At 48.8% G+C, this 56,560-nt stretch overlaps 1 protein-coding gene and 1 long non-coding RNA gene across 4 annotated transcripts; one reads left to right on the forward strand and one right to left on the reverse strand.

The window, feature by feature from the left end:
* Positions 1–300: 300 nt before the first annotated feature.
* LOC141986119 (uncharacterized) lies at positions 301–20,373 on the reverse strand. The gene is made up of 3 exons (XR_012639207.1): positions 20,107–20,373; positions 8,867–9,082; positions 301–1,076 (listed from the first exon to the last, which is right to left on the reverse strand). It is a non-coding gene; the product is annotated as an uncharacterized LOC141986119 (long non-coding RNA).
* Positions 20,148–48,979, forward strand: HOPX (HOP homeobox). 3 transcript variants are annotated; one of them, XM_074950261.1, is made up of 3 exons: positions 20,148–20,537; positions 38,098–38,272; positions 48,358–48,974. In XM_074950261.1, the coding sequence occupies exons 2-3, from the start codon at positions 38,129–38,131 to the stop codon at positions 48,433–48,435; spliced, it is 222 nt and encodes a 73-aa protein (XP_074806362.1). In that variant the 5' UTR covers positions 20,148–20,537; positions 38,098–38,128; the 3' UTR covers positions 48,436–48,974. The 3 variants fall into 3 exon arrangements, with proteins under 3 accessions (XP_074806362.1, XP_074806363.1, XP_074806361.1); XM_074950262.1 differs by lacking the exon at positions 20,148–20,537 and adding an exon at positions 21,502–21,839 and having other exon boundaries at positions 48,358–48,975; XM_074950260.1 differs by lacking the exon at positions 20,148–20,537 and having other exon boundaries at positions 37,562–38,272; positions 48,358–48,979.
* The last annotated feature ends 7,581 nt before the right edge of the window (positions 48,980–56,560 follow it).

Genomic DNA, 56,560 nt, shown 5'->3' on the forward strand with positions numbered 1-56,560 from the left:
TATATACACCCCTTCCTATTCTGTCTGGGACTAGTGTGATTAGATACTGTTCAAAATGCTTTACAGACGAAAGATCCAGTCAGTCTGGTGTATACCATGTACATAGCTATGATCTCCATGCTGAGTTGCAGAGCCACAAAAATTTTATTTGACTGCCTCTAATCCTGCCACTAATCCTTCTTCCCTGCGTCCAACATTGCTGAATAGTTTCTAAGAGCCACTTTTAGTCTAGTATATACAGGTTTTTATACTGCACTCATCACCATAGTATCGAAACATCATCCGTAATGCACTAAGCAATATGACTAACCACTGTCATGCCTTGTTTATTCTCTCTTCCACTCCCCGGGGGAGAAAGGTGTGCAGTGAAATGTTTTCTTTGGAATATTTTTTCCATATGTGCATATATAGATATATATATAGAGAGAGAGAGCGAGATTAAATTAGATTAGATTGATGTGTTTATATTAGAGAAGGCAGGCTGGTACAGTGTGCCCGGCACTGGGAGCGAGAGATGGGGAGGTTTGTGATGGTTCTTAGTTCCTATGGGAGCTCATTCCACAGTCTCGGCCCGGTCCCTGGAAAAGCTGTCTCCTGCACAGACAAGCATTACCATTATTGTGGAGACTTCCACTGAGCCAGAGCAGCATTGCTGTCCGCCACAATTTCCATCCCAGAACTTTAGACTCTTTTAGATACCTTGGGCCCAGGACATGGAGCGCGTTAAAGACAAGCCCAGAGATGTTGATCTTGATTGGATATTCTGTGGGAAGCCAGTGTAGGTAGCAGAGGACAGGTAATCTGCAACAGAATGTGCAGGCTGGGGAATCGAGGTTCCTAAGGAACGGTTAGACAGGCTGCCTGGGAGGAAGTGTGGTCTAGGAGGATAGCCATTGGTTGGAGAGGCTAGAAGCATGTCTTCCTATCTTTGCTCTGACACGGATTTGCTGTGTAACCTTGGGCAAGTCATTTAACTTCTGAGCTTCAGTCTCTCCATGTGGAAAAGGCAGATGGCATTTAACTTCTTCATGGCTAAAGGTCTGATCTTGCAGGAATGCCACTGGAACCAATAATAGCTGTAAGAAAAAAGGAACAAGATGTACTTTAAAAATGTCATTGTAATTTGTTCACCTGGATTTGTTTATTGTAACTATGGCATTACTGTGACAGGCATGGTAATTGCAACACTTCTTCTGCCTTTGACAAGCTACCCTTGCAAATGAGATCATGTATCTCCCTACAGCTATTCTGGGATGGTTGAAACTGACGTAGATTCTCAGACAATCCAGGGTAGAATGCTTAAGCTTGCACTTCCAGCAATTCATTTAGAGTCAACACCACGTGCGCCAGCTGTGGGCCGCATGATGGTGTGGTGTCATAGAAGAGTTTTATCAGCACTCCTTTGAGATGGCTACATTACTCCTGAGTAGCCAAGCCATAAGCCACTCGTTCCCTCTTCTTGTCCTTGCCTTCAAAATGCTGCATAACTCTACCCTGCCCTAGTTAGCTGACACTACTGTGTGTTTGACAATAGCATCTGGAGGCCCCAAGAGAGACAGGACCCCATTATGCTAGGTACTGAAACACCCCTGCCCCATAGGACTGACTGGCTACATGGACAAGTCTGATAAAAGGCAGGAGAGGAGACAAAAGGCTAGAGAGTGAGGAGACTTGCCTCAGGAAGAGAACTCAGGGATCCGGCATTCTCCTAGTCCAGTGTCCTATCCCTGGACTCCACTGCTTTGTATCCCAGCTCACCCTCTGCTCTCCCAGATAGCCAGCCTGACCCATGGCTTGGCTGTTTCTCCCACAAGTGTCTCTGCACCTTTGTTCCTGCTGTCCTGTTCCCTGGAGTGCCCTCCCCACACCGGTCCCCCAAGCCACGACCTGGCCCTCATTTAAATCCCTCCCCAACACTCACTTCCTCTGGGACGCCTTCTACCAAGACTGTTCACTATCACATATCTAGCTTCCTTGCTGGGTGTCACGTGAGCAGAACCAGCCAGATGGTCGGATGTTGAAAGGGAGGGACTGTGCGACCGTCACCTGTTTCTGCTGCTTGTAACACTTGCTTGCTTTGGCATGCCCACAGTTTAGACTGTAAGAGCTTCAGGGCATGGACCGTGCCTGTCAATGTTTTTTACTAAGTGTCTCACATTCTTCTGGGTGCTTTAAATTAATTGTAAGAATAATTCTACCACCTTCGTGCTGCACCATGCCAGCATGAGCCCCAGACTTTCTAGGCAAACAGATTGCAGAATGAACTATTTCAGGCATCCTTCCTCCTGGAAAGCCAGGGGGCTTAGCTGACTCTCCCGCTGTAGAGGGAGCAAAACGTTTCAAGGAATTTCCTCTAAAATGGCCTAAACGAGCTTTTGTGGTCCCAAAGAGCTCCCATGATTTTTGTCATAGTGGCAGAGCTAGCAGTCTGTGCCCTCTCTGAGTGCCATCTCCCATGGTATCAGGCCTCATGCCTTCAGCTTTTCTGGGGTGGAATCATGCAGTGCTCCCACTCCTAGACCCAGTCCTCCACTGCCGTTCCTGTGTGTCGAGCAGATGTCTCCAGCTGATGTGTTTTGAGATGCTGTAGTTCTCCCCCCGTGCTTTGGAGCAGGAGTTTGAAATTCAAAAGGGGGTAGCCTTTGTGTCCGGGATGTGCCTTTAACTATCCCTGTACAAATCAGCCCAAATTTGGCCAACTTATGAGCCTCTGGAAAATCACAGTTCATATATGCTCAGCTAAAATCTTCAGAGAGTCCATCCTCACTGAGCATGCTCAGTCCCCTCACAACTCCTAGTGCTGCCTAGACTCTACATGTGCCATCCCCACAGTGTATCTGAGCATGCACCACCCCATAGACTACAGGATTTCCCTATAATTTCTGCTCCCAATTACTCTGGGTCAGGATGGGGCTGGGCACTGGAATAGAGTGCAGGGAGTCTTGTTAGCCATGTGCGCTCAGTGACCGCCTGCCGGCATGCAGGCAATGTGTAGGAGGAAACAAATGTATTTGAATGCAGAGGGGACAAAAAATGGACTTTGGAGAGGGAAAGGAACAGTGTGGGGAAAGGAGGCTGGTAAGACGGAGGGATTGGCTGCACATACAGCACGTCTGGTGAAGACGCTCTATGCCGAGGGGAGAGAGCTCTCCCATTGGCATAATCAAACCATCTCTGCGAGGAGCAGTAGCTATGTCAGCTGGAGAAGCTCTCCCGCTGACATAGCACTGTCCACACCAGGTCGGGGTAACTTACATCCCTCAGGGGGTGATTATGCTGACATAAGCTGTAGTGGAGACATGGCCTGAGACTGGAGTTGGATGGGGAGCTTGGGACTGGTGCCAGTGAGGGAAATGAGAGTGCGATTGGGACCCCAGTTGACTGGAGGGGTCACAGAGATAAGACGAGAGTTGGGGGCGAGGGTGAGAGAGTGGGACCAGCTGGACAAAGACACTGGCATTAGGAGCCACTCTTGGGAGGAACAGGGACAGAGGGAGAGGGTAGACAGATCTGATAAAATGCATTAGTGCTGAGGGAGAACTGGGACTGGCTGGACAAACAGACAGGGAGGAGTGCAGGGGAGAGACAGTTTGGATGAGGCATTGGGAATGAGGAATGGGGACTGGCTGGGCAGGAGCTTGGGACTGGATGTGAGGAGAGGGAGAGACTGGGAGTCGGGGGACATTAGGACTTGTACAGTGAGACTAGCGCTCAACAAGAAGAGACTGAGCCTGGGATAATAAGCCTGAGGAGGGGAGACTGGGACTGGGTAGGTGAGGACTGGGACAAAGACAGGGTGTCTTTGACCTGGGGCAGAAGGGGTCAAACAGGTGGCAGATGGGCAGAAGAGTCTGTGCCCTTTGGAGAACACTCCCTCCAGAGCCTGGAATGGAACCCAAGAATCCAGAGTCTCACCATTCCTCTGCTGTCAGCAAATAGCTGTGAAACCCGCTGGCAAAATATGTGCCTCCCCTCTCCCCCACCAGTACTGATCCATAGAGAGGATGACAACCTACTACTGCTATCAGTTCTTCCATTAGCTCAAGTGACAGAGGGCTGTGTGATGGATCTAAAAGTTCCAGCCTTACCAAAGACCCACATGGGTGTCAATATGATGCCACATGATGGAAATTCTGTTTTCTCAAGTTGCTATTTTTAAAACCTAGGAAATTATGCACAAGAGAATGTTAAAAGAACACTGTGCATTGAATGAATATGAGGTCATATGGCAATGTGATCATGTAATCATGTGATCATGTAATTAGAGACACTTACATAATGTATACACACAGGGGGGCCAAATTAAGGTTGCATGGACAACTGTAAATCTGGTATTTCCAAACCTTTGCATGCTTGACTTTAGAACCTTCATAATGTTCTTTTAACAGAGTTTGTGTGTGGGATATGTAATAAAAGGGTGTCACGTCGGAGTGCTACATGACATGCTGTCAAAAGGCAATTTGCTACACCCTACTGTATTTGATTTTGTTGCATTTTGCAATCTCAAGTGATTTATTGGGCTAGGGGTAAGAGCCTGGCTTAGAATGGTTCTAATCCTGTGAAAGTTCTTGCAGTGGGCACGAATATTATGTCACATTAAAATTATGCAGGGATCACCGAGTGAGGTCCTCTGGCCTGGGTCATGCAGGAGGTCAGTCTAGATGATCCTACTGGTCCCTTCTGGTCTTAACATCTATGAAAAATATAATTTAATAAAAAGAACGTGGCCAAACAAGGTCCCTTTTCATCTCTTCCCGTTCATACTTTCTGATCAGCACATCTTTCATTGTTAGGCCACATTAACCCTAGTGCCTCCTTCACAAGCAGCTCTGACAGAAATGGCTATTGGAGGAAATTAAAACCAAATCCCACATCAAAAAGAGGGCCCCTCTAGTGAGCCTGCCACAGCAACATGACCATCACAGCTGCCAACAACTGCATATGCAAAAGCACCCTGCCTCCTCATCACCTGGAATTCAATTGCAAGGTGTTTTCTTGGTCATAAAAGGAAAGTTCCCCTTCGACATTCCAGTGTGAAGGGCTCTCCACTTCAGAAGGTGCAGCTATGCAACATGGAGACCAAGAATAACTGAGCCAGACCTTGAAGAGGGAAGAAAACATGAAGAGGCGATAAGAAGCTCAGCGTAGGCTGCCTCTCACTCCCGCAGAAGGCCATTGTGTTACCGCCCAGGTGAGATGCTCCTGGCACTTGGTGATAGTGAATGTTGTAGCGAAGGTTCCCTACAGACTGAGTTTATAAACTGTACAACTGGGGAAATGGGGTGACTTGCCTGGGAAGCTCTGTGTGCTAGTGGACTAAGCACAAGACGGGTAGTCAGCCAACACTAGCAGGGCTAAACAACCTCAAGTGAAATGCTAGAGTCAATGGCAAAACTCTCATCAGCTTAAATAGGGCCAGGATTTCACTTAAGATAGTTAAAACCTTGTCTACTTCCACTAAAAAGAAAAGGAGGACTTGTGGCACCTTAGAGACTAACCAATTTATCTGAGCATAAGCTTTCGTGAGCTACAGCTCACTTCATCGGATGCTTTTCTTTTTGCGAATACAGACTAACATGGCTGCTACTCTGAAATCTATTTCCACTGCTGCTCCTGCTGGATCGGACTGGGTCGTTTGTTCTGGAATAAATTGTTACAAACATTGGCGCCTGTAAGTTCTCTGCTCCATCTTGGGGATATTTAGACATTTCTCCCTGTGCCTCATGAACCTTACTAACTCTGAGAGTGTAGCTGATGGAATCTGCAAACTCCACCAGCCAAATGGGCTGGACCGAAGGCGTTTACAGATTCTGCAAACACAGGGCCATGTGTTAAGAATAAACTGTGAGGTGTTGTTGTCTCTGGCCCAGGTGGTGAAGGTTGGAAAGCATCTGGTCTCTGGGCCTTAATTAGTGACTGGTCTGGCAATTTACAAGCCAGTGTGTGGAGTTTTCTTTGGACCAGTGGAGATCTGTGGCCTCCAGCGGTAAGCAAGGGGATGAATGGTGATCAGGGCTATGCAGGAGAGTTAAGGTTGACTTGGGGTTGAGCATGTCCAGATTTTCTGGTTGTTTTGTTTTATTAAAAATGTGGCTTACTATCTGGCCTGGGAGTTTGTACTTTGGGACCCCAGGAAGTGAAAAGCACTAAATAAATATAAACGATTATGTATTATCATCACCATTTTGGGCCAGATTTTTACCACCCTTGCTCATCCAGAGTAGTACTGTACTCCAAGATATCTACACTGGTTTAAATGGGGCTGCTCGCAGGGTACTCTGCAAATCCAAGGATGGCAGAATCTGGTCCTGTATTGTCTGTTATGGGTCATGTCTACTAGTGTGTTATTCTTTCAGTACAGCTGTCCTGTAACACAAACCTGCCAAGTTAATTCTTATTCCAGAAGGGTAAACATAATCTATTTTGCCAAGTATACCCAATGGCAGCCAGTAGCAGATTCATTGTGTCTGCATTATAACACCATAAAAATGCAGGCTCTACCATGGAGACTCTGGTATAGGATTTATTTTAACAGAGCTATCCAGCACACTGTAATGAGTCTCACGCTCAGGGTGTCTAAAAATGTATCTACCTTACCTATTGGCGAGAAAAAACAAAAACCATATACAAGAAAAAACAACTCGACTCAACGCATTCAGCCAGCAAATTGGACTAGAAAGTCAATTGCAATAAGATCGATCTCATGACCTTTAATATTGCCTCTCCATCATCAGTATGGATAGAGGATTATGTTCTCACCAATGTAGAAACATTCACATACTTGGGCAGCACCATCAGCCAGGACGGTGGAACAAGCCAGGACATCTGGAACAAAATCAGTAAAGCCAGGAACACCTTCAGGAGCTTAGATACAGTCAGGAAATCATCAAAATACAACATCAAAACTGAAGTCAAGATTTATCAGAGCTGCATACTTTCAACACTACTTTAGAGTGCAGAATGCTGGGGAATGAGAAAGTGTGACATGTCTGAACCGTCTTCATCCCGTACAACCTGCCTCAGAAAAATCCTCCGTACCTTTTGGCCCAGAACAATCTCAAACCAAGATCAATTGACACAGTGCAGCCAAGCGGATCTGAGCACCATCATTGCCAGGAGGCATTGGAGATGGATCAGTCATGTGCTTCGGATGCAAACTGATTCCACCACCAGAGCAGCAATAAGATGGACACCTGAAGGCAAGCTAAAACGAGGCTGCCCGAAAACAACATGGCAAAGAGCTGTGGAAGCCGAGGTGAAAAACCTGGGGCACGGCTGGGGGACCATTGAAAGACTCGCCAGAAACAGACAGGAGTGGAGTATCAGAGGGGTAGCCATGTTAGTCTGTATACACAGAAACAACAAGGAGTCTGGTGGCACCTTAAAGACTAACAGATTTATTTGGGCATAAGCTTTCGTGGGTAAAAAACCCACTTCTTCAGATGCATGAAGTGAAAATTACAGATATAGGCATACATATATTCGCACATGAAGAGATGGGAGTTACCTTACAAGGGAGGTGGAGCTGAGGATCTTCATTGCTGCCCTAAATGCCAGAGGCATAATGGGATCATCATGATGATGATTACCCATTGGCGGAGCCTTTTAGAACCACCATGGTATTTCTCATCTCTGCAAGCAGCCCAACTTTCCAAGACCAAATGAATGGTCTGTTACCTCTTACAATCTTTCTCCGGGTCTTAGGATTTCCAGAGAGAAGCCAGTGTTTCTGTGAGCTAGGTCAGGCAGCCAACTCACATGTGTGCATGTGTGGTATTTAGCATGCTTCCTCGACCTGCTGGGGCATGCTGTGCCTAAGGATGACAACAGCATTGTCAGACGTCTCCTGGCAGGGAGCTGTAGACTCTGTATGCATTTTAGTCACTCAGGAGCATTCCTTAAAGGTGTTGGGGGAAAGGATCTATATCAGACACAGCCTACAACTAGAAATGCCAAGCAAAGGACTTGTTTGTATGTAGCCGAGCAGTAAAAAATCCCATGCAAGCAGTTGGGTTTAAGGTGCAGGTGCCAGCGAGGGCTGGTGGCCTGTGATATACAGAGGTCAGACTAGATGATGGCTCTGTATGGCACATGGCAGGGGCAGAGGGAAAGGTGCGCTCCTAACTGCAGGGCAAGGGACATTTCGGAGAAATTTGCATCTGCTTGTGTAACCTCTGGGAAAGGCCATGCAGTGAAATCCAGGCTGCTATCTGTCAAATAATAAAATCTTGTTAAAGAAACAGAAATCCAGAAAAGAGAATTGAGAGGTGGGTCATTGTGCTTCTGCTCAACATTTGGTGGGTAGTATATAGGACCCTAACCACATTCACAGCCATGAAAGACACGTCACAGACTGTGAAATCTGGTCTCCCCAGTGAAATCTGCTGGGGAGGGGGAGAGCTGGGGGCACCCAAACTGGGGCTCCTACCATGCCCTGCCCCCCAAAAGAGTGATGACCCCCACCAATACCATGTCACCCTCCCATCTGCGCTGCCCACGGCTCTCCGGCTGCCCAGTTCTGAAGGGAGCGCCTCTGGCAGCAGCTGCAGCACCCCCCAAGTCAGGGGGGCAATGCCATGACCCCCCTCCTATAATAGCCCCACAACCCTTTTTTGGGTCAGGACCACCAGGGTTATAACACCATGAAATTTCAGAGGTAAATACCTGAAACCGTGAAATTGACCATTTAAAGAAGCCTGTGACTGTGAAGTTGATGAAAATGGACATGACTTTGGCAGGGTCCTAGTAATATACAACCACTCCAGCCATGAGCTAGAACTTGCCAGACAGTAACAGACCTAATCCACCCTACGCACTTCTCTGAAAGTGGCCAAGGACAAAGGTGTCACAGGAAGGCATAGCTCACCTTGAGAACAGCCCTGTGGCCCCAGTGGGGGCTCATTGCATTTTGGCCAGACACAGATGGACTGATAGCTCCTGCAGCTGTATCTTCGCCAGTGCAGGGAGTCCTGCAGTTCTCAGTTATATCCAAAGGCAGAGACTTTGCTCAGCTGAAGTTAAGTTGTCTTCCCCAGTATCACTTACTTCAGGGGGGATCATCATAAAATACTATGGTAGTTTTCTGAAAAAAAAACAGAAACTTAACATTAGGGAGCCTGGAAATCAAGGTGCAGGCTCCATGTTAAAAATAAAGCAAACATCTGAAAGTATGGAGAAACTCAGTTAAAGATCATTTGGCCAACTTTCCCTCTGCCCTTAACCCTGCAATTCTCCCATCTTACCCCAGCAGACAATTTGTAGAGAGGGCCAAATACTGTTACATGGGCGCAAGCAACTGCCCCGGACTACCCAAATGGGACTGCTCAAAGGGTCATTTCAAAGGGACTTGCAAGCCCATAACTGAGAGCAGAATTTGGCCTGGCTACAATGCATAAGATGCAGGCTTTTTCTGGGGAAGGCCTATTTCAGAATAGGAGTACTAGTGGCACCTTAGAGAGTTAGTCTCTAAGGTGCCACAAGTCCTCCTTTTCTTTTTACGAATACAGACTAACACGCTGCTCCTCTGAAACCTATTTCAGAATGTTTGTTCGGAGGGCGTGCAGTGGTGTTGTAGCCGTGTTAGTCCCCGGATACTAGAGAGACAAGGTGGGTAAGTAATACCCGGTACTGACAGCCAGTTGCGACCCGACGTGGTAGTCACCGACGAGGCCCAGAAAAAGATCATCCTCGTCGACATCACGCAAAAAGAAAAGGAGTACTTGTGGCACCTTAGAGACTAACCAATTTATTTGAGCATAAGCTTTCGTGAGCTACAGCTCACTTCATCGGATGCATACTGTGGAAACTGCAGAAGACATTATATACACAGAGACCATGAAACAATACCTCCTCCCATCCCACTCTCCTGCTGGAAATAGCTTATCTAAAGTGACCACTCTCTTTACAATGTGTATGATAATCAAGGTGGGCCATTTCCAGCACAAATCCAGGTTTTCTCACCCCCCCCCCCCCACCAAAACACACACACACAAACTCACTCTCTTGCTGGTAATAGCTCATCCAAACTGACCACTCTCCTTACAATGTGTATGATAATCAAGGTGGGCCATTTCCAGCATAAATCCAAGTTTAACCAGAACATCTGGGGGAGCGGGGGGTAGGAAAAAACAAGGGGAAATAGGCTACCTTGAAGAATGACTTAGCCACTCCCAGTCTCTATTTAAGCCTAAATTAATAGTATCCAATTTGCAAAAGGTTGTAGATCCTTAATAGTCACAAAGTTCAGCCACCAGGTTTGCCGTGACAATATCGGGGATAGTGTTCTTGACGGCTTGTAGTCCATCTTTGAGTGGAATGTTGGTGTAGAGGGCTTCTACATCCATAGTGGCCAGGATGGTGTTAACAGGAAGATCACCGATGGATCTACACCAACATTCCACACAAAGATGGACTACAAGCTGTCAAGAACACTATCCCCGATAATGTCACGGCTAACCTGGTGGCTGAACTTTGTGACTTTGTCCTTACCCATAACTATTTTACATTTGGGGACAATGTATACCTTCAGATCAGCAGCACTGCTATGGGTACCCTCATGGCCCCACAGTATGCCAACATTTTTATGGCTGATTTAGAACTAGCCGTCACCTTCAGGCCCCAGCTAAAACCCCTCCAACGCCTTATTAAGGATCTACAACCTATCCTGAAGGATGACCCAACACTCTGACAAATCTTGGGAGACAGGCCAGTCCTTGCCTACAGACAGCCCCCCAAACTGAAGCAAATACTCACCAACAACCACATACCACACAACAGAACCACTAACCCAGGAACCTATCCTTGCAACAAAGCCCGTTGCCAACTGTGCCCACATATCTATTCAGGGGACACCATCACAGGGCATAATAACATCAGCCACACTATCAGAGGCTCGTTCACCTGCAAATCCACCAATGTGATATATGCCATCATGTGCCAGCAATGCCCCTCTGCCATGTACATTGGTCAAACTGGACAGTCTCTACGTAAAAGAATAAATGGACACAAATCAGATGTCAAGAATTATAACATTCATAAACCAGTCGGAGAACACTTCAATCTCTCTGGTCACGCAATTACAGACATGAAGGTCGCTATCTTACAACAAAAAAACTTCAAATCCAGACTCCAGCGAGAAACTGCTGAATTGGAATTCATTTGCAAATTGGATACTATTAATTTAGGCTTAAATAGAGACTGGGAGTGGCTAAGTCATTCTTCAAGGTAGCCTATTTCCCCTTGTTTTTTCCTACCCCCCCCCCCCCAGACGTTCTGGTTAAACTTGGATTTATGCTGGAAATGGCCCACCTTGATTATCATACACATTGTAGGGAGAGTGGTCACTTTGGATGAGCTATTACCAGCAGGAAAGTGAGTTTGTGTGTGTATGGGGGTGGGGGGGTAAGAAAACCTGGATTTGTGCTGGAAATGGCCCACCTTGATTATCATGCACATTGTAAAGAGAGTGGTCACTTTGGATGGGCTATTACCAGCAGGAGAGTGAGTTTGCGTGAGGGGGGGCGGAGGGTGAGAAAACCTGGATTTGTGCTGGAAATGGCCCAACTTGATTATCATACACATTGTAAGGAGAGTGATCACTTTAGATAAGCTATTTCCAGCAAGAGAGTGGGGTGGGAGGAGGTATTGTTTCATGGTCTCTGTGTATATAATGTCTTCTGCAGTTTCCACAGTATGCATCCGATGAAGTGAGCTGTAGCTCACGAAAGCTTATGCTCAAATAAATTGGTTAGTCTCTAAGGTGCCACAAGTACTCCTTTTCTTTTTGCGAATACAGACTAACGTGGCTGTTACTCTGAAACCTGTCGACATCACGGTCTCCTTCAAGAACAGGACCCCGGCCTTCCGCGAAGCCCGAGCTCATAAGTTGGAAAAAGACGCCCCTTTGGCCGACACCCTGAGAGCGAAGGGCTACGAGGTGCAGATGGATGCCCTGATCGTCGGAGCCCTGGGCACTTGGGACCCCTGCAACGAGCGTGTGCTGCAGACCTGTGGGATCGGTCGACGCTACGCACGGCTCATGCGGCGCCTCATGGTCTCGGACACCATCCGATGGTCCAGGGACAACTACATCGAACGCATCACCGGCCACCGACAGTACCAGGAGGTGTGAGCCGGTACAACATCGTGCATCCACTATGGGAAAGGGACTGAGAGGCTTTTTCCATTGGACCATATGAACTGGAACCATAAACTCACCGAACATTAAATCCCACCAAATGAGGGTAGATCCATCCTCATCATCGTATGCACTCATTATACTCCACACCTGAACATAGCCATTATATGGACAACATACCCCCGTAGCTCAATGTCTGTACTTTGACCAGTTAAACTTTTACCCCCAATCGGGGAGATTGCAGATTATGTATTCCTTACGCCACCCGTTCCTAAACCGAATTTCGAACCCCTTGATAATCTGTACCTTATTCCCTGATAACCAGAATCTTCTATGCTTAAAACTCTGTACCGTTTTCTTTTTACTTCAACATTATCTTAATAAAATCTTTTATTGGACCAACTTCTGTTGGTGAGAGTAACTTTCTGAGGGTAGCAGTCACTGGTCCTCCAAATCTCCTAATGCTCCTTTGTGAGCTTTTCAATGGAAAGAGAGATGACTCATCAGATGAATTATTCAAACCTTCCCCTTTGAGTATCCCACACACAGCAATTATGTGTAACCTCCTACAAAGCTAATGGCAACAGATTTACATCCTGCAAAATCACATCTGACTGATTTCAGACAGGACTATTCAGTAGAGCTGGTCAGGACACTATTTAACAAATCTGAAAATAAAATACTTTTAGTTTACATCAAAATCTTGTAGGTTCTCGTTAATACCCAACACCCCCCCGATGAAAAATTTGGGGGAGGGATTCAACAACTGAAAAACAAAATAAAAGTTGGCCTCGGAGGGATTATATTTTTGACAAAAAACCTGAATTTTTGACAAAACTGGAAATTTTTTTTGAAAAACCTGCTCTATAATTGAAAAGCCATTGTTTGTCAAAACAAATCTTTCAGATGAAAATGTGTGACCAGCTCTAGTGTTCAGAGGAATATTGCTGAAATAATAACTCTAAGTTTACAACAATAACACTTTGTTAAACTGAAATACATCTCTGCCTAATGCCCTGTCCCTGCAAATCAGAGGCCTGCTTGCTGCAGATCAGGAGGAGGTGAAGGAAAAGAGTTCCTGCTGCATTAGGGGTTCCTTCCTTTCCTAGGAAGCAATAAAGAAGAAGAGAGAAGAAGAGCTCCCTCTCACAGTTGCCAGGGGTAAGGGGAGTTAAGTTTTGAAAAGTTTTGATGTGCTAGGAATAGACACACACAAATCCACACCAGCTTGAGTAGATGGTCTTCTTGCTGCTGCAGTGCCAAACTGACAAGTCTAGAAAATAGACCAGTTCCACATTCTCTAGGCCCTGTGACTAGTACTTGGCTAGCACCAAAGCCCAAGAGATCTGTTCAGCTGCTGAGGTCTGTACTTAGCTCTCAGCTACCCCTGACTCTATGGAGATTGTTGGGAGAGGGCCGATGATACTGGGGAAGGGTGGTGAAGTACGTAGCCGGTTTGAATCTGTGCTGCATTCAGAAAGCTCCCTCTATCAAATACACTTTGAGAGAGAATCAAAGACACTGACAATTTATTCTGATTGGTTAGGCTCTGGAGTAGAGCAGTACAGGTTACATCTCCCTGTGCCAGGGAGAAGACACACCCCTGGGGGAGGGAAAGGTGGGATTTCCATTGGTTCCACCAGGTACTCCCTCCCAGCCCTGTCAATGGAGTTTGCAAGGGGGTATCCTTGCTCCATGCACCCCCACTTCATCCATGCCAGGTCTGCTCTAGCAACCCCCCCCTCCCACCCCCCAAGACACTGTCAATGAAGGCACTGCTGCAGAAATCCCCACCCCATCCCAAGATGGACTGCTCCAAATGTGAATTTTGGTATATTTGGAAGGCTGCCCACGCACTACTTGCCTGGCAGTGCTGCTAAACAGGACATGGGGCGCTGGCCTTTTGCCTAAGTAAAGCATGTAGGACCAGGTGCTCTGCCCCTGAAAGTCTGTTTACAAAGATTTAAATGCAAAGCTTGTTTTATGAGGTGTCTAGATTACCACTATACTGCAAACAGTGCCTGCTCCACCTGGCATGTTCATAGAATTCAAGACTAGAAGGACCATCAGCTCATCCAGACAGACCGTTACATTTCACCCAGTTGCCCCTGTACTGAGCCCAATAACTTGTGGTTGGCTACAGCAGTTCTTCCAGAAAGGCAGCCAGTCTTGATCTGAGACACTGAGATGGAAAATCCACCACTGCCCTTGGGAGTTTGTGCCAACGGCTCATCACCCTCACTGGTAACAAATTGCCTTATTTCTAATTTGAATGTGTTGGCAGCAGCATCCAGCCATAGGTTCTTGTTCTGCCTTTCTTTGCTAGATCACAGAGCCCCTTAGTACTTGGTATTTTCTCCCTGTGAAAGCTCTTCTAGTCTATAACCTCATTCTTCATTCTGATAACTAAAGAGATTGAGCTCTTCAAATGGCTCACTGTCAGGCATTTTCTCCAGACCTGCAATCATTTTTGTGGCTCTTTTCTGTACCCTCTCTAGTTTTCAAAGGGGACACCAGAACTGTACTCAATAGTCCTGCATCGGGCTCACCAATGCCATCCACCTCCCTGCTCCTGCTCACGCTACTCCCCATTCTCCAGCCCAGGATCGCATGAGCCCTTTGTGTCCCAGCATTGCACTGGCAGCGCATGTTCAGACGACACCTAGCTCCTTTTCAGAGACACGGCTTTCCAAGGGGCACCCTAGTCATTTGCATACTGATTTCTCTCTTTGTTCTTTGGTGTTGTGCCTGTTACTGTACTGACAGGGGAAGACTCATCAGGACACGATCTGTCTTGTGTTAGGATATAGATATTCAGGCCTGTCTGTAAAGGCCCGTACTCTAAGAATGTAGGTATATGTTTGTAACCCTTCTGCTTGTCAGAGTTGGCAGCAACAAGGTCCGGGTTCAGTATCTAGGGGTTTCATTCCAATAACACAATGCAAAACCGGCTCGAGCCCCCACCCAGTGACCTGGGACAAATATATACCACCCCCGCTGGGCACCTCCAAGAGGCAATACTTCCCCTCTATAGTCCGAGTGTAGCAAAAAGCCTTTTAATAACAGAGAGAAACAATGTGGCATTATGTTGGGGAAACACCACCAACAGGATTCATAACACAACCCATGAGCAAAAAATCCACCCCAAGCAAATTGGGGCATGTCCTTTCCCTTTGGTTCTTGAGTCCAGCAACCCAAAATCACTCAAAGTCCAACGACCCAAAAGTCTCTGTCCCTGGTCAGGGCAGCCCCAGAGTTTGAAAGTTTATCTGCAGAGTTTTACCTCCCAACCTGGGTGGAGATTGGGGGGGGGGGGCAGTTAAGGGGCACCTTACGTGGTCCAAAGCTGATGGCCCCACCTCTCCATGGGGCTCCGCTCTGCCAGCCGCCCCATGAGCTGCTCTAGGCATCTGACAAACCGCTCTGCTCACCGTCCTGCAAACTGCTCCACCATATATCTTCAGGCTCCCCCACTACTTAACACAACACTCAGTGATTTCAGCTCTTAGTCAGTTCAGCTCTTTTGTGATTTCAGCTTGTAGTAGGGGAGCCTGAGTGCTGGTGCACCATTAGCCCAAAGTGAGCTCAGCAGCCTGTAACTAGACTCCTAATAGAATCAGAATTAGCTCTGATAGTCCACAGTAGAGAGAGGAGAAAGTGCAATTAGCATGTAAGGCCCTCCCCAGGGGGCCCATACCACCAAGTATTAATACCTGTCCCTAGCCTCTCTCAATTCACAGAGTTTTGGAACCCATGTCCCTTGCTTAGCGAGTGCTACTTAGTTGATGGCAAGTCCCTCCATCATAAGAAAAGGCCAGGTGCCGTTCCACTGTCCTTGATTCCCATAATCAGGGTAATAACAATTTATTCTTCCTGCCCCAATAACAGAGACACTGGGGATCCCACAGCAGCCAAAGTGACCATTTGGGCAGCTATGGCCTCATTCTAGGTGGTGTGGAAGTATAACATTGTATAAGTATAACGTTGTATAAGGGGACATGCTGGATACATTGTATATGAGAGGGCATGCCAAAACATGTTACAAAGTGTCTGAGGGAGCACACGTAGGGACAGTTAGCTTTTGAATGGAGAAGCAATTAAGATAGAGCCAGCACGTCTAAGAAGCAGGCATCAGAATGGAAGGTGTGAAGGGCAATTAGTTAAGTTAACTGGAAGCTGTTAAAGGAGATTGTTAAGGGTGGCAGGTAATTGAAGATACGTGACTGGTCTCAGGGATCTCAAAGGGTGGTGACTAAAATCTTTTTCTTCTTTTGTCTGTAACTTCTCTGTAACTTGTTCTCCAAAAAACTGTATAAATTAAGAGACACAAGCCCCACTCAGGGGGCTCACTTCTAAATGTATTAGCAGAGCAGCTTTGCTAATAAAACAGAGTGGTCTGATAAATTGTGAGTCTGAGTCAAACTTTGACAGCGGGGTGGGTGTGCCTATGCAAATAAGATCGGCCCCTGAAGTTCTTTTCCACAACTTGCCTCACCACCAGATGTCAGGGTGGAGCTCATCCTGACTCAGCTTACATGTTTATCATTTAGCTAGTAATAGAGGTATACAAGAAAGAATCTGTGGAAGGGCCTTCTTTCACTGTGACAGTCTGAGGCCCTGTTCTTAGGCCAAGGCCTTTGGCTAAGCAGCAGAGGCAGCCATAAACTGGGAAGCGAACAGCCATAAACTGGGAAGCTAGTCAATATGGGGCTGTTAGGAAGGTGATCCGATCTATCACCTCCAGAGAAAGGGAAGAACCTAGAAGATGTAAAAGGAAATTTAGGTTGATAGTTTTCTGACTGGTAAGAACTCACTTATCAATAGACACAGCTGGGAAACCCTTATGTCTTTATAGATGTCGTTGTAAAATCCGCACTTCTATATCGTTTTGTCATTATAGTTCCCACTTTGCTATTGTTTGTCTGTATAATCTCTGTCTGGTTCTGTGATTGTTTCTGTCTACTGTATAATTAATTTTGTTGGGTGTAAACTAATTAAGGTGGTGGGATATAATTGGTTACCTAATCGTGTTACAGTGTGTTCGGATTGGTTAGTTAAATTTCAGTAGAATGATTGGTTAAGGTATAGCTAAGAATATTACTATATAAATTAGGGGCAAACAGGAAATAAGTTGGGATTCGAAAATAAGGAAAGGTTTCAGAGTAACAGCCGTGTTAGTCTGTATTCGCAAAAAGAAAAGGAGTACTTGTGGCACCTTAGAGACTAACCAATTTATTTGAGCATAAGCTTTCGTGAGCTACAGCTCACTTCATCGGATGCATCATGCTCAAATAAATTGGTTAGTCTCTAAGGTGCCACAAGTACTCCTTTTCTTTTTGAAAATAAGGAAAAAGGAACTTGGATTTAAGCTTGCTGGAAGTTCACCCCAATACATCTAATTGTTTGCACCTTTGGACTTCGGGTATTGTTGCTCTCTGTTCATGCGAGAAGGACCAGGGAAATGGGAGAGTGAACATCTCTAACATCTTGCCCCATTCCAGTAGCACAAACCATGGTTCACGGTTCCTTATGCCATGGGATAGCCCAAAGCAGCCCGAGAGCACCACTGAATTTGCTCCGCAAAATCCAATGTATCCTGTGGCCTGCCACATGTCTCTGGAACTCCATTGTTAAACCTGGGAACAGTCTATGAAATGGTACATTTAATCTAGCTCTCACTATGTTTCCATTTGAGTTTTAGTAGCAACTGAATTTGCAGTTATTGTGCTAGCAAAACTCTGCTTGAACTCAATTTGACTAAGTAAGGACTACAGGGTCAAGCCCAAGAAATTTACCTAGTGAAGCATTAGCACATGGCCATGGAAATTACTGAGGAAACATCTCCTAGTGGTGAAGCAATACGGGCAAGAACAATGTATCTATAAGTAAACAGTGTAGTGATAAAATACATGGGAGAGCATCTGCAGGTACTGGGTATTAAAGCACTGTGCTCGAATGCTTTTAAATCCAGGGTTTAGATATCAATCTCAAACTGGCCTCTGAGGCTGGGAAAGGAGACTTTAGCATTTACAGCATATTTTCTGTGCTGTCAGATTACTATGGATGCTTTGGCTGCCTCTGATTGGCTAATTTGCAACCCAGCTGGCTGACAACCAACTGCAGTAGGAACTCTCTGCTATTCCTTAAAGGAAAAGTTTGCATTCCTGTTTGCAACTACAAGCTTCTTAACGGAAGGCTTTTTTCCCCAGCCTTCATAGCACTTCAACACTCACCATTTCTGCCCTTTCACACATTCAATGTTTAGTTCTATTCAGTCCCAGCACAGCTGAACACAAACCGCTAAACCTACGGAAATTCCAAAAACAGACCAGAAAATTCCCACAACAGACAGAACACTTGGGCACTCTGCAGACAGGATCCAGCTGAGCCACATCCATTGGCAAGGCAGGAACAACCCCAGAGGAGATCTCTGTCCTCCCATCACCATGCCAGAGGGAGTAACAAGCTGCACGTAGGAGTTTGCAGAAGTGGCATGTACTGTGCCTCTCTCCAGGTATTCAGCTGTTACCAATTTTCTATAAAAGTCTGAGGGCAAGAGGGTGCATTGCTAAAACTCACCCCTAAATTGGATTATTTTTGCTAATATATTTCCTCTTTCCCCCAAATAGTTTCCGTAGTAACATTACGGCCATCTATGCTTAATCATCCAAGTGAGGGATTCCTTATGGAGCTCTCTTCAGACTCCCCACAGAAAAGGTTTCTCTGCAGGAGAGGCTAAGCCAGGCCAATGGGACTTCAAGGTCACAGGAGGTTCGTGGCCATGCCAGGAACTGACCGCAGATCATTACAGCACTCAGCCCTGTGCCTTAACCACCAGAGTATCTTTGTGGTTAGAGGGCAGATTAATGCCAGTTATAAACTGCTAATTTACTATGGCAGGAACCCAGCCAAAGGGGCATTACCACTGAATGCAGGAAACTAAAACCAAAGGTAAGTCCTCAGCAAGGGCACTAGAGACGCCCACTGGCAATGCTCCAATGGTGGGGCAGACACCTTTCACAGCAGCAGAGACCAGATGCTAAGGACCATATGGTCAAAAGTAGCTACTGATTTTAGGGGCCTCCAGTTTTTGGTGCCCAGCTGAGCTGTCCTGGCCTGCACATATAGCCCCAGCGGATGCCCACTGGAGCTCCAGGCACCTTCGGTGTTTCAGTCTGGGTGTCCCAGAACTCTAGCAGCCAGGCTCACTAAGTGTTGGCCTGTGTACTTAGTGCACCGATGGTAATAAGAGGTCAGCACCCCCAGCTACCACGAGGGTTAATGGCTGGGGGCTTTGAATGGGGAGGGCTGCCACAGAAGGGTTTGCATTTGCATTTTATGCCATTGCTGGAGTTTATTTTCCTTAAGCTTGTCATCATTTCCAGGAGGCCCAACTGGCTCCTTCCTCTGCAGGGCTAGATGGTGCCTGTCGGCATAGCTATGGGTGCAACGGGGAGGAGCCCTGGGAGCCCTTGTGACTGACCCACAATTTTCTCCGGCTTCATCCGAGCTCAGAAGGAGTCACAGATTCCAAGGGCAGAAGGACCATTGTGATCATCTAGTCTGACCCCTGTGCGACACAGGCCGGAGACCTCACCGGCCTCCCTCCCAGAACAGGTGGTGGGGATCTTCTGATGGCTATTCCACTTGCACAGTGACCCCTCGACGCTGACGCAGCCACACGGGCCTGTCCATTGCGGGGACAGTGCCAAGGATCCCTTGCTGCAGTTCGCCCACCCAGGAGAGTTTGGGAAGTGGTACTCGCGCCCTGTGCAGGGGACGCCAAGGCGTGACTGAGTGCAGCGTGCCAACAATTACAGGCATGCACATGCACAAACTTGGGTGCAGAAGTGCCCTGAAAAGCCTTCCAGCTCTTTGCTGAGATGTGAGGGCGGGAAAGCTAGGAAGGACACGCTGAGAAACAAAACAGAGTTACCAGCGTCTGTGGTGGAGCTGCGGGTGAGTCATACCTGCCATCCCCTCCCTTCTGCCTGCTATGAACCTTCTGTCCCCGCAGGGAGCCAAGTGTGCGGTAATCAGCCGTCAGAACCAGGGCCGGGGAGCTGGGGACGTCCACAGCTGCTCTCTGAAGAGCTGCAGCAGCTAGCGAGAAGCCAGGCGCAGAGAGGGAAGCCAAGTATCCGCCGCCTCTGCTCTCGCCAGGCTTCGGGGGAGCTACAGAACCGGGGGGCTGAAGGAGAGCGGGCGAGAGCGCCCGAAACGCGCAGCTGCGTCCGGGGCTGTGACCAGCCAGCCAGGCGACAGGGCGCTGCAGGGTCCCCGCTGCCTGCTTGTCACACGCGCACGCAGGCTTGTGGTCCGGGCAGCCGCCTGCGCAGCTCCTCCACCGGCGCGTCGGACGCTGGCTGGCTGAGAGCGCTCCGGTCCCTTCCAGCTGCAGGTGAGTGCAAACTTTGCCCTGGGGAGCTGGAGGGGCGGAACTCGGGGGTGCCACGGACGCTGCTGCAGCGAGAGGGAAGCAGAGGGGTGTGGGCATGAGGGACCTGAACTGCCCTGGCACCACCCTGCCAGGGGCCGGGGGAAGCCAGTGCCCCGTGCAGGAAGAGGCGCGGAACAGCGCCAGGCGTTGCCGCCCTTTGCAATGTGGAAAGGTAGGGAGCTGGCTCTGCCGGCTGTTGGTGCATTCAGATTATTATTTCTTCTGCTTTCACCAGATATTTTGCTCTAAACACGGAGCTGCTGGAGATGAATTAGATGCTGCACGTTCCTATTTTACATGATCACTGACTCAGAGAGTTTGTGTATTCAGGAGCGGATTCTGTCACCTTGTGTACAGTGCGTGGTACCGTATTGTGTGTCTCACACACACACCCCCATTGATTTCAGAACCAACGGTAACGGGTGTCAACAGGAACACCGGCAAAAGCAGGGTGCGCACCAACAAGAGGAAAGGTGGCAGAACCGAGCCGCGGCGCAGGACACGCTGCCGCCGCCGAGACAGGGATGCACATGCGGGGGGGGGGGGGGGGTTCAGCTTTTCACCGTCGCCTTTTGGTTCCCGGTGGCAGGAAAAGGGGGTATCTAAGAATAGCCCCGTAAACACCCAGTCACGGGAGAGCCCCCTGGCAGCGCAGCGACGGTGGCCGAAGCGCCGCCGGCAGGGCGGCCGGGGAGCCCGCGCAGCCGTGCGGGGTCGCCGGCCAGTGCCCGCCAGGCCGCGCGCCCCGGGAGACCCACCGCTCCGCAGCTGCGGCCGCCGGGCGGGCACCGCGCGGAGCGCTCGAAGGAGCCGGCGCGGAGGACAGGCCCTGCTTGGCGGGAGCCGGCGCAGAACCGGCCCTTCGCGGGCCGCGGGGTGCGGCGCCCGGGCCCAGAGCCCGCTCCCCGCGGCTGGCCGGGTTTCCGCAAGGCAGGAGCCCGCGGCTGGGCTGCGCGGAGCGGAGACCGCGCACACGGGGCGAGAACTTGCCGCTCGCGGGCGCCTCTGGCCCTCAGACGCTAAGGCCCCGCACCCCAAAGAAACGGCGGCACCTGGCGCCCGCTGAAATCCCCGAGCCCCTGCTGCGAGGTGCCTCGGAAGCCCTTGGCCTGGCTGCGGCGCCCCAGCCCTTTCTGCTGCTTGCGCGCTCAGGACCAGACCCTGGCCTGCCCCGTCTCCACCAGCGGGGATTCAGCTGCCCCTGGAGCCAGGGCCGATCAGCTCAGCGGGCCTCCGAGGGCTGGGCGTGGGACCACTCCGACTGTATGTGACCAGCGCGTGTTTGCGGGACGCAGCCTACAGCTTGCGGCCCCTTTCGGGAGGAAAGATGCGCTATGGGGTGGGGTGGGGGGGAAGCAGTGGGTTTGGCCCTGACTCTGCTCGTGGTGAAGCCGGGGGAGTTTCAGCACCGACACCCATGGGGCGAGGCCAGCACTGGACCGCTGTGCCCACCTTGCTCTAAACTGTTGTTCCAAACAGGGGGGGCAGGTTTGTAGAAATGTTGGTGGTGCCCAGAACCCGCCCCCGCCCAAACTCCGCCCCCCACCTGCCCAAGGCTCTGGGAGGGAGTTTGGGTGGGGGAGGAGGTCTGGGATGCAGGCCCTAGGCTGGGGCAGGGGATTGGGGTGCAGGCTCTGGGAGGGAGTTTGGGATGGGAGGGGGTGTGGAGGGAGGGGGTGCCGGGGTGAGGGCTGTGGGGTATGGGAGGGGCTCAGGGCAAGAGTAGGGGTGTAGGGGGGTGAGGGCTCTGTCTGGGGCTGGGAATGAGGGGCTCAGGGTGAGAGTAGGAGTGTGGGGGTGAGGGCTCTGTCTGGGGCTGGTGGGTTTGGGGGGTTAGAGAGGCTCAGGGCTGAGACAGAGGGTTAGGGTGGGGGGGTGAGGGCTCTGGCTGGGGCTGGAGATGAGGGGTTTGTGGTGTTGGGGAGGCTCAGGGCTAGGGCAGAGGCTTGGGGTGCGGGTGGGTGAGGGCTTTGGCTGGGGCTGGAGATGAGGGGTTTTTGGTGTTGGAGGGGGCTCAGGGCTAGGGCAGAGGGTTGGGGTGTGGGGGAATGAGGGCTCGGGCTGGGGCTGGGGGGTTTGAGGTGTTAGAGCGGCTCAGGGCTGGGGCAGAGGGTTGGAGTGCAGGGGGATGCGGGCTCTGGCTGGAACTGGGGATAAGGTGTTTGGGGTGTTGGAGGGGCTGAGGGCTAGGGTAGAGGGTGTGTGGGGGGTGAAAGCTCTGGCTGGGGGTGTGGGCTCTGGGGTGTGGCAGGGCTGGGGATGAGTTTGGGGTGCAAACAGGCTGCTCTGGGACAGGGACCAGAGAGGAGGATTCCCCCCAGCCCTTTCCCTGCCGGCAGTAGCGAGCTCTGGGGGAGGAGCCCCCCTTTCCCGCCCCCCCCAGCAGCGCACTCACCCCCACAACTGTCACTGCATGTGCTCCTAGGGGCCCTCTCAGGTCCAGGAATCTCCCTCGCCTCCCCCAGGGTGGGTGCCGGGGGGTGCTGCGTGCGCCTCCTCCCCTGCTGTTGCCCCTGACTGTAGCCTCACTGGGGGTGAGGGATGGGGCTGCCTCCTTGCCCAGCATGGGGCAGGAGCGGTGACTGCGGGCGAGGGGGGCCCTGTGCTGGTGGAGGGTCCCGCCGGAAAAGGGAAGGGTCTGAGGGGGAAGGGCAGGCTCAGAGTCAGTCTGCCCTGGCAGTGGAGTTAGGGGGCACTAGGACCCTGGGGCAGCAGTTGCTGCAGGGAGGCAGCATGGAGCTGCAGGGAAGAGGCAGAGGCAGGGACGCTCTGCTCCGGGGGCGGGGAGGCGCGCAGGGGGCTGGGAGGACACTCAGGGGAGGCGCGGGGGCCGGGCCCCTGGGCTCTGAATATTGCTGGTGCTAAGGCACCACATGGAGATAGAACTCGCCGCCTATGGTTCCAAAGAAATATTTTCAGGCTGCTCACGCAGAGAGCCCTGCCTGCAGCCCCGCAATGGGTGAGGAAGCCCTCTCCTGCAGGCAGGGTTCTCTGCGTGAGAAGCCGCTCGCAGCGGGGCTCTCTCCTGCTTTGCCTGGGGAGCCCAGCGCCTGCCAACCTGCTTCTCCTAAGGGACGCAGTCAGGCTGCCGAGTTTGCCGCCAGTCACAGCGCCGCCTTAGCTGAGCGACACCTGCTTTGTTTACACACCCGCTCCCCACCACTGGTCCCTGCCACGCTTACTTGCTTTGCTCTAACGTGACTCTGAATCAGCTGTGACAAGCCGCGCTACCGCGGGGGTGGGGGGCGCTGCTAGAGGACACCTCTGTTCTCTATGAAGTGGCCTTCCTTGCTCGTTTGGAGCAAAGGTGTCGCTGCAGCAGATTCATTGGGGCTTTGCAGAGGGTCAGTGTATCCGGCTTTTGTGTTTATTTGTATTTATGGCTTGGAGGTGCTTTTTTTAAACCCTGAAATCGCATGGGACCTGGATTTCTCCTAGTGTTTCACTGTTTGGCTGATAGTGACTGTGAGAAGACCAGTCTGGAGTGGAAGGTTGTTCCAGTGTTTAAGGCATTACCCTGGGGCGCAGAAGACCATCTAGGTGCCCAGCTTGGCCACTGTCATGTAGCTTCTCTGTACCTCAGTTTCTTCATCTGGACAATGGGGATAATGGCCCTGCCCCACCTCACTGGGTGGTGTGAGGATTAACAAATTAAATACTGGGAGGTGCACAGCTAATACAGGATAAGAATCATATAAGTAGTCACCTAAGTGGCTCCACAGAAATATTTTCAAAATCCATCCAACTACAAAGCTGTCTGGGTTTACATGAACCCAGTAGCGCTGCTCTGTAGGGCTGGGCTATGCAAGCCCAAATGATTTTCTTCACAGTAATTTTTAAAACCCCTAACAGGTAGTAGCTGTTTAGCCATATGACAAATCACTCGCCCCACGAGCACATTTCCAAATGCAGAAGCCGGCCATTTGCCCCCAGAGGCCCTAGATGAGCACACAAATGCTGCTCTGGGTCAGTATTGAGATGCACTGGCAGAGCCCCAGCGTGACACCTGCTTGCGTTGGGGTGTGTTCTACCTGACTGGTCCTTCACTTTAATACCCCCGCTTGGAAATCTAGGGCTAGATCCTCAGCTGGTGTAAATCAACATCAGTCCAGTGAAATCATAGAATCATAGGACTGGAAGGGACCTCGAGAGGTCATCTAGTCCAGTCCCCTGCACTCAAGGCAGGACTAAGTATTATCTAGACCATCCCTGACAGGTGTTTGTCCAACGTGCTCTTACAAATCCCCAATGATGGAGATTCCACAACCTCCCATGGCACTTTGTTCCAGTGCTTAACCACCCTGACAGTTAGGAAGTTTTTCCTAATGTCCAACATAAACCGCCCTTGTTTCTTCTTGTCCTATCCTCAGAGGTTAAGGAGAACATTTTTTCTCCCTCTTTCTTGGAACAACCTTTTATGTACTTGAAAATTGTTATCATGTCCCCACTCAGTCTTCTCTTCTCCAGACTAAACAAACCCAGTTTTTTTCAATCTTCCTTCCTAGGTCATGTTTTCTAGACCTTTAATCATTTTTGTTGCTCTTCTCTGGAATTTCTCCAATTTGTCCACATCTTTCCTGGAATGTGGTGCCCAGAACTGGACACAATACTCCAGTGGAGGCCTAATCAGCATGGAGTAGAGCAGAAGAATTACTTCTCGTGTCTTGCTTACAACACTCCTGCTAATTCATCCCAGAATGATGTTTGCTTTTTTTGCAATAGTGTTACACTGTTGACTCATATTTAGCTTGTGATCCACTATAACCCCGAGATCCCTTTCTGCAGTACTCCTTCCTAGGCAGTCATTTCCCATTTTGTATGTGTGCAACTGATTGTTCCTTCCTAAGTGGAGTACTTTGCATTTGTCCTTATTGAATTTCATCCTATTTACTTCAGAATTACTTTAAATCAGGGTGCCCTGCTGACTTACAGCAGCTGAGGATCTAGCCAAGATGGCGAGGGTGGTAAGTTCATTCAGGTCTGGGTGCAAACTTGCTGGCTTTGCAGCCGGAGTGTACATGACAAGACAGGTACGTGGTGCGCTGGGAAAGTGCCTCAGAACTCTTATTACTCCTGCATTACTGAGCAAAGTCTAAGGGCTTGTCTACACTGGCAGTTTACAGCGCAGCAACTTTCTGGCTCGGGGGGTGACAAAACATCCCCCTGAGTGCAGCAATTTTCAGCGCTGTAAAGCGCCAGCGTAGACAGTGCCCCAGCGCTGGGAGCTGCGCCCCTGGTGGACGTGGGTTTTTTAGAGCTGCGCCACGACCACTCAAGGCACGTTAAAGTGCCTGCCGCAGCAGCGCTTTAGCGTTGCCAGTGTAGACTGGCCCAGACACAGAGCGCTCAGCTGGGAACATAGGGGCCAGCCCCACACTGCTAACACCTGTCTCTCAGCACCTTCAGCTCCCCTGGACTTTACTGGGAGTTGTGGGGTCAGCCAATGCTGAGCGTCTCTCACCACGTGGCCATAGCAGAAGGACAAACAGGAACGTTTCACCTCTGTGAGAAATAGTTTTGCGTGTGCCAGTCTGTGCCCCATTGTGCCCCAACGTTACTGTAGCCATGGGAGAAGATCTTAGAGGACAATTCTTACTCATTTGTCACGCAGCCCTCTTGGATGCAAACAACTGGAGGGCCCAATCCTCAGCTGGTGTAAATCAGTGTAGTTCCACTGGATTCAATGGGTCTGATCCCCAGCTGGAGTAAACCGGTGTCGCTCCATTGGAGTCCTTGGCCAGCTCCTCAGCAGGTGGAGTTTTATGGTGTCAGCGGCCCCCCTCCCTTGAATTCTGACATCAATGGAGCTATGCTGCTTGACACCCACGGAGGTCCCAGTCCTGTACAAGGACCTCAGCGCTTGTCCCCCCATGCTGGCAACAGCGCCGTCCTTCCTGACTCACAAGCTAACGTTTCTGAGTGTTTAGGAGGCATCTGAAAATTCCACCTGGTCAAAATTTCTCAAAACAAAAAAAATTGTTAAAATTTGGCCCTTTATCTCCCCCTTCCCCATCCCCTGCCCTGCTCAGGGAATTTTTCACAAAAACGTTTTCCTCAAAAATTTTCCATTTTGGGGGGGGAGGCGGGGGGGCAGGGAAAGAAACTTTAGATGAGAAACTTTAAATGAAAATATTTAGCCTGTTGTTCTATTGACTGTTTCTTAATTTTCTTTTTTCAGTTTTGTTTTGTGGGGATTTTTAATGCCAATTTTGATCTATCAGTCTAGTCATATAGGAATGTTTTATCCCTAAATCAAAAAATTGTATTGACATTTAAAAAAATGTTTTGAACACTTTTCAGTTTTAAAAGCAAAAAATACTGTTTCAAGCAAATCTGCTGAAAATTCAGCAAACCAAACAATGGACTGTTATGCAAACAGTGGAATAATGTTTGCATTTGCCCAGATTTCTGCAAGATTTTAAATCATGATGATCTGTCCCATTGGAAATGGAAATGCAACCTTAGCACTTACAATGGCACTCACCCCAGGACTTACTCAGTGACACCTGGCCTGTAATGCTTCAGTCATTACAGAGTTACAGAAGAGTCGCTTTGTGCATGGTGACTGGAGTAACAATTCTTCTAGGCTCTGTATACAAGGTATTTATTAGGGGGAGTTTAGGCTGACTACAGTGCAGCTGAGTGGCAAAGACTTGAGAGAGTTATTCAGCTCACGCTAATGAAGTGTCAATGAAATCTGTACTCTTCAGTGCACCCGTCCTGTTTCTGGCCTGTGTTACGGGGCGTCTCTAGTCAAATACTCAGAGAGCTGGACAGCATTTTACTGGTGCAGTTTTAGTTCTCTTACTCTACACAGCCGTGCGAGGCACAAGTCAGTGCCATGGTGTAGTGTGACATTGTGGCTAGGGCACAGCCACAGTCTGGGCAGTCTGCATAAGTGCACCCACCTTTGCTAGCTCTGATGGCGCTAAATCAGCACTGGAGCAATGGGGAGAATTTCGGGGAAGCCTCAGGTAGCCCCAGCCACTGTGGGCGGCACAGAACACACGTACACCAGGGAAATAGCTTACCCAACAGCAGAGACCAGGACATGAGCCATCTGAAAGCTTGTGCCTTTTGGGGCTCTATAGCCTATGTGTACACTGCACACTAAGCACAGGTCTGGGGGACCCAGCCTTGGGGATGCAGAGTTTCCAAGCCCAAGCTTGAGCATCCACACTGCATTATAAACCTGGGTTTACCATTGCTGGACCCTGATCTCACAGCCGTGTTAACGCATCCACACTGCACTGCACAGCCCTCCAGATTCAGGTCTGCGGCTAGACCAGCATCTATGCTGCAAAGTGACACGGCTTGGCCCTGAGTCACAGCAGGAGCTAGGCTCTGACCCACCCTCCAGCAGAATCCTAAAACCCACATCCTGAGTGTCTGATTCTGTGCGGACAGAAGGGGGCATGGCCTCAAACCTGCGTCCAGGCCTGGGCTTAGTGTGCACTGTAGAAACACCCACTGAGCTTGAGGTTACCTCGTGTTTCCAAAGTCTGGGGGAGAGCTATGAAAGCCTCAGATTGGGGCTAGTGAGGGAAAGGGAATCAGCAGCCTGAGGGCCACAGACCCTGAGGCCAGAGATAATGGGTAGCAAACACTGAACAGCAGCCCCCCAGCTGCTCCTGAGCCTGAAGTCATTGCAGGAATATCCCTCCCTGTGGAAACTGCTTTGCCACTGAGCTACCTCCGGCTCCAGTCACTCACTGGAGAGTGCTAGAAGAAAGGAAACAGCTGTAAAGTGGAACTGGGGAAACAAATATGCACGTGTTAAATTTCATATGCAAATTTGCACGCATAAAATTAACACATTTTAAAGAATGGCAGTTTACTGAGTACTCTCAGCGCGCCCAGGGCTCTCAGTCTATCACAGCTCGCCCCAGCCCCGCTGATGGAGCTTTCCCCCCAAACCAGACACTAGCGCTGCAGTACAGTTCCGGCTCCAGATCTGAACACCGAGCAGGAGGGAAGGGTGGCATTCCAGGTCTGGCAAGAGAGGAAGCCAAGGACAGAGGGAGGACATGAGAGTAAAGACAGGAGAGGGTGGGAACTGGAGGAAAACACATCCCATATACTCATATCTCCCTCGAAACAGTACAGACAATGAAACAGGCCAGGCATTGCTCCGAGATGACACACATATAGGGCACTCCCATCTAGCCCACCCTGTGCGCCCGGCAGGGACTTGCCCAAGCAGATACTAGACAGCCTTGCTACACGGAAACCAGCACTATCTCTGCAGTGGGCGGCTAGAGACCTGGCCTGGGGGAGGAACCAACACGACTCTGCTGTATGGCGAGGCACGACAGCTTTCCCTTGGGTGGTTCCCTCCGGGCCCATACCCCACAGAGTTGCAGAACAGCAGAGCGAGGGGTGAATTACAGGCAGACACAGCCAGAAATATCCGGTTTTGGAGCAGGTCTGAAGATGGGGCACAGAGACAGACGGACATTTCCAAACAGCTGGTGGCAGAGGAAAGAGGGATGCAAAGACCTGGGTCAGCGCCTGCTCTGCCCCAGACTCCCTAGGACCCTATGCATGTCACTTACTCTCCCCTGTGTTCCAGCTCCCACCTGTGCGGTGAGGCTAACACTGTGGCCCTGCCCCATGGGGTGTTGGGAAGGCAAATGCATTGAGCAGCACGAGTGCTCAGACTGTATGGGATTGGGGCCTATATAGATATATAGGTGCTTAGACAGGTGCTTGGCATCTAGGAGGGGACATGTTGCTCCCTCTTCCCAGCCCACACAATGGAGATGGTGGAGATGCAGCGATTCCTCTAGACCAGGGGAACGCCCATGAAGACTTACATCAGCTTTGTAGCCATTGATGCTGGGAGTGTGAGGCCAAGTGGTTGCTTCTGGGCTGACCTCCAGCCCAGAGTGCCTGGGGCAATGATGGTAGGTGCAGGAGTCACTGGGGGCTGCTCCCTCACCAGGGGAGCCCACGCTGGCCTAGCATGGCTAGCATCAACTTCTTTGGAGAGCCTGCCCCTTTCCCGAGCGAAGCCCCCTGTGGGCGCATGGGACATCACCTCCAGGTCGGGGCCGGAATTTGCTCTTCCCTACTCCTTCCAGTTCAGCCAGAAGCATCGGGGTTTGCAGTGTGCTCCCTCGCCGGATGGCAGGCAGGGAACTGGCCTTCGGCAAACTACACCAGCAACCAGTGAGACAATTCCAGGCATTGGGATGGACTCAGCCAGCCTGGCAAATCTAGTCCCTAGGTACTTGCAGGACCATTTATTTCCTTCTAGCTCCCCCAAGGCAGTTACAATCAGCTGGGTTGTCCTTTGCTCGCCAGCCTAAATTTCAGCCTATGCTGGGCAGAGGCCTCCTTCGGCTCTGTTTGTTTAACCCTACCCATCAGCATCTGCTCAGCACCTCTGAAAATCAGGGTATTTTAATTAAGGTGCCTACAACCAGATTTAGGTTTCCAATTTGGGGCCAGGTTTCAGAGTAACAGCCGTGTTAGTCTGTATTCGTAAAAAGAAAAAAGAAAAGGAGTACTTGTGGCACCTTAGAGACTAACCAGTTTATTTGAGCATGAGCTTTCGTGAGCTACAGCTCACTTCATCGGATTTGGGGCCACTATCTTTTTGCACAAACCCCGCCTGTCAAAGCCGCAGCGAGTCTGTGTCTACACCGCAGTCAGAAGGTGTGACTGCAGCACGTCTACACATACAGTACCTGAGCTACCGTTGAGCTAGGGCGAGCGGCTCAAGTACACACCCAAGTCCCGAATGGGGCCAGCCGTGCCACTGCCCTTGCTGCCACAGCTTCACTGCTATGGTCACTTTGAGCAAGCTAGATCCAAGCTGGCTCGGGTACGTCTACACGTGCTGCCTCCCCACTGCTGGGTAGGCAAACCCACTTTGTCTCTTGACTGCGTGCTCTGTTGGAGTCACTCAGCTTTCTATGCAGAGTACTCCACATTGCTGACCAGGCAGAAGGACACTGGCCTTCCTGTGGCTGAGTGCTGGAGGACGCAGGTGAAGGTTTGTCCCTTAGGATAGCATTCTACTCATTTTGTTTGTGTGGGTCACTAGTGACCAAATGAGGGTGTGGCAGTAATTAAGTTTGCACAAGCAATGATGTTCTATTACTTTCAAGAGGTGAGCGAGTTGGTCATTCGTTCGTTTCGTAACGAGAAATCAGCTGGTCCCACCCACTTCACACCCCGGTACATCCCAGAGCTATGGGTGTGGTTACTGTCCTGCAGCATTCTCGGACACAAGAAGAAAGCTCTGTGTTTGAGCAACCAATGAGTCATGTGATGTTGGGCACAGTCCTATTTATGACCACTTTCCATATTGCCAAACAGTGATTTCACTAGCAAATGCCGCCTTCTGCAGAAGTGGCTTGAACAGGAGTTTCCAGACAGGGTGTTGGCAGCAGAAAGCTCAAAGGGCTTTGAGACAGAGAGTAACATTTCAAAAGCCCCTCTGTGACTTATGAGCATTTGCCCCGTTTTCAGAAATGACTTTGGCAGTTAGGAGTCAAAGTCCCATCGGCTTTCAATAAGACCTCGGCACTTTAGAGTCTGTGACTGTCGGCCTCGAAAGTGCCACCCTGGTTTGTGGGCCTGGGGAGTTGTACCAAGTCCTGCTGGGACATGAAAACACAGCTGCTACAGGGGGCTCCTGAGAGATTCCTAGCAATCGCTGGTGACAAAGCAGGATATAAGGTTTGATTCTGAGGTCAGAATCTGCTGCCTTTTCACAGCAAGTTCAAGCCAGATCTTAGTTGTGTTTTGGAGCAGGGGAGTAGCAATGGGGAGGGTGGAATTTCCACCTCCACAAGTTCACTTGTGCCTGGAGACCATTTGCCCTCAGCTGTCCATGGCACTAACCCAGGCTAGCTCCAATGAGATGCCAGGGGGACCTTTCTAGAAACGTGTGGCTCTAGCCCTCTCCACCCCCAATTAAAACCTTAGCCATGCCCATCTTTCAGGAACTTAACCTTTAAGTTCCCTGGTCACTATTGCAGGTGGTTCTTTCCCATTTCCCAGCACTCAGAGTCCTTGGGAATAAGGAACCATGCACACCTTTTATTTGGGAAAAACACAATCACTATATATTTACCTGCAATAAAACGGGCAAAACCCAAGCTGTCCAATTCTGGTCATCCGTGGATGTGGAAATGTGGAGAAACTGGAAAGGATCCAGAGGTGAGCAACAAATATGATCAAAGAAATGCAGTGAAAGCCATATGCACAAAGGCTGAAGGAACTGGGTATGTTTAGTTTGGACACGAGGAGATTAAGGGGGAGATATGAAAACTGTCTTCAGATACTTGAAAGGCTGCCTTAAAAAAGATGGAGAAAAGTTGTTCTCTCTTGCCACAGAGGACAGGGCAAATGGCAATGGGTTCAACCTACCCCACAGCAGATTTAGATTAAATCTCAGGAAAACCTCAGACCAGTAGAACAATGGAACAGACGCCTAGGGAAGTTATGGAAGCTTCTTCACTGGAGGTTTTCTACAGGAGGCTGGACAGAGCCACCTGTCTTGGATGGTTTAAACACAACAAATCCTGCATCATGGCGGGGGTTAGACTAACCCGGGCGGTCCCTTCTAACCCTGTGGTTCTATGATCAGGAGTATGGCGTACCCCACAGTCCCAGTTATTAAGTGTCTAGCTTTTTGAGGGCCCACAGCTCTATTTACATCCATCTAAAAGCTCACTTGCAGATCCCATTAGGCCCAGTGCTGATCAAGCGGACGCTAGGAAGCGGCTCCTCAGCTGGGCTGCTCTGGCCCAGCAACATCCACCCCACCAGGCCCCCTGCTGGTCTGTGGCTGTCTCAGGCAGTTCAGCTCCTGCGGCTCTGCCCCTGGCGCTCAGGGCAGGCATGATGTTCAGCTCTAGCTCCATCGCCATTGTGCAGGCCCCACAACATTCATCCCTGCCACCAGGAAGCCCTCTGCAGTAAAGACCGTGTTATGGAGGGTTCCGAGTCCCCAGCTACAAAACCCAGAGCCAGGCAGGACTCCTGGTCAAACCACTTCCCTTTCCAGCACAGCCCCTCCCTTCCCTTCGGAAGCGGGCATTCCCAACCTGTCAAACCGCACACAACCTGTCAGCTCAGGGTGACCCACTTACTACTGGGCGTATCTTGCACAATTCAAACACCTTTTCATAACCAGCCACATTCACACACTGCTGTCATTCCTAGAAACAGAACACAAACAGATTCCAGACAACGCAACACAACCCACCATGCGTAAGCCAAACTGCAACCCATGTAAGGGAAGCCTGCCACAGCTTGTTCCTTCCCTGTTCTCCTACAGGAGGAGCAGAATAGTGGGAGCTTCTTTCCCATTTCAGCACTCTAGCTCTGGGGCTCACACTGGCAACTGCATGTTTTTCTGACTTGACTGTTCCCTTCCTTCTTTCTTTCTGTCTAGCCTGGCTGTTACACTGAGCCCCCGAACCATCACTGCAACATCAGGCTACAATGCGGCTTCTAGATAGGATCCAGCTATAGCCACAGAGCCGGACTGAACCAGAGTAGAAACCAGGGTAGCTGGACATTATGGTTGATTGGACATTTGGGGACATAAGAACGTAAGAATGGCCATACTGGGTCAGACCAAAGGTCCACCCAGCCCAGTATCCTGTCCTCTGACAGTGGCCAATGCCAGGTGCCCCAGAGGGAGTGAACCTAACAGGTAATGATCAAGTGATCTCTCTCCTGCCATCCATCCCCACCCTCTGACAAACAGAGGCTAGGGACACCATTCCTTACCCATCCTGCTAATAGCCATTAATGGACTTAACCTCCATGAATTTATCCAGTTCTCTTTTAATCCCTGTTATAGTCCTAGCCTTCACAACCTCCTCAGGCAAGGAGTTCCACAGGTTGACTGTGCGCTGAGTGAAGAAGAACTTCCTTTTATTTGTTTTAAACCTGCTACCCATTAATTTCATTTGGTGGCCCCTAGTTCTTATATTATGGGAACAAGTAAATAACTTTTCCTTATTCACTTTCTCCACACCACTCATGGTTTTATAGACCTCAGTCATATCCCCCCTTAGTCTCCTCTTTTCCAAGCTGAAAAGTCCTGGCCTCTTTAATCTCTCCTCATATGGGACCCGTTCTAAACCCCTAATCATTTTAGTTGCCCTTTTCTGAACCTTTTCTAATGCCAGTATATCTTTTTTGAGATGAGGAGACCACATCTGTACGCAGTATTCAAGATGTGGGCGTACCATGGATTTATATAAGGGCAATAAGATATTCTCCGTCTTATGCTCTATCCCTTTTTTAATGATTCCTAACATCCTGTTTGCTATTTCGAATGCCGCCGCACACTGCGTGGAAGTCTTCAGACAACTATCCACGATGACTCCAAGATCTCTTTCCTGATTAGTTATAACTAAATTAGCCCCCATCATAGTCTATGTATCGTTGGGGTTATTTTTTCCAATGTGCATTACTTTACATTTATCCACATTAAATTTCATTTGCCATTTTGTTGCCCAATCACTTAGTTTTGTGAGAGCTTTTTGAAGTTCTTCACAGTCTGCTTTGGTCTTAACTATCTTGAGCAGTTTAGTATCATCTGCAAACTTTGCCACCTGTTTACCCCTTCCTCCAATGCCCTGGATGACAGCTGGGCCAGAGTAAGGCCCAAAGGAAGACATGGCTTTTGAGGAGGGAATGTGAAGGCAGGTGTGGTTGTATAGGCCAGGGGCTTAGGGGGGATGTCCCAGGCACAGGGGCAGCATAAGACTCTAAAAGCTATTCCATTTGTAAAGAGCTCTGACTCCTTTACTGCAGTTCTCTGTGGTGACTTGGAGAGCAATACTAATGCGTCACACAACTCTGCCGGCACTGCGTGGGGTGACAGCACATTGCCGGGACACATTTCCACAGCCCTGTGCCTCAGGTGGTCTTCGCATCCTCGGCCTGTGCAACAGCTTGTAGAGTGATGCACAAATTAGGTTTTTGCCCCTCTGCTGAGTGGTAATAGAGGTCAGCGCTTTGCAGGTCACCTGCCCAGTGACCCAGGGACATCCCAATGCAAACTGACTTTCTGAAAGGAAAAGTCAAAACATTTCATTTCAGAACTGCTGAAACAAACTGTTTCAACCTTTCCAAGGGAAAAAACATTCAACAAAAACAATTTGCTGAATTCACAAATTGTTTTGGGCGGCCCGAATCTGCATTTGTGTGTGTGTGTGCAAACAAAGGTTTTGCATGAAATATTTCCCCCAACTCTGCGTACTAGAAATGCACTAGGGCCTACAAACAGAATGGTAACCTGGAAGAACAGAGGAATGCTTTTGGAGCTGCTAAGGTTAGAGTTTATGCAGCTATGTCTTCTTGGTGTCTAAGAGCTAGCAAACAAACACTTGTTTTGCAGTCCTCCAACAGAGTGTGAACCCATGTCACAACCATGTGAAATAGTGTGAACTGCTCAGCCTGAGGGTGAGAAGTGTGTCAGGATACTACAGAAATCCCCTAGCAACGAAACTGAAGATGGGCATGGGAAACTCCGGCTTAGCACACACAAGAAATATTCCCACAATCAGTAGTTCAAAACTTGTGACAGGGTCGTTAGTGCCTTGGAAGTTCGCTGGGTAACGTTTCCCCAAGGTGATCTCAGGTGTGGAAAATCTTGCACTTCATTTGATGCTTTCCTGGAGGACTGCATTCCTTGTCTACGTTGGGCTCTTTGGGAATGGATGTGCATCCCCCTGAGAGCCCAGTGGGAGCTGCCAGTGGAACCATAAAGCACTTGGAGATTGGTATTTGTGGGGATGACTAAGAACAAACCATGGGGCCCTGGGCTGCGTGGGGAGATGCACTGCTTTGACTGACAGTAGAATCTACCCCAGCCTTCTCATGCGTTGAAGTGGCGTAGGAGAACATGACACTTAACAGACCAAAAACTAAATACTGGAGCGTCCCTGTGCTAAGGGGCTTGCAAGTTGAGGATCTGCATCTGCAAAGACTGAAGCATGTGAATAATTGAGTCGAATGGAGCTTTACTTGTGCGAGTAAAGTTCCTCATATTCTTAAATCTTTGCAGGACAGGACTGTATGTTGGCCATACACCGTTACCAGTGCTAATAAACAAGGGGTAGGGGAAGGGACTGGGAAGGAGCGGGACTTCACTAGGGAAAGACCAGGAGGTGCTGGGCCCGGCATGCGCAGTGACCAAAATCAGGACTGGGACATGCTGAGGTGGACCTTCAGGAGAAGTAATGGAGTGGGGGCAGAAGGGGACTGTTCTCAACATCCCAGCCCTGCTTCAAGCATGGCTGGTTAGTGAATCCTTTTGTGCCTACACTTTCTATTCAAGAAAATGGGCTAAGCCTCCATCCTCGATGTGCTCCTTCCTGCTCTCGTGTGCCCCTTTACAACCTCTCTGTGCTGCCCCCGCCTTCACCATCTCTCCAGCCCCCCACCCCAAAATCTCACACTGCTGTCCCTCGAAAATCCAGCCAGCATGAACCCACCCACCCATGCAGGTGCCTCCCCTTGCCCCAGCTCCAGTAGGGTGACCAGCTGGCCTGTGGTTATAAGGATAGTCCTGATGTTTGGGGCTTTGCCTTTTAATAGGCACCTGTTACCCACATCCCCGTCCTGATTTTTCACATTTGCTCTATGGTCACCCTCAGCTCTAGTCACACACACATACGCCAGCTCCCGCAGGAGAACTCATACACAGGCTTCACACAAACTGCCTCACATCTGCAGCCGCTCCCCTCCCCCCGTCCTGTCCCGCTCACCCCTCCAAACAGCGACAGAGCCCCCTTCCCTGTTTGCTTTCTTCTGTTCCTTCCTCATGCACTCCCAGAGATTGGAAAGGCTCCCCTGACCCCGAGGGAGCAAAACTTGTCCTGCCATTATCATGGGTGGGAATTTTGCACGTAACTTTTTTTTTGTTGGAAAAATGCCATTTTGTTAAAACCCAAATGTCTCCTGGGAAAGGGGCAGGTTTGACACATTTCCACTTTCAAAAAAAGTTGGGGGGAAAAAATCACAATTGTCAAAAATGTCCCGTTTTGACATTTTCAAAATGAAAAATCCCATTTTCAGTTCAAAGTGACTTTGGTTAAACTTTTAAGTTAATTTATAGTAAAACAACAACAACATCAACAAAAAACAGGTTCTCAGAGAAAGGTCAAAATCAAAATGAACAGGAGTACATTTCAATTGACCCAATCGGAAACAAAATGCAGATTTTTCAGTTTGTGAAAATTTTTGACATTTTGACTTTTCTGCCAATTTTGGGACAGAAATTTCTTTTGAACTCTGCACAGTTCTCCTGGGAAGGGAAACCATTTCCTACACTGCTCTAAGCATGGCCGATAGGTCACGCTTCAATGCAGTGGTTCTATAAGGTGTCTGGCCGTGCAGGGAAGCCCTTCTGTTGCTGATACGCCCAAGGAAAAAAGCATTCCACAAAAAAACCTCTCAGACATTCTTTCAACATCAGGGAGAAGCAATAAAAAAGGACAATGCTTTTTTTTTCCCTTAGCAGTTACCCTTGATTCACTAATTTGTTACCAGGGCTTGCAGGGCACTACAGGATCCAGAGGGCTAGCTCTCCCAGTGCGATAACTAGCAGCCTCTCCTTCCAGAGCCATGCACGTTCCTGTAACATCCCCAACGAGCGATGCCAACGCCTCAAGTTGTGAACAGGAATCAGCCCTGCAGGAGGCTGCTGGAACTGTAAACATGGCAAAATAGCTTTGCCCAGCAGAGCACAGAATCAGCATGGAAAGAGGTGTTATTTTCTGCTCTACCGGGCTGTTACAGCTCAAGCAGATAGATACGCATTGATGTGAACTAGCTAACGCTCTCCCCAGATTTCCACTGTCCCAAATTCCAATTATGCCTTTCTGCTAATCTTTGGGCTGAGCAGTTGTAATCACACAAGCCCAATATTCTGTCCCCTCTACCATCTGGTGAAGGGTCTGTGCCAGCTCCCAGCGGAAGGAAGGACTGCTTTTGCTCACGGGGAAGCAGCTCCTGGTGTTACCGGTGAAGGGGCTCTGCTCAAACCCAAGTGGGAACAGAAGATACAGTGATATGGAGCCTCTGAATGGTTTGCAAGTAGCAGACTGAGTATTGCCCTGGGTGCAGACTGCCACGCATTACCTAGCCCACTGGTCCTGTGCATCAGGAGGGTGGTTACTCCATTCAGGGGTCTTTGGTGGCTGGTTCTCCCCTCCCTACGATAAAGGGGTTTGCTGGGGGGGAATCCCAACGAGCCAGCGCACTAAATCTCACTCTTTCAGATTAGCCTGGTTTGGGACAGCCCCCAGCATGAGACTGCCCTGGCTTTGGACAGTGTCGCACTCACAACGCATGCAGGCCCCACCAGGCCCAGAGACCACATGCTGCGGCCGCTCTGCCTGCTGATCAGAGCTGGCTGCGGCAGTACGGCCTGGAGCTGTGTGTCAAGGGCTGAGCAGAGCACAGGGCAGGAGGGGACGCAGCTCCGCCGCCTGCTCTGGGCTCAGGCAAGAACCCCCTTCCCCTGGGTCTCTCTCCTCAGCCCCTCGCCCAGCGCCCTGTGTGCAGAGGAAATGGCCACTGAGCAGCCGATGGGCCCCACGGAGGAGCAGCTGGAGATCCTGGAGTATAACTTCAGCAAGGTCAACAAGCACCCGGACCCCACCACCCTGTGCCTCATCGCAGCCGAGGCGGGGCTGTCCGAGGAGGAGACCCTGGTGAGTGAGCAACACGGGCCCCCGGGCCCAAAGCCCTGCTCCTCGGCCAAGAAACCCGCTCCCCCCTGACAGCCCCGACCCACTCCTCAACCCACCCCATAACTCTACTCCTCGCCCCATAGCCCTACAGCCCCGCCCCACTCCTCAACCCACCCCATAACTCCACTCCTCGCCCCATAGCCCTACAGCCCCGACCCATTCCACAATTCTATAGCTCCTAACCACCCAATCACCCCCTCCCCACCCTATAACCCCAAGCCATCACATAACCCCATACCCTCATACTCCCAATTCACCCCATAACCCTGCTCCAAATTCCACAGTGCTAACTCTGTTGCCCCCACAATCCCACTCTTTTCATCTCCACACCCCCATTCCCTCATAACTGTACAAATCTCACTGCCTCTGCTCCCTACCCCAACAAACCTGCCTCACCCCGCATCACCAGAACCCAAACACACTCCTGTATGCTGCCCCCAGAGCCCCCAGCCCTATACCCCAGTGCACCCTGCTCTCCAGCCTTCCAGCCTCACCTCACACTTCGACAGCCCCACTGAGCCCCATATCCCCATCTCACACCAAACCTCCACATGCAAACGCCTCACTTCACCCCACTGCTCCATCTCACCCCACAAGCCCATTGCACCAGCTAACCCCTCAGCCCTGCTCCTTGCCTCATGCCACAACCACACTGCACCTCATAACTCCATTCCCCACCCCACAACACCATAACTCTGCTCTGTGATTCACCCCACACCCTCAACCTCAGTCCACCCATAACCCCACTCTTCATACCACAACACCCCATGCACCCCATATCACTGCTCTCCATGCCACTAACTCCACATCCTCCTACCCCAACTGCCCCCAGAGTCCTGCCCTCCACCCCACAGCCTCATAATCCTGCTCCTCATCTCACAACACACCTGCATCCCACCCCACACTGCCATAACTCTGCTGTCCGGCGCACAGCTCCATAATCTCACCGCTTACCTCCACAACTCTGCTGTCCTTCTTACACCAGACTCCCACCCCGCCCCATGCCACAGCCCCATACACCCTATGCTCAACACACATGACCCTGCTCCCATCCCGCACCACATAGCCCCATAAGTGCTCCCCTCCTCCATCACATGGCCTCAATTTGCCTCCCCAGCCCTGGTCCCAGCTACTTCACCAGCACCTGCCCTTGCTACCCCAGAGCTCCATCCCTTCCCACCAGCCTGCCCCTTCTCTCTCTCACGCTGTCTGGCATTTCTCTCCTCTTCCTTTCAAGCCTGTTTCTTTCTCTCCCTGACCCCGCTGGCTCTCCTGGGGAGGCTGAATTGCTGTCACTTCCCCTCCAGGCTGGGCTGGCAGACTCCACTGTGACTCCTCTAGTGCTGGGTTCCCAGCAGCAGCCCTGGCTGTCTCTGCTCTTACAATGCAGGCCAGACCATTTACAGCATCTTCACAATGGCCCCTTTCCCGCTGGCTGGTCTCTCCTTTTTCTCCTTGGTCCTCATTTCTGTCCCTTTAAATCAGATCAGTAGCATCAGCTGAATTCTCTGTGGACTAAAAGGGGTCAAAGAAATTCTGGAAGCTCCTTCAATAGGAGGCAGGAGCTGCCAGACTGGCTGCAAGACACGGGGTTCAGGGTCAGGATTTGGGAGGCCAGTATAGTGAAGGGGACCGGGTGAGCCCTAGATAGCACAGAGACCAAGCACAATGAGCAGACCCAGGAGAAAGAAGTGGTTCGGGACTATTTAGAAAAGCTGGACGTGCACAAGTCCATGGGGCCGGACGAGTTGCATCCGAGAGTGCTGAAGGAATTGGCGGCTGTGATTGCAGAGCCCTTGGCCATTATCTTTGAAAACTCGTGGCGAACGGGGGAAGTCCCGGATGACTGGAAAAAGGCTAATGTAGTGCCAATCTTTAAAAAAGGGAAGAAGGAGGATCCTGGGAACTACAGGCCAGTCAGCCTCACCTCAGTCCCTGGAAAAATCATGGAGCAGGTCCTCAAAGAATCAATCCTGAAGCACTTACATGAGAGGAAAGTGATCAGGAACAGTCAGCATGGATTCACCAAGGGAAGGTCATGCCTGACTAATCTAATTGCCTTCTATGACGAGATAACTGGTTCTGTGGATGAAGGGAAAGCAGTGGACGTGTTGTTCCTTGACTTTAGCAAAGCTTTTGACCCTGTCTCCCAGAGTATTCTTGCCAGCAAGTTAAAGAAGTATGGGCTGGATGAATGGACTATAAGGTGGATAGGAAGCTGGCTACATTGTTGGGCTCAACGGGTAGTGATCAATGGCTCCATGTCTAGTTGGCAGCCGGTATCAAGTGGAGTGCCCCAGGGGTCGGTCCTGGGGCCGGTTTTATTCAATATCTTCATAAATGATCTGGAGGATGGTGTGGATTGCACCCTCAGCAAGTTTGCAGATGACACTAAACTGGGAGGAGAGGTAGATACGCTGGAGGGTAGGGATAGGATACAGAGGGCCCTAGACAAATTAGAGGATTGGGCCAAAAGAAATCTGATGAGGTTCAACAAGGACAAGTGCAGAGTCCTGCACTTAGGACGGAAGAATCCCATGCACCGCTACAGACTAGGGACCGAATGGCTGGGCAGCAGTTCTGCAGAAAAGGACCTAGGGGTTACAGTGGACGAGAAGCTGGATTTGAGTCAACAGTGTGCCCTTGTTGCCAAGAAGGCCAATGGCATTTTAGGCTATATAAGTAGGGGCATTGCCAGCAGACCGAGGGACGTGATCGCTCCCCTCTATTCGACATTGGTGAGGCCTCATCTGGAGTACTGTGTCCAGTTTTGGGCCCCACACTACAAGAAGGATGTGGAAAAATTGGAAGGAGTCCAGCGGAGGGCAACAAAAATGATTAGGGGACTGGAACACATGACTTATGAGGAGAGGCTGAGGGAACTGGGGATGTTTAGTCTACGGAAGAGAAGAATGAGGAGGGATTTGATAACTGCTTTCAACTACCTAAAAGGGGGTTCCAAAGAGGATGGCTCTAGACTGTTCTCAGTGGTAGCAGATGACAGAACAAGGAGTAATGGTCTCAAGTTGCAGTGGGGGAGATTTAGGTTGGATATTAGGAAAAACTTTTTCACTAGGAGGGTGGTGAAACACTGGAATGGGTTACCTAGGGAGGTGGTGGAATCTCCTTCCTTAGAAGTTTTTAAGGTCAGGCTTGACAAAGCCCTGGCTGGGATGATTTAATTGGGGATCGGTCCTGCTTTGAGCAGGGGGTCAGACTAGATGACCTCCTGAGGTCCCTTCCAACCCTGATATTCTATGATTCTATTCTATGAGGAACAGCGAAGCACCCACTGGGCCATTTCCATTTGATAGTTTTCTTTTTGAAAATTGCCAAAGTTGCATCTAAAAAGAAAACAGCCCCAGGAAAACCATTTCACCACGTGCTACAGGCTGTCTCTGAGCTCAGGGGAAGTGAAATGGAAAGGGCCCAGTTCAGATCTCATACTATGTAACTCAGAAGTACCATTGCAGTCAATGGAGTCACAAATGGTCTAAACATAGTGAGACCAGTCTCTGGCCTGGCCTGCGTAAGTGGCACTGGTGTAATAGTCATTCCTTTGTTCATAGCACCCTTCTCCCCCTTCAGTTTACCAGAGTGCAACTGGCACCAGTGAGTGAAAGTAATACTTCAGTAGGGAGCAGTGCAGGTCTCTGTGTCTAACACCACGCTGTGCTCCTGGTTCCAAGCTGCTCTGGGGGGGGCCCAAGAATCAGTCACACACGAGCCTCTTAGTGCTGATCTCCTGATTAAAACAAGCTATCACAAAAGAGAATCCATGCTCCTCATTGGAGTCTCCCCTTAAAGGACTTATTTTCCTGGTTAAAAGGTGACATCAGACGATGGGCAGAGGCGCTGCTGTGTGTTAGTTTGTTAGAGATGTGCTACGGCTCTGAAGTTTCACTTCTTCTTTCTTTACAAAGTGACGATCAAATATCGCACAGGGTGCACAGAACCCGTGTCTCTCTCGTGAAAATTACTGCACATTAAAATTTGACCTTCATAGACAAGCTTGCCTGCTCCTGAACCTGAAATACTCCTACAGAGCTGAGGATGTTTGAAAAAAGGGTTGTTTATGTAATAAATCAAGACTGAGGTTTTAGTTATATAGCACATGTACTGTGTCTAATATTATTAATATCAGTGTTTTCCATCTGCAGTGTCCTGCAGTCACTAGTCAGACACCAGAGAGACTACTGCTGAAGTGCAAAGTGGTGACTGGTCAACTGTTTAGGACGGGACGTGACAAACAGTGCATCTAATTGAACTGACAGGGAGAAATTTAAGTAGATATTTACCAGGCTGGAGTTGGGCCAAGATATCCCTGTTAATGATGCTACAATGCTCTTAGGAAAAGTGTTGTGGCACTGGTGTCTCTAGTGACCACAATAGCTCCAAAAATAACTGCTAACAGCAAAATAGTAGATCACAGGCATAGGAGTGCTGTGCGTATTCGCAGACAGAGAGCAACATTGTACTTATATGCAATCATGTGCTAGCAATGCCCCTCTGCCATGTACATTGGCCAAACCGGACAGTCTCTACGCAAAAGAATAAATGGATACAAATCAGACGTCAAGAATTATAACATTCAAAAACAAGTCGGAGAACACTTCAACCTCCCTGGTCACTCAATTACAGACCTAAAAGTCACAATTCTTCAACAAAAAAACTTCAAAAACAGACTCCAATGAGAAACTGCAGAACTGGAATTAATTTGCAGACTGGACACCATTAAATTAGGCTTGAATAAGGACTGGCAGTGGATGGGTCATTACACAAAGTAAAATCTATTTCCCCATGCTAATTTTCCCCCTATTGTTACTCACACCTGATTGTCAACTGTTTGAAATGGGCCATTCTGATTATCACTACAAAAGTATTTTTCTCTTGCTGATAATAGCCCACCTTAATTTTGTCCAGTTTTGGGCCCCACACTACAAGAAGGATGTGGAAAAATTGGAAAACGTCCAGCGGAGGGTAACAAAAATGATTAGGGGTCTGGAACACATGACTTATGAGGAGAGGCTGAGGGAACTGGGATTGTTTAGTCTGCAGAAGAGAAGAATGAGGAGGGATCTGATAGCTGCTTTCAACTACTTGAAAGGGGGTTCCAAAGAGGATGGATCTAGACTGTTCTCAGTGGTAGCAGATGACAGAACAAGGAGTAATGGTCTCAAGTTGCAGTGGGGGAGGTTTAGTTTGGATTTGAGGAAAAACTTTTTCACTAGGAGGGTGCTGAAGCATTGAAATGCGTTATCTAGGGAAGTGGTTGAATCTCCTTCCTTAGAGGTTTTTAAGGCCCGGCTTGCAAAGCCCTGGCTGGGATGATTTAGTTGGGGATTGGTCCTGCTTTGAGCAGGGGGTTGGACTAGGTGACCTCTTGAGGTCCCTTCCAACCCTGATATTCTATGATTCTATAATTCTATGATTAATCTTGTTAGAGTTGGTATGGCAACACCCATTTTTTCATGTTCTCTGTCTATATATATCTTCCTATTGTATTTTCCACTGCATGCATCTGATGAAGTGGGCTTTAGACCACGAAAGCTTATGCCCAAATAAATTTGTTAGTCTCTAAGGTGCCACAAGTACTCCTCGTTCATTGTACTTTCCGTGTGGATGACTTATTTCAGCTGCTGGCTTTTTATTGAAGGCACATGGCATTGTTGACAGTACACATTTTCTTATGTAAGTGTTAAAAGGTCGCAAAGGCAAACACTAAGGGAATACAGCAGAGCTGAGGCATTATAATATTGTACAGTAGGCATCCACTGAGGATGACTTATTTTAGATTAACAGAAACAAAAAGCATAGAAAAAACAATATGCAATCTCCTGTGGAGAGCACAGTGTGTGTGACTCACTCTATACTAGCTGCCATCTTGGGCTAACTCACAGGGCATGCCCCTGCAGACAGGCTAGGGAGTTCACTTTACTCTTAAAGGTGCAGAGCCTAGAAAATAGCCTACCTGTACCACAGGGATCTAAATTTTTAACGAAACTGTACCTATATCTGCAGAGAGCCATTCTGCTTCTTCCTCGTGCACTTTGAAATAGTTTCCTCTTTGATTACCACCCTTGTCATCTAAAGCATATGTTGGTCCCACCATTGGATTGGAGGATGAGGGTAGTTTCACTACTCCAGGTTTCCCAGCATTGCTGTTCATGCAGTGCCAATCATATTCTGGTCACTTAAGCAGTACTTACTTCTGTGAATTAGAAAATCAAAAATGTCAGTGTTAAAAATGTGACTTAGATTATCTGTCCTGCAAAATCCTGCAGCAAAAAGACAGAATTTAGTCCTATAGTGAAGGTAATTTCCACACTTATATTAAAGTGCGTTGTGATCACAGCCTTCAATATGCCCATACACTTGTACTCACTACCACCAGCCAAGCCCTATTAGTGTGCTTGGAGATCTGCAAACATCAACTCCCATCGTGCACAAAGCTCCATGCAGGTACTTTGCCCATGCAGGATTAGGGCTATAGTGAGGGATTTCCCTACACCCCCCATGGGGCTGTTTACCCCCCCTGAATTTCCCCAAAACCCCCCGCCCAGTTTTGTGAACTAGTTACATGCAGTGTTGCCAATTTAGTGATTGTTTGGAAATTTGAATTGAAATTGAAACATTAATACAGACTTTAAAAGCATATAAAGTGTACGATAAAATATGTGTATCTGAAAAAGTATACTAGATTTCAAAAGTAGGAACACAGACTAGCTTCCTTTTACAGCTGTTGTTTTTATGACCATGTCAGTGCATTCATTTTGGTGATGTTGGCCAACCTAATAATTTCAAACTATGATTTGTAAGTAAACTCTAAATGAACTCTCCCTGACAGCTAGTGATGAGCTGGGGCTGGGGGGGGAAAGGCTTCAGGACCAGACTGTATTTACATTCACACCTCATCTACCTAGGTATCCAGCAAACAGAGCTGTGTTGCCCAAGTGATAGATTTTGGCTGGGTTTGGGTTACAAATTACTTGAATGCGGGGTGTAAAGAAATGTTGTTGTTCTTATTCTATGAGTAAAGGGCAGTAGAACTGTATTTAGCCTGTGCTGACTGAGGGCATCAAGAGAGAGGGTGGGGACAGGTGTTTTGCTTGATGGTCTGCCTGAGTCACAAGTACTATTAGACCTGCCCCCTCCACTGTTTAAAGACAGAGCTGATTAGGCTCCATAGATGGTCTTTTGTTTTGTTAAGGAACCCCTACAGCTGAAATCACTGATAATCAGGTCTAAGTGCTTAGACCTGCTGGGGGACAGTGTTTCTGTGGAAGAGATGGCCCAGTCTGCACTAGCTGCGAGATTCCCCCACTGAGAGCTCAGCTGAAATCACAGAGCTGGGTGGAACCTCAAGAGACCAACTCGCAGAGGTCACAGTGGAGGTGGCAGCAGAAGGTGATGGCGCAGGGCCATTGGCAACAGAGCGGTGGAGCGAACGGTGGCACAATGAACAACAGTGGCCAGAGTGAACAGTGAGCAGCTGGAGGAACGAGCAAAGTGCCTTCTTGCCCCCCACCTGGAAGGTGAACTCATGTGAAAGCACCTCTGAACTCTGAGACTCCACTGACCAAGGACAACACCAGTGAGTGTTAATGAGGCTGTTAAGAATGCTGGAGACACAACACAGTTCAAGCGAACAAACATGGCTGTGGCCTCGTACTTTCTATTTAGGCAAGAGATACCACACACTACAAACTGGAGGCCAATGTTAAGTGCATTGTCACTTGTTCATCCTGAAGTTGAACACTGGTTCCGAACAAGACCAGCAAATGCTCACTGTCTTTCTGCAAGAAACTCAACTGACTGGCTAGACACATGTGGTGCAACAGTGAAAGACACAACAGTTGAAAAAAAATGAACTCTCTCACCACATTCAAAAAATTTGCATACATGGCTGATGAATGCACTGATGCAAATGAGCATCAACTATTAAGTCATTGTGTACATTATCTTGATGTCAGTGGTAGGCCAGTAGATGCATTTCTAGATGTTCAAGTTATAGAAGACAGATTGGCTGCATCTGTGACAACCGACATCTTAGAGTTAGATGCTTGTCAGTTGGACCCCAAAGAGATGGCTGCTTGTGCATTTGATGGAGCTGCAAACTTCTCTGGAAGACATGGTGGAGGACAAGCTTTGCTGAGAGAAAAGTATAACCCTAGTCTCTCCTATACACCCTGCAGAGGCCATCTACTCCAACTAGCGCTAGTACGAGCTGCAGACTCTCCAAAAGACATTTTAAAAGCTATAAATTTAATGTTTTCATTATATTCTTTTTTCAGCAAGAGTCCAAAAAGACTGAATATCTTGGAAAATATAGAAGATACACTGGGACTGAAGTTCAAATTAGTCCAACCTGGGAAAACCCACTGGCTTTTTCATCAGCAATCCTTGGCTGTTGTCTTAAAATTACTCCAGCCATTATTACTGGCTTTGGAAAGTATCTACCAAGATGAGATGGATCTAAGTAGTGAGGCTGGTGGATTACTTTTGCTACTACGTTCAGAGAAGACTATTGCCATTCTCTCTCTTGTAAGTCTACTGTTGAAACCAGTTGGGTCATTAAACAATGCCATCCAGGCATCTGCTACAACAGTAGTAGATCTTTCTCCAGCAAGAGAAGCTACATTTGGATCAATCCGAGAGCTATCCGTTGAAAAAGTACTGGAAGAAGCAAAGACTTCAGTCCAGAAGTTGACTAATGAAGGCATTTATATTGAATCCTTAAGTGAAGAGGACAAGAAGTGTTTGTTAAGACACCTGAAAAAGTACACAGACTTGATTCTTAAAAATCTACAACAGCGACTTCTAGATTCTACTCAACCTCTACGCAGCTTTTACAGATCCCTGTCCTATAAAACACCGACAGTTGAGTGAAGTGAGGCACTCCAGCAATGGGGCTGCCATGTGCTCAGGACAGAATAGAGAATTTGAACACAGAGTGGAATATCATACGACAAACGAATGAAGATTTGACTTCAACTTCTTTTTTATCATCACTAGTGGCTGGACCCGATCTTTGTGCTCTGTTTCCTGGACTGAAAGAAGTAGGAATTCATCTCTTGCTACTCCCAGTCACAACAGCTACAGTTGAGCGTTCTTTTTCATCATTGAATAGAATTTTGTGTTTTGAAAGAAGTCGCCTTCTGACTGATCATGTGAATGAACTAATGAGCATATCAATTGAAAGAATGGAAGTACCGGACACACAAGAAGCCACCAAAGATGAACGCATTGCATTCAAGAAGTTCATTAACAGAGTTGTGCAAAATTATAACAAGAAACCAAGAAGGATGTAGATGTAGTGCTTCACAGAAGGCTTGAGTAGCCAACTTTAATTTGTGTGATGATTTTAAAATCTAATAAAATGGTCATGAAACATTTTTCAGTTTTTACTATGGTGCCACACAGCCCACCTTCACCCTCACGGTCTCACCCCTCATTGGCCCTGACCCCCTCCCCCCCTCATAAATTTGAACACCCCCACTAAGTTCAATTCCTGGGGAAAACACTGGCTATAGTCCCTGCCCTAAGGAGCTTGCATGTCTATTTTACATGTAAAAGGTTTAGTCCAGTGACCCACATTTCTTTCCTCACTCTCTGATATCTACACTAACTGGGAGCACAGGACTGCTGCACACCTGGTATCAAAGCAGCCCCTTGCTGCAAGACAGCCACATCTCTCTCTCTGCCGCTTTCTCCCATCCTGGATCCATCTGTTTTCTGGGCAACAAATCACCTTACCATTATGATGTAAGACTATTGGAAAACTAGATCCTACTGACAGAGTCTTTAGAAAGTAGGAATGTAAGACAATGGGTAACATTGTCAAAAGCACCTAACTGACTTAGGAGCTTTATTCCTGTTGATTTTTGGTGGGACTTTAGGCTCCTAAATCACATAGGCACTTCCAAAATGTTTTACCTTATGTGTGATTGCAATGGAATAGAAAGTTATTGCAATGCAAAAAAGTTAAGTGCATAAGTCTAATTTCCTTGAAAACATTCATGTTTGTACATTTCTCTGTTCTCTAGAAATGGTTCAAGCAGCGCCTTGCAGAGTGGAGAAAATCCGAAGGGCTCCCTTCAGAGTGTGGATCCGTTAGAGACTAAGGAGAACGACTAGCTTTTTCCCTACTCACTGTAAACAACTGATTTTGCTTTTCCTTCTCGCAATAGATGTTATGATCCAAAGTAACATCCTGCTGTTTAACATGGTGTTTTATTTAAAATGTACATAACCAGAAAAAAAATAATGATATAATACTTTAAACAGCTCTTGTCAGATATTATAGAGTGGCTAAGAGGAGAGCAGCTGTACCCTGTTTGGATTAGAGTTCCATATGGCGTATAAATGTAATGTCAGCTGCACAGAGCAGAACCAGTTAAGGACCTAACCCTTGGCTCTGAGCAAAGCTACTATGAAAGGGCAGAATGATAGTGTGAAAATTTTCCTTTTCTTCTGATCCCCATATGCACACTCAGTGCCAGCATTAACAGTCTCTAGGTTCCTGGAACAGAAAACCAGATGTGTCATTAACCTGAGCTTACTCAACTCAACACACAGAGCACTGAAAATCACCACAGAGGAGAACTGAGGACATCCATAATTACTAGATCATGCCAAGAACCCTTGACTTTATCTGAAGTGTGTCTAATAAATGTCACTGAATGAAAAGGAATATTTTTCTGATGTATTAATAAAATTAGAACTTTTTGTTCAAACTGAAAATATTTGTGTTCTGGTCACACTAACGTCAGTTCAAGGCCAGATGAGCCCCCACCCTCAGCTCACCTAGTCTGACCTGTATATCGCCGGCCAATGACCACCATCCAGCCACCCGCATGCCAAGCCAAACAACCTGAAGTAGATGTTCACATTCTTCAGCATGTTTTTGTCAGCATGTGGTGCTCTTAGCCATCAGCTCCCTGACAGCCCATCCAAAGTATTCACTATGACAACACAGGTCTTTTCTTCCCTTCCACACGAACTGTCTTTAAAAGGTTGCTGGCCGTTTTGCAGGCCTTCTGCACATGGCAGACCTTCGGGCAGTTTCGTGTCCGGAAGGATTTTGTCCCATCTGTTGTATTTTTAAAAAGCTTTTGGGTGTGTATTGTTTGTCCTCCAATTTCCATGCTCAGCCTTTCTCATGAAAGGGGCCCCTCCCATTACAGCCAGCAGCCAGCGCCCTCCCCTGAGCTGTGAGACACCCAGATTCAAGCCCTGCTCTGACTGACTGGAGCAGGGACGTGCAGCCAGGGCTCCCAGCTCTCAGGAGAGGCCCTGGGCACCGGCCTGTGGGATATTCAGGGGAGGGGATGTCTCAGTCTCTTCTGTTAAAGTCATTTCACCAAGTATAAATAGTCACCTGGCCCAGAGAAAGCAAGTGAGGGATTGACTCTAACCCAGCAACTGGGGCCCTCAACTAGAAGATGCCAGAGCCAGGTTCAAGTCCCTTCTCCAAAGCAGACAGAGCAGGGATTTGAATTTGGATCTTCCCTCTCCCCAGCGAGCACCCTGTTCACCTGGCTACTGGGACACATCCCCACTCACCCTGGCTGGGTGAGATCGGAGCACACCTACCAGAGCGGGTCCCTCACGGGAGAGAGGCAGGGAATTGCCTGGTTGGAGCATCCTGCTGGGGCAGCATCAGGACTTAGGCATGCACAAGGCTGCCCACCAGGGGAACGTAGGTGCCTGTGGGCATTGAGGTGGAGGCTGAGCAGGGCTTTTGGGCACATCAGCGGCACCTGGCTATCGAAAGAGGCAGTTAGGTGCCCATGTGAATCCAGCCCAGAAACCTGTGTCATCGAGTGGCCTGGTCCTTCCAGGGGGGCTGGGCTCAGCCCATCTGCCAGGCACGTGATGAGTTTGGACTTGGGGCAGGTGACCAGGCATCACGCGATGGTAGCCCCAGGCAAGGCTTCCTGTGAGAGGGGGCTCGAGAGCCCAGGAAGGCCCTATGAGGCCTTTGGAGTGGGGCTGGCAGCGCTCCCCTGCTCAGAGAGCTGTGGGGGCTGAAAGAAATAGCTGGGGTGTCATGTCCTGATACAAAGATAAAAGGGGAATGTACAGGCGAGCAGACTGGGGAAGGGGCTCTCCATGCCACGCAGAGAGAGGGCAGGTAGAAGTGCCTGGCCGTGAGGGGCAGAAGCTACTGAAAGGGCGCATTTGAGGGAAGCATTCAGGGAGAACGAGCTGGCTCTGGGGAAGCGGGTATTGAAAAGCCTACAGCGTAGAGGGGATTTAGGGAGGGGAAGTCTCCCTTCTATCGCCGTGAGTTGCCCAGTCCAAGGCCCTGGTAAGGCGTAGCATGAAGTTGCGGGTGTCTGTTTTGTTTAGCCGACCTGGGTTGTTTTAATAACATCTCCTGGAAGGGATATTTGACTTGTCCAAGCACCTGGGATACGATCTGAAAGCCTGAGAGCAGGGAAATTGAGGCAGCTAGGGGGAACAGTACTGGATGAGGCAAGATCATGTTGCTCACAGTTTTCATAGAGATTTCTAAACATTAGCTGAGCTGGCTCACAGCAACTGGGTGGGGTAGGTTTGGGAATACGGCAACAAAAGTGAGAGGGAAGAACTATTGCTTGCAGTGTCAGACCAACAGGCCTGAGTGCAATGTAAGCTTTTCTCCCTGACAGGCAATAGTAGGATCTCTGCTGTTCCCTAATTGGCTGACATTCATTCCTTTCCTATCTCAAAGAGGACCCAATCTGGCTGCTGTCATGAGTGCTAAATATTTATTCCCCCCCAGTGCTCTGAATACCATCCCTTCAAAGGGATGTGGAATTGCTTGTCCCAGTTCTGGGATGCTTCACATCACCATGGAGAGTAGCAAAAGGCTAGACATTCACACAGGAGCAGAGTTACAGCACAAAGAGCTAGAATCCTAGCATCCTAGGCCCTTGTATTTAAAGCAATATCACACTTGCCCTTGCTGGAGGAGGTCTAAATGATGCAGTGGTGTCTGAGTCACTAGAGGAGAGATAAAAGCAGCAGGTTGGGTTTTTGTTGTTTTTGGTTTGGAGGGGGAGGGGGGAGCGTTTAAGAACTCCCCCAAAGGAGAAACACTGAACATCCTGTGTTCAGCTTCCAAACTGTGAGCATGAGTGTAGCCCATAAAGAAGGCAATATTTTGCCCTAGATTTAAAGGGCACCGCATGGCACACTCAGCACCAGAGCCAGAAGGTGACTTAGCATCAGCATTGCAGCACCTAGCGTCAGCTGGCCTGCTGCTCCATGGACGTTCAGCCTCGACTTAGCCTCCCTGCCCAGGACGCAGGGAGCGTCACAGTGCCCAAGAACGGGATCCACGAAAGCCGGCCTGCTGAGCGGGGGAGCTGCCCAAGCTAGCTAATAGAATAGAGTGAGGAGAGGGGAAGTGGCCTGAGCCCCACCCTCTTAGGGAAGTAGGCGGGTAACTCTGGGCTAGAGGGAGGCACCTTCCTCCGCTTGGGATTCACGGCTGCGAACCCTCTGCTGGAGCCAGGCGCCCAATCCAGATCGGTCCATTCTTTCAAAAAACCAAGGTGGTGGTAGCGGTGCCAGCCCCCATCTCACCTCTTATGCCCAGTAGCCCACTGGTTAGAGAACTCAACCCAGCATGGGAGAGACTGTGATGGGGCAGCGTGCTGCACCCCCACCTCTTCCACAACACAGACCTTGCTTGTAAACCTCACTGCACAGCTCATTTACAGTATTTAACCCCTCCACAATACACAGCAGTATCCCTACACTTTTACACACCACATCTCAACTTTCGCACCCCTTTGCCAAAAAAAAGGGGGGAGGGAGGTGTCTCCTCAGAGGACCCCCTTTATCAGGCTCTCCTAGTTTTCTGTTTCTCTCTTTTCCCTCCCAACCACTCCTTCCTGTCCCCTTTTATACAGCTTCCCTGTTAATACACTAATTGTCTCATTGACTCACGAGCCCCAACCTGGCCTGTTAATCAGGTACACCTCAGTCCAATTAGACTTTCTCCAGGGGAATCTAATTAGTACTAATAGTGACTAGAGTGCTCGCTCAAGTGCTAGCCCTCAGCACTCCATCACAGGGATCAAGGTTCATCTCTTCCCTCAGCCTGCTTTGGAGTAGGAATTTGAACCCCCATTTCCCACCCCTGGTCACCAACCATGTTACCTCAACAGGTCCTGCTGGGTTTGACCCCTGCAAAAGAGCACACTTCGGGAGCCTATGATCAGCGTGAGAACACAGTGACAGAGAAGGGCTTGTTCAAAACAAAGAATGATTTATATTTCCATAGGAAAACAGACAGGAAAAGGATCAAAACAACAAAATGATTTTCCACATGTTATCCTACCTAAACCTTAACCTCTCCTCGCATTTTTCCATAGGCTCCCTTGTCTCAGACACACACCCCAGCACTGGGTTGGGTGAGGGCCCCCCTGCAGCCTTTACTGTCAGTCTGACCCCAGTCAGTATCTCGCCCCCAAGTTCACAGGCACTCTTTTATCCATTTCAAAATCCCTGTTTGTTTGGGGACCCTGAACCTGGGCACCCCATGTAACAAGGTCACCATTCACCACTAGCACGGCTCCTTGCATTCAAGTGATGGAACTTTGCTCCTGCTGCCTCGCTCTGCGATAGCTTTTCTTCTGGTAGCTTGGCCTTCTGCCAAGGTCACCATTTAGCCCACCCCTTCCCCGGTTACAAAGTTCAACAGGACCCCTGTCCAAATGCCATCTCCAGATGGCGTTCGGCCCCAGCTAAGTGATAAGAACACACCTAAATTCTTAAAGTCTAGGCCTTTACAGACAGGCCTGAATGTCTATATCCTAACACGCCACCCCTTTCTTTTCTTTTGGGATCCTCCTGCCCAGGTATCCCTGGAAAAGCATAGGACAGATGGCGACACACTTCCTGATAGGGCCAGGCATCACGGTGGAAGGTATCGATGCTCCATCTGTCCCACTGCCCCTTGTGTAGTACAATGCCCTGCAGCTTCTCTCGTACGGGCATACCACACCTATTCCAATTAGTGTTCCAGACTTCCCAGTATAGCAAGCCCGAAAAGGTTGGGTCAGGGTTGTCTAGCACACTGCGAGGTGGGGAGGGCTTACTACATTACTTATTGGTTATAATTACTGGCTGTTCACTACGGGGTTGTGCCCACCTTGTTCATTTTCATATGCAACGTAATACAAATACAGTTAACAATACACCAGCTGCTATAATAATCCACAGCAACACTGAGTGTCCTGACCACTGCAGTATGGTTCAACATCCTGGCCACCACCAAAAACACGGCTTCTCCTCCTGTGATAGGGTTAAGATCCTAATGTGTCCAGTTGCTGGCAGTTGCAACAAACTGCCCCTGCAGGTTTTGCGTGCTTTTGTCCATATTATAAGTCCATTGAATGTCCACAGAGAAATGGGTTATTGTCCAAACCAACTTAACCACTTGGTATGGAATCAGGCCATACGCCCTGGTTCGATTAGTTACAGCAATAGGATTTACATATCCATTTGTGCGCCAAAGTCCAGATAGCAATGTGTAGATGTGTGTGGTTTGGTTATGGGCTGGTGTAATTGTGCCCCCTAGTAATATGTACATTCCCAGCAAAACACTTCATACACAGTACACCCAATTGTCCCCCCCTTGCCAGAGGCCATTGGCTGTGCTCCTCCATGGCCATCAGGGAGGGGCACATCCAAACATCTTCTCTGGATTTACACCATTTTACACACCCCTCCATTGATTCCAAGTGAGCTCCTCCCCTTCTCATTATTCCCATAGGGCTTGTGGGGACCACCGTAGTTGCCGTTCCATTTCCAGGTACCACAGTAGCTATTACACAGGTGCTGGCCTCCTCGTTGAGCATTTTGCATTCCCATACATATGTTCCCCCCAGGTCAGCCTTTTGAAGCCATCCCCCACCCATGTCATGAGGTTGTGTGTTCATTGAAACAACAATGCTAGCAACAAGACAACCACCACAGATAAACAACACAAAACATAGATCATTGGTATTATGGGTTATTCTTCTACTGGCGCCAGCTTGCTTGTAGAGTGTCTGACAAACAAAAAGAAACAATTTCCACTCCCCTGGCGGAGACAGATTATTGCTTAATAATAATACCACTTCCTTTTACAAATCTCCTTGCTAATTGCAGGAAAACAGAAGAATTACCTCCAGGCTCTCCTTATTTTGTTCTATAGTTAGGCTAGTGAATTACCCCACTCACTGGTCATTTATGAAATTCATGAGGTGGTGTACCTCAGTTTCCCCTCTTGTACAACAGACCAGGTTTGCTATAGTTTTTCTGCTGTACCAAGCTTTAAGTTTATTCTCAGATAATAGTGGAGAGACAGATTCAGATTTTAGCACTGCGCGCGCGCGCGCACACACACACACACACACACACACACACCCACACACCCTCTTAAGGTTAACCTGTCCCCCTTATTTTCAGGCTTGACTTGTTTTTTCCACCTCCCTTTCCTAGAGGGCCATAATTTGAGTCTTCTAGTAGCTTGTTTGCTGATCAGATGTATTTATTATTTGCAGGTCCTTTGTTTCTTTGTGCTGCCACTTCCCTTGCCCCATCAGCTAGGTAATTTGCATCCACACAGAGGCTTTTTGGCTTGCTTTTGGATTAGCAGCCCAGAGACTGTCTTAAAAGGGACACATTCCACTTCCACCAGAGTTCTGATTACTTTCCACTTTCATCTCCTGCTCCAAAACACACACAGATCTGAAAAAGAAAGCACAACCTATTGTGGCTCCTTTTGGAGCCATAATAGGATTATATTAAGTGCCATATTTTGTTTGCATTTCTTTTACCCCTTCTCCAATATACACTGCACACGTCCTGGGAAAATGCACATTCCTTCCATAGTTTAACCTCCATAACTTATATTAGCCATATTAATTCTACACAAGGTGTAACTGCCTCCCCCATGCCCACAGAGTTTTCATGGACCCCCACCAAAGCGACATTCCGATCCCCCAGAGCCACCCCAAGGCTTAGTGTTCCCATCATTGCTACCCTTTTCCTTTTCTTTTTCCTGTGCGCACACACACAAAGTTCTCTTTTGCCTAACATCCCTTGCACTGCGATTACTCTTTTTTACACAACTGTACCCCCAATTACACTCCCATCTTGTACAACTAGAGACAGCCATGGGTAGCCAAGTTAAATTCCAATAGAAACCCCTTACATTCCTTTAGTGATTTTGATTACATTACCCAATAGTTAAATAATTTGATCAGATTATCTCTCTGCCTGCAGCAGTCCCTTATAGACCATTTCTGTGGGAAAAGCGCCCATTTTCCCTCAGAATAGCTGTAAAGACTTCTGGGGACAGAAGCATAGTGCTGGTAGTAGCCACTCTACCTGACCCCCTTGGATAATTTAATTACCAAGCTTTCAACCTATGTGATTGCACAGAGTCGCACATACAGTTACATTTATATAACTGGGTTTTATCATTAAACAAAAACTTCCTTCTTGTAACATCACAACTGTTACTCTTTAACATCTTCACAACTGTTACCTTTTACCATTTCCACAACTCCCAAATGTTTACTTTCCTCCAAACTTTGTATTATTAATTTTTGCAAAAGCTATTTGTAACTTTTCACTTACTTCTTTAAATCACTTACTCCTACATTTAGTTCTTTAAAATAGTGCAATTTGTATGTAACAACTTAGCCACCAAGTACAATTATTGCCACACAGCTGCCTTAACCTGTGCTGTCTTTACCTTGAGACTATTAAAAATGCAGTAAAACATTTGTCTCCATGGATGCCCATGGATCTTATACTCCAAAAAATTCCAGTGGAATACAGCAGACCTCCATCATGCTTTGTCCAGAAAACCCAAAACCTTTTACATACGTATCCAAAGTACCCTCCATTAAAACTTCAGAAAAACAAAAGTGTGGAAAGGTGGGGGAAGAGGTGGAAAGAAACCAATTAAGCCTGTCAGGTCAGTTTAAAGTACAGGCTACCAGCAGCAAATTAAGTAAACTGAAAAAAAGAAGAAGGAAAAAGAAGAAAAGGATACAGTTAACTCTGAGCCAAGATTAGGCTCCCTGGGTTGAAACACTTGGGAACCCTTACTCCCAGGTTTTCATCCTGGCTCTGGGACAAGAGTGGGGGTTAGTACCTGCTCCTGCAAACCCCGCCATTTTTCACTTTGAAACCTACTTTCCTCCCCCCACCCCACTCCCCCAGGACCAAGTCCCAGCTCATGTAATGCTGCCCGTA

The sequence above is a fragment of the Natator depressus genome, chromosome 4, assembly GCF_965152275.1.
Source record: "Natator depressus isolate rNatDep1 chromosome 4, rNatDep2.hap1, whole genome shotgun sequence".
NCBI classification, from domain to species: Eukaryota; Metazoa; Chordata; order Testudines; family Cheloniidae; genus Natator; species Natator depressus.

Bases quoted from the DNA above. Each gene is read 5' to 3' on its own strand.
- HOPX (XM_074950260.1), top strand. From the start codon at position 37,937: ATGCTGCGGCCGCTCTGCCTGCTGATCAGAGCTGGCTGCGGCAGTACG. The intron at 38,273-48,357 runs GTGAGTGAGCAA...TCTGTTCTCTAG, and splicing joins TGTCCGAGGAGGAGACCCTG to AAATGGTTCAAGCAGCGCCT.